The 72,089-nt window shown below is 42.4% G+C and overlaps 1 pseudogene; it reads left to right on the top strand.

Annotated features, from left to right (window-relative positions):
- Positions 1–38,796: 38,796 nt before the first annotated feature.
- On the top strand, positions 38,797–38,914 carry LOC124799573 (annotated as a pseudogene).
- The last annotated feature ends 33,175 nt before the right edge of the window (positions 38,915–72,089 follow it).

The following is a 72,089-nucleotide window of genomic DNA, read 5'->3' as shown; positions in this document are numbered from 1 at the left end:
TGTGGGCGCTCAACTGGGTGGTCATCAGCGCTCGTACAAGGACCCAATTTTTTAAAAGTCCAATTTTTATACAATCCAATCTACCCACAGTCACGAATGATGATTGTGATGAAATTATGAGGACAACACAGACACCTAGCCCCCGGGCAGAGAAAATCCCCAACCCGGACGGGAATCGGATCCGGGATCCCGTGATCCAGAGGCAGTAACGCTAGCCACTAGACCACGAGTTGCGGACAGCATCAGATAGCGAACCACTTAAGTTGTAAACAGTTTCATTGGTTCAAAAATATAACTTGTTTCAGAGAACTGTAGGCCCATTTTCAGGTGTGGGAGTGTCCGCCACACACTGTGAACAGTAGGCTGAACGAAAGTGACCGCCACACGTGAAGCTGAGATACGGGATGACGTGATGGTAGAAGGCAGTCTCTCACCAAAACAGTGAGAGTCACACTAGTGGTTCGTAGTGTGTCGGTAGTTTTGAGAGGCTGCTGTGTGGCTCACATTTCTTGTATCCTCGCGGATGGGCTTATAACAGCTTGGTTGTATTTTTGAACCAATAAAACTATTTACAACTAAAGCAATGATTATCTGATTCTAATTTAAACTGCCCTGATGGTTCAATGATGTCTTGTTCTACTTTCAATTTATGGAATCTGTGAGGTCCTGCAGCAACTTCATCGTCCAGGTGTCGTGTTTAGGCCGTTATCCTGTAGTGTTTTCTAAGCCCCTCTGGGTCTTATTTGATCTCATAACTAATGTATTTTACATACTATTCGGTATGAATATCTGCCGTTTTTGTGCACTAGCAGACCGTTAAAATCCACTTCAGGCTCTTGCTTTGCAGTCGTCAGGACATGTCAGTGTAAATCTTGCACGTTGTACCCCAGGATGAGGTAGCATAAATTTTGTCAGTTAGCATTATAGTTCCATGCAGGGTGATTCAGCTGTCCCAACCTATGGGTTTTATGCAGCCTGTAACGCCTTCAAAACTACGAGTGAGATTTTCATTTTCTCTCTCCCTGATATGCACAAAATATAAGTTCTGCAGCAAAAATGAACAGGATCTTTTTGTAGGAAATTTAACGTAGTTAAATTGTGTACTGGGGTATGTTTTCGCTGAAGAACTCGGTTTCCGAGTTATTCAAGAAAAACTCATCTAAAGGTCTCTTTTGTAGGATTTTCTCGAATACTTCGAAAATAACGTCCTATAGCGAAACGGTATCCCAGAACAAAATTTAACTACATTACATTTCCTGTATAAATGTCCTGTTCATGAGATCTGTAGGACTAATATGTGGGTTAGATAAAAAGTAGTGGCAACACTGCCGTATCATGAAGGAGGTTCATCATGTGGCATGCCCTCTGTTAGTTGCTGATAGCAGCAGTTCGGTTGAAATAGTGCAGTGAGCGGTGACGGCTGTGTTTCAGCCAGTCAGTAGATGTGTGTATACTGTCTGAAAGTGCGGGTGGCCTGTTTAAGCGCCATAATAGTAAGTTTAGGAAACACGAACAATGAGCGTGGATCAAGACTCAAGTGGCATGTGGAGCAACATAAGAGCAGACATCATCCGCGCCATGTCGCGGTCCTTTTGAGACGTCGACAGAGACGGATGCGGCTTCCATGTCTGTCGGGGGAAGGGGGGTGGGGCGATTATACCGAGGGCATGTAATACGGTGGACGTCTGTCAGTAAAGTCTGGTGTGAATTATATCCATGTTGCCACTATTTTTATCCAACTCATGTTGTTTTTTCGTAGCGAGCGAGAGAATATGAAAATCTACAGCGTACTTTTTTAAGGCTTTGCAGGTTGCTAACATCCTTAGCTAGGACCAGCAGAATCACCCTGCCTATCTAGACCTACTGAGAGGTAATCTTTATTGCAGAAGAATGTGAACCGTGTGCGCATTAGAACCGATTCCTCACGGTCATCAAACTTCTTTTCTCCGTGATTACAAGCGATAGGTTGCTCGGCGACTCGGGAGAGGGTGCAGAGTCACTTAACATGTGAAAGACGACGAAATAGACGGTTTCGTTGGCTTTCACATTATTAATATCTGATATGCAAATTATATAGAGTGATATATAGGTCGAATTAATTTATTTTGAAAATAGCGTATTCCTTTATTTCTTATTAGAGATTATCCTATAGTAATTGCCAATATATGAAGTGCACGTAGGAGTGTTATTTCACCACGACTATGTTTGGCTGGGCTGGCAGCTTCACAAACAGACAGCAGATCAAAGCAGGGCTATGGACACCATTAGCTTAACGCAGGTTGTAAAGGTGACCCTGACACCAGGTAGGACAGCGTTCGGCGGAGGCTACTATGCGCACTGGACGGCTTGAGGGGACGCCCGTAGCGAGCCGACACATTGTTGACAGCAGGTAGCGCCGTCGTTGGAGTACTGCATGAGATGACCGCCGCTCCCAAGTTTCTAAAATGTTTTCCTGCGTTGAGGGAGTTGTAAAGTACAGCAAAGGTCACGGAAGGCGGGAAAGAATGAGAGTTGGGTGGAGACTGCAGAGAAGACGGTGACAGTCTGCCGATACGGGAGCACATACCGGTGGACACTACGCAGGCTCTGTGAATGCTACTGGTATTTATGGTTCTATGATCTAGACAGAACGAGGCAGGCGAGGTCTGAGGATTCTGTAAGTGGGAGACTCCAACTTTCTCGTTCTAAAAATACCTGTAGCTGGATCCTCATACATATAAAGCAGATAGCACTCTTTGGAGTGCTCCTTTGAGGCACCGACAGGGTAGAGTCAAAACACATTTCTTTTTTTAGCCATAGGCCACTGGGCGCAAAAATGCGGGGACTTTATTGGTCACTGGATGACTGCTCGTGAGAGGCTAGGATTGGCTCCCGAAGAAGGGTAGAATGTTAAGAGGCTAGACAGGAGGAACTAAGGTGATACTTCGTCCGCTGCTAATTACAGAATCACTTCGAATTCTGTTCGCAGAATTCGGTGAGAGGAGTAGTGACTTCACTTTGCACCTCAAACTGAAGCATAATGGAAGGTTTGCGTTATTTAGCTTTTCGGGATTCACAGGCATCGTCCGAAACAGCGGCCACCGACAGCTGCACTGGCATACGACGCAACGACGCTGTAAAAAAAAAAATGGTAAGACCTGCATACGGCTTCGGCATGTATACGTCGAAATGCAGTCAGTAAACGTTAGAGTGTTAATGAGTAAGAGGAAGACGCCCTTCTGTCATGCATCATTTTACGAACTTAAACTTTTGCAATCACTGGCGTGAGGTAGCGGAAACGGATCAGTGTGTTAATAATGTAGTAACCTTTCTATCGGCTCCTTGTCTGGAATCTCTAGCATCGATTCCTTGTAATTGTTTCATGTCTCTGTGATAATTTGTCGAATAGAATGTTATTAACCATGTTCGTGTTATACTTCAGTACAGCTACCGCACTCATGTGAGCTTGTTAAGCTGATTGTTTCACTGTTGATCATATCCGGAATTCATGTATACGAATTTTAATGTTTCCTAAATGCTGTGTCATTTTCACTAACGTAATTACTAACATTTTTATAGTGGTTGCTATAACGCCTCTTTTGTATTGTTTATTTTCTCAATGTTACTATGTCGTTGAGACAAAAAGATATTAGAAATAGATTTCTTAGATTTTGGCTCAGCACTTTACCACTCCCAAATCCATGCCTCCTACAATTTCAGATGTGTATGAGGCTTAGCATTGTTTTGGGTAGCTTACTTTTTTTCAATAACTTGGCACGTACAAACGAGTTGACGCTGTAGATGATCCCAGAGTAGTTTGTTTCTGGTTTTCATTCAACAAATTTATTGTTTCTGTTGACACAGGTTTTTAATTTCGAACTATTGCTCGTAAAGCATGTGGATACGGTTTTGTCACTATTGATTTTGATTTTCTTTGATCTAAGTTTTGAATCCTTGCTAGTGGTCAAGCGTACCATTTTATACGCTGGGACGCTAAAACGATTCAAATATGTAAACCGAATTTGCGTCGTAGCAGGTCATCATGAAATTTCCAGTCACAGATAAATCCTATGCGTCAAAGATGGAAATATGGAAAGTGGCGTATCGAAACCAGCATAAATCAACTGCAGATTCAGTGCTTATCAATCAGGCAGATAATTGTTAACATTTTTGTCAAGTGTCAGAGCGCCAGGAAGTGAAGATTCAGAATAAGAATCTGTTTGAGAGTGAAGACAGTGAAGACATGAAATGAGTGGTTTCCATGAACTGTCGAGATGAAACCCTCGTGTCGGTTGAGGAGGTTATCGGCCACCAACTGTATTCCCACAGATCTCTTAACCACTGAATCCCAAAAGGATGGGGTTGTGGCCAATGTTGTAACTTCATGGATTGGCCAGCGGAACTTGGCGCTTGCAACTCTCTTATTTGTGTTTGGAATTATTTTGCTGGCTGTGGTTTTTGTGAAGCATGCACAATTTAATCCACAACATACTTTCCAACAATTTCATCAAAATGTGACCGTTTACTACTGAAGAAAGCTTTTTGGAATTTAAAGATAGCAGTTGAACTTCCCTTTGATCTCCGTAGGCCCTCTTGCATAACTGTTATGGACGTCGCAATTAAATATTTTCTAATTGCAAAACATTTGTTCAACCGTGCAAATAATATTAAACATAATACCTATAATGAGAGCCGATATTTGTCGTAAAGGAGTGGGAAAGTAAATTGCTGCATTTCACTGCTTTCCTATTTAATTAATTTTTAAAATTCTGTTTTTTAGTGGGTACTGCTTTTCAACTTCACCTCCCCTTCTTTCTTTGACTTCTACTGAATTACCAATATTATTTCTCCTAATATCATCAATTTTTATTTTCATTCTCCGGCCCACATTATTTTAGGCATCTTTTACTTCATTTCATATGTGCGTTCAAATTTAATTCATCCTTAAAATAATTTATCCCGCTATTTACGATACTTAAATGATGTTTTACTGCCGACGGTTTTGGGCTACTTTAGTCAAATTATGCTCACTGGCTTATTACTCGTATCAGTAACTAGCAGACCGAAAACATACTGGGACAGTGCTTTTTGTATTTTAAGAAATACGACGTCGTCTACCAGTCTCTTTTCCTGTCATTCAACGATTCTTTGCTTCCGAAAACTATCGCACTTAACTCGCTGACACGCAAGACTCGAAATAATCTTGCATTACTAATAAAAGAAACATTACTGTCACACCCAGAAGTCACATCTCACTGACACGGACAACCACATTGTGAGTGCAACTGGATCGGAAGGATATCAGCGAAGTGGCAACGTATAGCTCTTGAAGAGAGGAGTAGCGTTCTCAGTAGCTGAAGGAGCAACTGAATGACTGACTTATCTGGCCTTCTACCATTAGCAAACGTGGTCTTGCTGTATTGGCTCCGCACAACGACTGAAAGTACGAGGAGCCTGCAGCGGTTATATTTCCCTAAGACATGTAGCTATGCTATAAGGATTATAATGATGAAAAATTCGACATGACTTTAGAAAATCATATTACTGTCGAGTGCTTACTTTCAGAAGTTGTCAGGGTGACTACTGACAATCCTAATGGTATAAGAGTCGATGTTAATGTCAGAATCAAAACCGCATTTTACGGACTACAAGACGCTACGGACTTTAAGAAACACCTTAATTTTAAGCATTTTTTAATAACACTTTCACCATTTTTATTATTAGACTGCAAAGCCAGACTAAGAAGAAAGTTCTTGATTTATAAAACCGAACTAACCTTTAAAATTCCCTGGCACAGTCATCTGAAAAAATGTTCAAATGTGTGTGAAATCTTAAGGGACTTAACTGCTAAGGTCATCAGTCCCTAAGCTTACACACTACTTAACCTAAATCATACTAAGGACAAACACACACACACCCATGCCCAAGGGAGGACTCGAACCTCCGTCATCTGAACTTTCTTCTTCTTCTTCTTCTTCTTTCTCTTTCTCTTAGTCGTCATTGTTAGCCTCTTCGAATATAAGATGGTCTTAATTACCATAGAGAGCGTTATTTAAGCTGCACTTCTTGAAATATTTAACAATAATGTCTTCCCTCACTCTAGATCACGACTGCTTCATCCTCTGATGCACTCGTTTGATTGTAGGCCGTTTTAAAGCTGCCTTCGGTCCGAATTCATGCTGGGGTTCAGCCATCATCCATTTGTTGCATTCCTCTGTCATATACACATTAAATCGTTTATTTATCGAGGCATCAAGTGGTTGGAATTGTGAAATAAGTCCTCTCGGAATAACAGCAAGTTCGTATTTCCTTCCCTGTCTCAATTTCTCTTTGACCGATTTTTTTTTTCAACTGATTACGAAATTAATCTAGCACAAGAAGAGAGCTCTTCTTCAACAAAGCACCTTTCCTTGTCTCACACAATCTGTTAGTCTAGAATTTCATACTAGCGATGTCCATTCAATCCTTGACATGTTAGCACCTTTCATAGTAATAGTTCTGTTACTCGACCCATAAAATGTCGCAGGAGTTACGCCCACATTCGCTATTTCCGTTAGTTCCATACTGGTCTTCCTCCGATGCTGAATAATAAGGTGATCGAAAGATAACATTTTCTCTTCATACTCCTGTAGAATATTTTGAGATACTTTAATTTTGATTCTCATGCTAACTTCATGACTCTTCATAAATCTATAGCACCAAGCAACTCCACCCTTAAGGCCTCTTAAGTTCCACTGTAGCGCTAACTTACGAATGTGTATTTGAATCGGTTTTGTATTAATTCCGGTGCCATTTTGACGTTGTCCTTGAAACCATTTCAGTACGTCATCTTCTAGTATTTTGCCATTTTGCGATCAGTTCTCTATTTGCACATATAGTCTCCCTCACTTTTTTCAGTTCTTATTTACTGTCCTGCCAATCACGAATGGTTTTTTCTGTTGATGGAGAGCCGAAATGCCACTCGGCTGTTTTGTTTTCATGTTGTTCTGCATGTGCTATTACTTTCAATTTATAGCCCGTATCATATGAATATCTTTTACTTTTTTCCATTACGAAACTATCTATTGACAAAACTATTGTGCTGTCACCGATAACACAAATCGCTTTCAATTCGAGTTCACTAGCACCGTAGACCGCAATGACGCATCATAGGCCAGACAGTGTTCTGGGTTTGTGACGGCAGAGCGAAAGGAAGACAGTGTTAGCGAACTTGCGAATTCCCGCAACTCATGTTCATCGCATCGGTGCATTGCTGCTGCCAATTAAATCCATTGTTGCCAGATCGAGACAGGTTTCCGTAGCATCGAATATATGGCCATTTTTAAGACTGGCGGAAATTTTAAACCAAACACCGCACATTTTTATATTAATTTCGACACACATGTGTTTTGGAAGCAATTTTTCGAGGAAAAAAATTGTGTAGTATAGGCCGTAAAGTTCCGTAGATTTCTTTACAGCGATCAGAATTGTTTTGGAAGAAGACAGACGTCTGTACAACATTTCTACATATTTGAATATTTCGAACATTTGGGTCTCACGTTCCGTTAACAACAAGGTCGTTATAGTTGGACTGCAATACTCGATAGAAGAATGATGGTGACAGTTGTCGGCATTCGGCCATGTCTGTTCAAAGGAATGAGTGGGGAGTTTTCCTCAAAATGCTGCCTGCCACAATGCCTCTGGGGGCGCACAGCAGAAGTTCACGCCTAGCGTCATATGTCCGCCGTCGGCCACACGCTCCAGTATGTGTCACTCTTTCTCAATTCACACTGGTGAGTTTCGATAAGTCTGCAATTATTTTGTAATGGCGACAGACACAGTGACGGCGGGTTGGCGTAGCGTTCTATTGTAGCTCAAGTAGGGAATGTTTGATTCCGTCCGAACAAGCCTTGGAATGCCTAACGGTACCGACCGGCCGCCGTGTCATCCTCAGGCACAGGAGTCACTGGGTGCGGATGTGGAGGGGCATGTGGTCAGCACACCGCTCTCCCGGCCGTATGTCAGTTCACGAGACCGGAGCCGCAAATTCTCATGCAAGTAGCTCCTCAATTTACCTGACAAGGGCTGAGTGCACTTCGCTTGCCAACAGCACTCGACAGACCGGATGGTCACCCATACAAGTGCTAGCCCAACCCGACAGCGCTTAACTTCGTTGTTACGACAGGAACCGGTGTCACTACTGCGGCAAGGCCGTTGGCTAAGTAGGGAATAAATAGGTTAAAATCGCTTGCACTATGTCCACGATGTCAAGAACATAATGCTTACGTTGCCCGCTAACTAGCACGAGGTGTCCTCAGTCGAGGGTAATCCATCGAATACGTATATGGTATGCTGCATTATGCTCTTATTCGAATCTGTATTTGACTCGCAACTGGAGAAATCTCCGCCATAGCTTACTGCATTCGACACTGGTGACACTTTTCTACGAATTTCCATACGTACACGCAATGGCGAATATCTGTTACACTTCCTCATTTAGGTTGTGGTTCATTCACCGATCGGTTACGGCTCAGCTTGCCAAAACGAATAAACCTCGATATGGCTGTGTCGAGGAACGTGAGGCTAGGACGGCGTGTACGTGTGTCGGGCTGCCTATTCCAGATCAAAGCAGGCGCCACGGATGCGGCCGCCGCCTGCGGTCAGGACTCATTTTGCTGAAGCCATAACGCGCCCGCAACAAATGCGCCGTATTACGGGCCGCAAAAACGCAAAAACCCCGCAGCCACAGCTGGGAGGAAGGCAACGGTGGGGGGGGAATCCAAACACCTGTGAGAGCTGGGCTGCTCTCCGCGGTTGAGGTAAGCTGCCTGCGTGTCGAGCGATCCCCTAGCCAGGCGGACAACGCCCGCTTCCCCTAGCCAAGCGGATGCGCCGTACCTGCTAGACTGAGCATTCTCGTACTCTGAAATAGATTCAGTATAGTTTTCTGTCTTCTTAGTCATTACTACTCCGTAATTCACTCACCTTAGGTACCGACAGATGACGTGGTACTAGTTATCTCCTAGCCGAGCGGTTCTAGGCGCTACAGTCTGGAACCGCGCGACCGCTACGGTCGCAGGTTCGATTCCTGCCTCGGGCATGGATGTGTGTGATGTCCTTAGATTAGTTAGGTTTAAGTAGTTCTAAGTTCTAGCTGACTGATGACCTCAGAAGTTAAGTCCCATAGTGCTCAGAGCCATTTGAACCAAGTTATCTCTTGATAATATTCTTTTCGGGTGTGCAGCCGTATCATTACGTCATCTTGACACAGTATTTCAGCCGTCCAACTGGCCGCCATCTTCAGATGAGAGTGCTGGGACACAATCACGCCGTAACTGACTGCTCAGCGCAAGCGGCGGTCCGTATATAGGCCGCAGAAGGCCCACAATCCGTGCGCGAGAAGGTGCCGTAGCTGCCCATTAGCGTAAGTAAAGATACCGCGCCGCCAGTGGTGTGAACAGGCGAAATCGAGATATCGCTATCAAAAATTATTCCGACGATCGAAACACAGACTGTTGTTTTTTAATGTCATAACACCGGGTTCCAAGTCTTACTTAAAAGGCAACCGTTTATTAATAACATTATTAGATAAACGAATCTCTATGGATTCTTTTAAAACACAGTCCCAATAGCGAGATGCAGGGGCAACCATTTGTGTCTCGTCATACAGCATTGTATGTCCCTTGGTGAGACAGGGCCCCACCACTGTACATTTCTCATACTGAAGCAACCGCGTGTGCCGCTGGTGCTCAACACATCCCTCCTGAATGGTCCGGATTGTCTGACCAACATAAGCCATCCCACAGTAGCAAGAGATCGTGTATACACCGGGCTTCCTCACACCCAAGTCATCCTTAACAGAGCCAAGAAGCGCTCTAATCTTGGCTGGAGGACGAAAAACACTTTTGATATGATATCTTTTCAGAATTCTTCCTATCTTAGAGTAAACGCTTCCAGCAAAAGGTAGAAAAGCCACCGATTTGCAGGTATCTTCTGGTGGTTCAGGTGAAGGTCGGAAGTGGAAAGTGCGACGGATCTGTTTATCTGTATAGCCATTCTGCTTGAACACAACCTTGGGGTGGTCCAATTCTTGTGTCAAGCTTCCTCCGTCTGAAATGGATTAAACTCTTCTCGCCAACGTCCGCAGGACCCCCGTACGCTGGAACGATGGATGACAGCTAGAAGCATGCACGTAACGGTCCGTGTGCGTAGGCTTTCGATCAACACTGTGTCCCAGTGTTTCATCATCCTTTCTGTACACCAGAACATCCAGAAACGGAAGCTTTCTATCACTTTCCACCTCCATGGTAAACTTCATGCTAGGATGCAGGGAATTAAAATGATCTAGGAGGCGGGCAAGAGCTTCTCCCCCATGAGGCCACACCATAAACGTATCATCGACGTACGTTCAGAAACAGGTTGGTTTTCAAGACGCCGTCTTCAGGGCCATGACTTCAAAATCCTCCATAAAACGATTGGCGACTATTGGGGACAATGGGCTCCACATAGCCACTCCGTCAGTCTGTTCAAAATATTTGTCATTGAATAAAAAGTACGTCGACGTCAGCACTCATCCAGTTTCTCACCAATTAATTGCAAGGATTCTTCCAAGATCCAAGTATTTAGCACCAGTTCTAGTCCCTCACGTCGGTAATTGTGAACATCACATTCCCAATTCTATGGTGTTTATTCAGAGATTGAAGTCCTTGTCTCGTAGGCCCTGGGATTTGCTTGTGAGTTTTGATGTCGTGTCGCTTTTTACCCGGGTTCCTCTGGAAGAATCCTTGCAATTGACGTTTCCAAAACCGATCGCGGTTCTCTGGTTTGGAGCCGAGTGGAAGGTTTAAACTAGAGGCTCAGAAGATTCTGCGGAGTGCAAATTTGTCGACCTCCGCTATCGGGTGGAGAAATGTAGGGTCCCCCTGAATAGTTCAGGCGTGCACTACGCGCAGTAAGCGGCTACAAGGGTAGCGAAGTACGTGTGGAGTGCACATGAGGCTTTCTAGGTTAGAAAATTCCCTCCCTAGGCCCGACAAGACGTCTCCTGAGACGCGACAAGGTAGCAGTAGGCAAAACCTAACAGGGAATGACAATTTTAATGTGGTAAAATTAAACTGCAGGAGCGTCTACAGAAAGGTCCCAGAACTGCTCTCATTAATAAACGGTCACAATGCCCACATAGTACTAGGGACGGAAAGTTGGCTGAAGCCAGGTGTAAACAGTAATGAAATTCTAAACTCAGACTGAAATGTATGCCGCAGAGACAGGCTGGACAGAGAATGAGGAGGAGTGTTTATAGCGATAAAGAGGGCAATAGTATCGAAGGAAATTGACGGAGATCCGAAACGTGAAATTATTTGGGTGAAAGTCACGGTTAAAGCAGGCTCAAACATGTGTTGGCTGTTATGGCAGAACACCTGATGGAAAATATGGAAAATATTTCTGGAAGATTTCCCGACCATGTTATAATTTTGGGTGGAGATTTCAACTTACCAGATATAGACTGGGAGAATCAAACGTTTATAACGGGTGGCAGGGACAAAGAATCCAGTGAAATTTTTTAAGTGCATTATCTGGAAACTACCTTGAGCAGTTAAACAGAGAACCGACTCGTGGCGATGACATATTAGACCTTCTGGTGACAAACAGACCCGAACTATTTGAAACAGTTATCGCAGAATAGGGAATCAGCGATCATAAGGCGGTAACAGCATCGTTGATTTCAGCCGTAAATAGAAATATTTAAAAAAGGTAGGAAGATTTTTCTGTTTAGCAAAAGCGACAAAAAGCAGATTTCAGAGTACTTGACCTCTCAACGCAAATATTATCTCAAGTACAGATAGTGTTGAGGATCAGTGGACAAAGTTCGAAACCATCGTACAATATGCATTAGATGCGTATGTGCCAAGCAGGATCGTAAAGAGATGGAAAAGAGCCACCGTGGTACAACAACCGAGTCAGAAAACTACTACGGAAGCAAAGGGAACTTCACAGTAAACATAAACATAGCCAAAGCCTCGCAGACAAACAAAAATTACACGGAGAGAAATGCAGTATGAGGAGGGCTATGAGAGAGGCGTTCAACGAATTCGAAACTAAAGTTCTATGTACTGACCTGGCAGAAAATCCTAAGAAATTTGGGTCTTACGTTAAAGCGGTAGGTAGATCAAAACAAAATCTCCAGACAATCTGTGACCAAAATGGTACTGAAACAGAGGATGACAGACTAAAGGCCGAAATACTAAATGTCTTTTTCCAAAGCTGTTTCACAGAGGAAGACTGCACTGTAGCTCCTTCTCAAGATTGTCGCACAGATGACAAAATGGTTGATATCGAAATAGATGACAGAGGGATAGAAAAACAATTAAAATCGCTCAAAAGAGGGAAGGCCGCTGGACCTGATGGGATACCAGTTCGATTTTACACAGAGTACGTGAAGGAACTTGCCTCCCTTCTTTCAGTGGTGTACCGTAATTCTCTAGAAGAGCGTAGCGTTCCAAAAGATTGGAAAAGGGCACAGGTCATCCCTGTTTTTAAGAAGGGACGTCGAACAGATGTGCAGAACTATAGACCTATATCTCTAACGTCGATTAAAATGACTTTTCTGGAGACGAGATATCTTATCTGTCGGAATCAGCATGGGTTTCGAAAAAGACGATTGTGTGAAACCCAGCTCGCGCTATTCGTCCACGAGACTCAGATGGCCATAGACACGGGTTCCCAGGTAGATGTCGTGTTTCCAGACCTCCGCAAGGCGTTTGATATAGTTCCCCACAGTCGTTTAATGAACAAAGTAAGAGCATGTGGACTATCAGACCAATTGTGTGATTGGATTGAAGAGTTCCTAGATAATAGAACGCAGCATGTCATTCTCAATGGAGAGGAGTCTTCTGAAGTAAGAGTGATTTCAGGTGTGCCACAGGGGAGTGTCGTAGGAGCGTTGCTATTTAAAATATATACGAGGGCTGTCCAGAAAGTAAGTTACGATTGATCGCGAAATGAAAATCACAGTGAAAATCAGAAATGTTTCATTTGTAACAGTTAGCTACACCTTTCAGCTACTTCTCTACGTAGTCGCCGTTCTGACTCAGAAATTTGTCGTAGTGTTGTACCAACTTTCCAATACCCTCATCATAGAAGGCAGCCGCCAGTGCTTTCCACCAATTCTCTGCGCCGGCCTAAAGCTCGTTGTCTGTGCCAAAATGTTTTCTTCGTAGCCAGCGGTTCGTCTGAGCAGGGATGAAAGTCAGTGAGAGACAATTACGGGCTGTGCTGTGGGTAAGCAAACATTTCCAATTGAAACGATGCAGGAACATCTTGATTGCCCCTGCAGAATGAGGCTGAGAATTGTCTTGAAGAAGAAACCGCACGACAGTTATGTAATGTTGGTAGCATAGCTGCAGGGAAAATTCTCACCAGGCCCTCGTACTTGGCGGGAGACACTATTTTCTATAACATCTTTACGCGCTCACTAAGAGCTCAGGAATGAAAAGAACGACATAATTCTACCTAGAGTCATACTAGAGACACTGTCCAACACATCTTTGCAAAGCTTTATCGGATTTACATAGTCGTTTCCATTTCGCGACCGATCGTAACTTAATTTCTGGACAGCCCTCGTATAAATGACCTTGTAGCGGATGATGCTGTCGTGTATCGAGAGGTTGTAACAATGGAAAATAGTACTGAAATGCAGGAGGATCTGCATCGAATTGACGCATGGTGCAAGGAAAGGCAATTGAATCTCAACGTAGACAAGTGTAATGTGCTGCGAATACATAGAAATAAAGATCGCTACAATATAGCAAGTCAGCAACTGGAAGCAGTTAATTCCATAAATTATCTGGGAGTACGCATTAGGAGTGACTTAAAATGGAATGACCGTATAAAATTTATCGTCGGTAAAGCAGATGCCAGACTGAGATTCATTGGAAGAATCCTAAGGAAATGCAGTCCGAAAACAAAGGAACTAGGTTACACTACACTCGTTCGCCCACTGCTTGAATACTGCTCAGCGGTGTGGGATCCGTACCAGATAGGGTTGATAGAAGACATAGAGAAGATCCAACGGAGAGCAGCGCGCTTCGTTAAAGGATATTTTAGTAATCGCGAAAGCGTTACGGAGATGATAGATAAAATCCAGTGGAGAGACGCTCAGTAAGTCGTTACGGGCTTTTGTTAAAGTTTCGAGAATATACCTTCACCGAGGGGTCAGACAGTATGTTGCTCCCTCCTACGAATATCTCGCGAAGAGACCATGAAGATAAAGTAGATTAGAGCCCACACAGAGGCATATCGACAATCTTTCTTTCCATGAACAATACAAGACTAGAATGGAAGGGAGAACCGATAGAGGTACTCAAGGTGCCCTCCGCCACACATCATCAGATGGCTTGCGGAGTATGGGTGTAGATGTAGATGCTACAGCTGTGGCGGTTTTAGGACCGTGAATCTTCAGCCAAAGCATTCTAAAAGTATTTGGGGGTGTGCTCAGTTGGACACCTAGACGCTTCGTATCCTCATGTTGCAGGTGCACTCGTATATCAGTTCAGTCCTGTGTGACCATGTGTTATCGTAAATCAGATATAGATTCCATGAGAAAAAAGTCAGAAATACCGTCTCAGGACGTAAAGCACTATGGGTCTCAACGGCCACAGTAACTGTTAGAAACATCCAGTGGCACTCTCCTACTTTTCTTAACAATACCCATAATGTGTGGGCCTCTCATTTTCCGAGGAAAAAGGAACCTTTGAGCGTTAGAATAGCATATAGAGGACCGTCGAGTGGCTGACAGAAAAAATAAACAGATGACAAGGTCGGGTGTCAATGATCACAGCACTTGTTTACACCATCGGCAGCTTTGTAGATGATTAGAGATGCAAATCTCTGTGGCTGTATGACTAAAGAGTGCATTAGCTGTATTCGTGTTTAGTGTTGTTATTAGACGTGGTATGGTACACTATGTGATCTAAAGTATCCGGACATCCCCAAAAACCTACGTTTTTCATATTAGATGCGTTGTGCTGCCTGCTACTGCCAGGTACTGCAAATCAGTGACCTCAGTAGTCATTAGACATTAGAGCAGAATGGGGCGCTCCGCAAAACTCTCTGAATTCGAACGTGATCAGGTGAGTGGGTGTTACTTGCGTCATACGTCTGTACGCGAGATTTTCACACTCCTTAGGTCCACTGTTTCTGATGTGATAGTGAAGTGGAAACGTGAAGGGACACGTGAAGCAGAAAAGCGTACAGGCCGACCTCGTCTGTTGACTGATAGAGACTGCCGACGCTTGAAGAGGGTCGTAATGTATAATAGGCGGACATACATCCAGACCATCACATAGGATTTCTAAACTGCATCAGGATCCACTGCAAGTGCTATGACAGTTAGGCGGGAGGTGAGAAAAGTCGAGTGGCTGCTCATGAGCCACACATCACCCAAAAAGGACGTCACGCTTGGTGTAAGGAGCGTAAACACTGGACGATTGAACAGTGGAAAAACGTTTTATGGAGTGACGAATCACGGTACACAATGTGGCGATCAGATGGCAGGGTGTGGGTAAGGGGAATGCCCGGTGAACGTCATCCGCCAGCATGTGTAGTGACAACAGTAAAATTCGGAGTTGGTGGTGTTATGGTGTGATCGTGTTTTCATGGAGGGGGCTTTGCACCCCTTGTTGCTTGTTGTTTTACGTGGCACTATCTCAGCACAGGCACACATTGATGTTTTAAGCACCTTCTGGATTCCCACTGTTGAAGAGAAATTCGGGGATGGCGACTGCAACTTTCAGCACGATGGAGCAACTGTTCATAATCCACGCTTGCGGCGGAGTGGTTACACGAAATAACAACCGTGTAATAAACTGGCTTGTACAGAGTCCTGACCTGAATCCTACAGAGCACCTTCGGGATGTTTTGGAACGCCGACTTCGTGTTAGACCTAATCGACCGACATCAATACCTCTCCTCAGTACAGCAATCCGTGAAGAATGGGCTGCCATTCCCCGAGAAACCTGCGAGCACCTGATTGAACGTATCCCGCGAGAGTGGAAGCTGTCATCGAGGCTAATGGTGGGCCAAAACCATATTGGATTCCAGCATTACCGATAGAGGGCGCCCCAACTTGGAAGTCATTTTCAGCCAGTTGTCCGGATACTTTTGATCACATAGCGTATGTAAGGGGGTGAAAAGTGTCAAACATTGACTGATCACTGTAAAGGTCATTGTGATGCCATGTAATCGTGTGCGACAGCGTTATCAGCTCCCACAGACCTTGAAAGTGGCCTCATTCTGGGTCTCCATTTGACTGGCTGGTTGAATAGTGTAATATCCAGATATGTAAGGTATTATGATGTGGCGATGGCCTAATGTTGGACTGTGTGGGAGCGTTCGTCGTTATGGTTCTGGTCAACACCCTTCGATGACCACAAGCACATCGTAACTACATCAATGCCTGCAACATTTTGTCATCCCAGGTCATTGGTCAGTGCCTAACAGCTACAGCACAAGGGTCTGCCCGTCCGATGTGTAGAGTGCTGTTAACACCACAACACAAATGACGGCTTACAAAATGGTTCCATGACCGGCAAGCATTGACTTCTGAGTAATGCCACTTCATACGGAGCAAAGAATCATGGTTATGCATTAGCACAGATAACCAACGTCGCCGAATAGGGCGGCGACCTGGGCAGACATTCTATTCTTCTACTGTTGTGGAGGGAAGCAGCGATAATACTCCTGGCATCATGGTGTGGGGAACCGCGACTGGCACTGACTGAAAGAACTGTGACGCAAAAATACCTCAGTCACTTGGCACCATCACGTGTTACTTCTCATGTAACAGTATTTGTGATGCCGTTTTTCTGTATGAGAATGCTCGTACACACAAGGTACACGTATCTGTGAACTGCCTGCATGATATTGAGGTACTCGTATGGCCAGCAGGGCACCCAGATTTGTCCCTGGTAGAACATCTCTGACGTCAACTGCATCCCAGTATTAGTATCTAGGATATAGCAAAATCTCCTTCTGTGTGACTTGCGTTTTCTAACAGAAGCAGAAAAATTGTTGAATGCTTAGTGAAAGAAAAATAATGTAATAATTTAGAAAATCAGACAGGCCTGCAATTTTAGGATCGTTATTTTCTGGTGCCATATTTCATGATTATGGTTAGTTTTACGATATAGGAAAAAAAATCTGTCTCGCTTTAGATCGGTATGCAAGAGGCAGAGGGCTTCCCTGAAGAGCTGACCCGGAGAAAACTATTATTCCTTTTATGTTTTGACTGTGAAATCTCATCTTGAAAAGGGTGACAATTATACTCGCTTAATTTTTACGTATCGCGCAGCGGCAATTCTGACACCGTGTAAGCCGCCAGGAATTAACCCATTATCACTTACCTCCTGTTACAGCCTCAAAGAACTGCTGAACTCCTTCGCCTTCTCTACAGTAAAAGGTACCATGGGACAATAATAATTATGTACACCGAGTTATTCACTTGAATCGTTATTATTAACTATCGAACGGACATATTCCTATCTGCCCAAACTCTACTCAGCGCTGAAAAAGTAAAGATACCAGAGAGTGACAAAACAAGATAAACTTTCACACATCTACTTTATTTCTATAAAGATCATAAAATGCTATCTGGAACTGAATTCATTTATTGTTAGCTCTTCACTGCTCCTTGTTTGAAGTCTGTGCAGTTCACACTCACACGGCTGAGCCCAATGGTTCCCTTCACAAAACTTTTGTTACATACTGTCTGTCACTAGTACACAGCGTTCTCGGGTATTCAGAAATCTTGGTATTTATTGTTGCTTTGAGGTTCAGTGACCTCATTCGTTCACATGCCAGTTTTTACAGGTGGTCTTACATTATGTTCCTTCAACTACAAAAACTTTCACAAAAATTGTCTTTACACACAAAAAATCATTCTAACGTATTTTATACAGTCACACTTCAATAACACAACAAAACAAATCTCTTTCATTAAAACACATACACTTCCTCTTACCTTAAACGGAAACATGAAGAAAGATACAGGATTCCTACACAGGTTCATTTTCTCTTCGGGTGACTTACTGGATTTTTAAAGTCGTAGGATGAATCAGGAATGGGTTGAATAATTGGACTGTCCTTTGATCCATTCGTGATAAGGCTTTCAAAGGGTAGACTTTTAATACCGGTGACTCCCCATTGTACTCCATGGGTGCATACGCAATAATCAGCGCTGCAACTAGTCTTCTTATCCACCACAGTAGAGCGGTGCGACATACCTTATAACTATACGTGTGTTACGAGCTTGGGTTGCCGAATGCTTTTTTTCATTATGGTTTTACACGCACCTGGCTCCGCCACACCCAGAGTAGAGCAGCAAGGTTCTTGAAGAAGTCGAGAGTCCCTTCCTAAGTACTAGATCCCGGTAAGTAACACAGCTTACTGTTTATTTGCTTGCACACTCTATCTTTAGATACTTTTACTGTCCACCGTTGGTAGTCAGGAACAACTTTTTTTCCACAATGGAAACAAAACTCCCTTAAACCACAGTTTTCACTTCACTATATTTGCGCTACTCGAATATAGTCACTCAGTTTCAAGTCATTTTTTAATTTAACTTTATAACAATCTTTCATCATATCGTCCTATCTCATGAGCGCAATCCGCACTTATTTGAGAACATCATCAGCTGCACAGGCATTTATTTACAATTTATTGTTTGTCAGACGGTTATTTGAGGTATTGCTTCCTCTCACTGTTATTCAGGATGTAAGCAACAACGGATTTCATGAGACTGCCTTGTGCTTCCAGCAAATCGTATGTATACGTGGATCGCCTGGATAGCACGCCTTGTTAAGTTGCAGTACTTATTTTCCTCATCGTAAATGGTTTACTTGATTGTTTTGTTACTTTCGCATCAAAATTTCGGAGCACCGTCAAGCGTTCAGATACGTCCGATATTTCGGACGTTTGTACCAAGTTTATTGTTGGGGGGTGGAGGCGTGGGGGGGGAAGCGAGTGAGAGGGAGAATTTCATTTCCTCAAGACGCAGAACGCAGCTTTGCGGTAATTACCAACTGATAGTTTCAAATCTCAACAGCAACACTTAAAATAATAAAAATATATACAACCGACTAATCTAAAATAGAGAAGATTATTTAACTTTTCTTTCCTTTTTAGTTAGTGACATCAACACATAGGTTTACATGTAAGTGTGTATCGTTTGTTATTCTTTTACTAGGTTCACCGTATTACCTGATTTGTTTGTGTCTGTAATGTTTGTGGTTCGTATTCATTTCATTGCGTCCTTTACTCAACTTTATGATAACTCGCCATCTGCGGATTGCTGGATACGTCTTCAATTATTTGATGGACGTGTTCCAGTCACTGTTCTCCCCTGTACTTTTTACCCTCTCCAGCTCCCTCTAGTACGATGGAAGTTATTCCCCGGCGTGTTAACACATGTCCTGTCATCTTGTCCCAACTTCTTGTCAGTGTTTTCCATATAGCCATTTCCTTGCAGATTCTGCGGAGAACCTCCTCATTTCTTACCTATTAAATAAAAATTACCTGTGCTATATATGAGCTATTGACATCGTGCTACATATATTTATGTCTTCTCATTCGTTTCTGTGCTTCTGTCAGAGCACCAGTGTAAGCTAAAAAAGTTCTTCGCTGGTTCTTCTCATGTGATCTGTACTTCTACTCTTCTGTAGGTTCAGAAAATTAGCCCTTATTGGCGTAAAGAGTAATACTACCATTGAAAGTTGCATGGATTACTTATATCTGTGCCAAGACAAAGAAAAATCTACATGTGCCCATTACTCTGTTCCATTCCTTTTGTCCCATCCTTTGTCCACTCGTCTCATCAATTTGTAGTAAAATACTTTGCGAGGTCCATATCCATAGATTCCTTATTCCTTTATTACTTAATGTAATCTATAGTGATCAATATACTATCTTGCCTGACATCTGCAATTACATTGCCTCCCTTCTTATCTGCTAGCCACAAATATAACCTAGCCCATTTTCCTTTTTATAATTCAGCGTCATTTGCTTCATAAGTCTACTGGTTTTTGTTTTACTTAAGTACTGTGTAAATATAGAATAGCACCAGTATGTTTGTGTTGTGATTTTGTTTTTAATATTGCGCTCTGATCTATAGTGTTACTTTCTCCTTACTGTTTTTTGATTTTAGTATTACCATCACAAGCATTGTCTCCGCTATTAGTTTTCCTTAGGTTTTCTACTAGAAGTACTTCTTCAGGTCACGATATCCGCACAAACCTTTTATCTTCCCGCTCTGTGGGTATACAAGTAAATAGCTTTCATCATGCGGTTTTCGCCCAATGTGAAAATGACCGGTTTACAACAGTCGTCATTTCTTATTTTTCTTTTGTAACAATGGTGGTTCACAGTGGGTCTTTATCAGTACATTTTCCTCAAGAGAGAATAATTTTAGTTCGACGCATTTGCAATCGCCGAACGTGTATTATCTGTGACCTCGATTATATTCATTGCTGGATTTTGATATTCCCAGTGCGGCTCACCATTCGCATTCTGGGCCGAATTCGATTTTTGATAAGTATTTCCTCCCTCATTAAGTTGTGGCCGGCTTCTCTGCTGGTATTACCACAGTGGATTCTGAAAATTCCTATTCGTATTGTAGTGACTATTTGGTGGTGGTCCCCACTGATAATTCCAGTTGCCGTTAACGTAGTTCGAATAATTAGGGTGACACCTGTCATCATTCCTGCGTCTCCTTTTATGATTCTGAGAGCTGCCGCTGGCCGTGCAGGAAATGATTTCGGCGCAGCCTTCTGTGTGTCAACACATCGGGACGCGCATTAGATGTTCGCCCTTGATTGTTGCCGTTATACTTCGTCCTGGTGGGTGTAGGTCGTCTTCCGCCCCACAATTACGGTACACATTCTGTTTATTATTGTTATTACTAGCTTTCATATCTTCGATTAATAGGACAACAGAATCGTGGACCGATAAAAAGTATTCTTAGTTTCTGGGGCTCTACCAGTTTTCGCTAATGTTAAATGGAAGTTTTCCTTTCAAAATGTGTCGAACTTCACTAAGAGCCACGAGTTCATCCCAGAAACGAGCCTTATTTATGTACCTCTCGAGAAACGTTCCCTGCTGATGTTGTATGGCTCCTAAATAATTATTTTCTTAAACTTTCCTGCATATAGAACGACCAATATTTCGCAAGAAGCGCATTTTCAAATTCTGCGAATGTTTGACGGCTCTCTGCCATCTCGTCTTTCCAAAGTATGGCCTCACCTCCTATGGAACTTAATACATACTGGATCTTTTGTTGTTCAGACTAAGCTATTGGCAACAGGCTTCTAAAACCTGTTACGAAAATAACTGGATTAACAGATTTCTTTTCTGGGTTGAACACCTGGAATCTTCGGTTATTTACAAGACTTTCTTCTGGTATAAATTATGAAAGTGTGGTTACTGCCACCAAATTTCGTGTAACAGCCTTTTGTGCTACTATGTTTGTGCTAGCTGCTGTTCCTTGTGCAAACACATTTGGATGAGAAACTGGGTTATGACATTCATCACTTTTCTTACCAGTACAGCTACTACCATTCCTTGCTTTCTCCTTATTGTTATTCCATTCGTCTTCTAATTTCTCCAGTTGTGTACCTATTTGTGTTTGCACATGTTCTTTCAACCTAGGTAAGGTCTGTGGACCTAACTTAGAGTGTTTCCTTAATTCTGACATATTCTGCTCTGTTCCCATATCGGTAGTCTTTTGCTCAACAGCCTTTTGAGGCTCTGTCTCTAGGCTGTTATCAATTTAAGTCTCGTTCTCTCGTGAAAAAAAATCATCACCTTTTTTTCCCTGTTGAACTATGGACTGTAGTGTTGCGAGTTCTAACAACATTGTATCAAAACCATTTGTTAGTTTTTTAATCTGTTCTGGCATTTCTTTTACTGTAAGTTTCATTGTTGAAAAGTCATTCGTTACCCTCTATCGCTCAGCGACGTGATTCGCAACGACTGTTTTCAAACTGTTCCGCATCTGAATAAAATTACTAACATCGTTAGTCTAAGCCTCTAATCTTGCTCAAGTTTTGTCAAGTGATTGTTTTCGTCAAATGTTTTATCAAGTCTTTGTTTGTTTTCAATAAGTTTTTGATTGAATAAAGCTTCTGCTCTTTTATATAGGTACAAAAAGAGTCAGGTGTAGGGTTTGCTACTTCGGAACTAGTATTGCTCACCGGCTGTGACGTTGCTTCACTTGGTGGAGCGGCAACATCTCTGCCGTTACCCTGAACACTTTTTACATGTCTCGGGCACAGTATCAAGAGCGTTCTCTTTCTCTGAACTTTCCATGGTTTTAAACATAACAACGCGTCTGAAGTTCCGAAATTAAGTAACCTTCTGTTTCTTGTTCGTCTTAATGTTAACTACGTAAGCAGTTCACTGACGACGCTACTGAAAAATGTTTCTTTGCAAAACAATTGCGTCAAGCTTAAGTGTGTTTATGCGGTTCTGCAAGAATGTTTTCTCCATCTTGTGAAACATTTACGTAATGAAAAATTACTATAAAAATAATAAATTTTGGTACTACTAGTGAGCCGGCCGCTGGTGGCCGAGCGGTTCTGGGCGCTACAGCCTGGATCCGCGCGACCGCTACGGTCGCAGGTTCGAATCCTGCCTCGGGCATGGATGTGTGTCATGTCCTTGGTTAGTTAGATTTAAGTATTTCTAAGTTCTCGGGGAATGATGACCTCAGCAGTTAAGTCCTATAGTGCTCAGAGCCATTTGAACCATTTACTACCATTGAAGAAACGAAATTCTATGAGTAGCACAGAGTGGGTCTCAGAATTTTGAAAAATATTTCCTTACAACTGTAGCTTGCTCGGCGTCATGCACTTATTTGCATCTAGCGTGACACAAAGAAACATTTATGTAATAATAGTGTTCCTGCTTTGTACATGATAAATACGTGCATGATAATTATGTACATATTTGCGACATGTAAACGGTCGCCAGTGTAAAATCTCCTTCCGTGTGACCTGCGTTTACTGACGGGGCAAGAAAAATTGGTAACTGCTTAGTGAGAGAAAAATAACAATTTAGAAAATCCGATACGCCCGCAATTCGAGGACGATTCTCGCTGGAATAGTTAGTTGCAGCATACAAAAGGGATTTTCATTATCGAAAGAGGTAAGAACATATTTGATATAATCAGATGTCTTGGAAAATCGTAAAAGATCCAAATTAGTGATATGATTATTATTTTCTCACTGAATGTGTAAATACGAGGGCGAGCTGAAAAGTAATGCCTCCAAACTATTTATATGAAAACTCTTAATGAGTTTTAAATAAAAAGAACGTCATAAGCATTCTACATCTTTATGCCTCATGTCTACATTTCTAAATATAGTCGCCTTGGCGACGAAGATATTTCTCCCAACGAGAGGCCAGTTTATTGATAACGTCATTGTAGAATGTTTGACTTTGTTGACGGAACCACAACCTGACCTCTGCTGGCACCGCTTCATCACTATCAAACTGAAGCCCTTGGAGATGTGCTTTAAATTCTCGAAACAGATGAAAATAGGATGGAGACATGTCAGAACTTTCTACTGGATAATCCATGACAGTGAACCCAAGGCGTTCGATTGTTGTACAAGTCGTAGCACTCGTGTATGGTCTAGCATTACCATGCTGAAGATGAGGGTGCTCCACATGTGAACGAACTCTTTGAATTCCTGCTTTCAGTTTTCTAAGAATCTGGCAGTAGCTTTCTCTGTTTATGGTGGTGTCTTTCGGCGAGAATTCCAAAGGCATGACACCTTGAACATCCTAGAACACTGTGTGCGTGGCTTTGTCTGCTTTTTTGACGACAGCGATCCGTTTGAGGGAACTACATTGATGCTCTGTTATTTTAGGGGTCAAAGCGAACCCAGCTTTCATCATCTGTCACAATGTTGTTAAGAAACCTATTACCCTCTCCCTCATAATGCAAACGAAATTGCTGATACATGTCCAATGCCTTATATTTCATGTCAGGAGTGCACGCAGTTTCCTGTACTGTAGTTCTGCAAAGATGGCCTGTGCACGCTCTCGTGATATGTCACAATTACCTGACGGCCGTGTCTGTATTATCCGATGATTGGTAAGTCCATTAACCCGATCCCGATGAGTCTCATCGGATGCCTTACGCGTTCGTTAATTCATAGATGTTGACGTTAGCACCACCATATCATTCATTACGAGTACGAACAACCCAACGTCGCCCATTACGTATGTCAATGCTATCACAACCGTACACAGCTTCATCATTTTAAGGATTCCAATGAAGGCACGTTTCCTGTGGCTAGAAACTCTATTACAGCATACTGTTTCTCACGTGCCGACATACTTACGCTAAACCCCAGCATGTTGCACGCTACAATTCGGAGCCCACTAGCGGCAAACGGTTGCAATTTACGCTCGTGAAGAAGAGAAAGTCGACAGAATAACATGCACACAACATGTCTGCGTAATAGCTCAAACGACACTGACGAGGGAACCTCCCCATCGCACCCACCTCAGATTTAGTTATAATTTGACACAGTGGATAGGCCTTGAAAAACTGAACACAGATCAGTCGAGAAAACACGAAGAAGTTTTGTGGAACTATGAAAAAATAAGCAAAATATACAAACTGTATAGTCCATGGACAACATATGCAACATCAAGGATGACGTGAGCACAAGAGAGCCGTGGTCCCGTGGTTAGCGTGAGCAGCTCCGGAGCCAGAGGTCTTTGGTTCAAGTCTTCCCTCGAGCGAAAGTTCAGTTACTTTATTTTTGCAACGTTATGAACTGCCCGTCCGTTCATTGACGTCTCTGTTCACTGTAATAAGTTTAGTGTTCGTGTTTTGCGACCGCACCGCAAAACCGTGCGATTAGTAGACGAAAGGACGTGCCTCTCCAATGGGAACCGAAAACATTTGATCGCAAGGTCATAGGTCAACCGATTCCTCCACAGGAAAACACGTCTGATATATTATGTACGACACTGGTGACGGCATTTGCGTTACGTGACAGGAACATGTTGTCGACCCACCTAACTTGCACACTTGGCGAATGGGTAAAAAGATTCTTCTACCTTGCCCGATTTAGGTTTTCTTGTGGATGTGATAATCACTCCCGAAAAAGTGATGGAAACATAAGAGTGTGTCACATAAACTGCAACAAATGAATGCAACAGTTTCACAGTCGCACAGTTTTCTCTGTGCTCTGTCAAAACATATGTTTTTAACGTTTTCAAATTTTTCCATGTTTAGACCGTCAAATCCTGTATATGTCGAAGCTAATCTGAACATGCCCTGGAATTTGGAGAGAGAAGTTAATTATGTGTGGGTGCCTGAACTCTGATAATTGTCTGAAAATGAAAAATTAAACTTTTCAGTCGAGGGAAGACTTGAAACTAGGACCGGTAGTTCTGCAGCTGCTCACGCTAACCATGGGACCATGGCGCTCCTGAACCCTCGTTGTCCTACATGTTGCCTATCTTGCATATGGACTACTCAGTTTCTATATTTTGCTTATTTTTCATAGTTCCACACAACTTCTTCCTGTTTTCTCTATTGATCTGTGTTCAGTTTTTCAAGGCCTATCCACTGTGCTAACTTATAACTAAATCTGAGGGGGCTGCGATGGGGAGGTTCCCTCGTGAGAACAGAACAAAAAATTCCGGGGCATTGCGTTTCAGTACTCCCTCCTTGTTCTCAGTGGAGAAGCTCTTTCCGAATCTAGACTTTTTCAATTTTGAGGTGGTACGTAAAGTAATAAGGGTAGGTCTGGCGAATTATGAAAGATGTATATCTTGCCGCGTTGGCGGCTGGATAAGAGTATCATTACACGTGTCGCCTTGTTGGACGTCTTCCGCAGCATCAGATACCGCCGGCGTCCTCTGGCCGCAGACAGATGTGTTCGGTTCCCAGATGGATTATGGAGTCGGAGCACGACTTGTAAGCGGCTAGTGCGTCGTGTAACTGGCGACGGACGTGGCAGTCGCATGAATAAGCTAGCGGCGAGCCTGCACCTCACTGGAAGGCGAACCGCGCTGCGGCGGCAAAGTGGCAGTGCGCTCCAGTCCACTCCAGCTGCAGGCTATCTCTGCGGCCATCTCCACGCCTCGCGCCGGCAGGTGCCGCACGAGCGCGCGCCGTCTGCGGGCGGGGGCGTCATTTGCTACCGGACGTGTGAGTATGGCGCTACAAAGGGACGCCATGCTTACCTCAACTTACCCTTTCGGACGGCATGAAACCACCGTTGCAGGATGTCGACTTCATATGTTCGTCATTGTTGCCAAGCACCACGATCCAACACAGAGTAAATCGAAGATTCGACTCTTGGACCACATCTTCATTTGTTACTTATTCATTGACTGTTCATACCCGCATACGTAGCTAAAGAAATAAATGTAAGAAATGAAAACCGGAAGTTTCTGCTTTCAGTGATGCTTCAGTTGGTCTTATAGGCTCGCAAGGCAGCTACTTCGCTTCCATTTCTTTAAAGCTTTCACTTAAGAAATGAAGATGTGATTTGCTTCTATAAATCTTTTATGTTTAAAGTCGACAAGCAATTTATTTAGTACAACAAGCCAATGCAGACAAATTGGGTACCTTCCACTACCATTTTACTCCCATATGGCAGCAAGATTTAAATTTTTATATGTTAACAAACAAGCTAGAATTAAATTCCCTTATAAACGTGAAAGACTTTCAATGTTGCAAAACAACAAAATTTTAATGTTATGACGAATAATATTGCTGTAGAATTTAGGAAAAACTAAGTCCTTCACTTACCAAATTTTATTTCTTTTAGAATAAGAAGATTTCATTTTCAAGCTGCAATTGGCGGACAGTGCCGGTCCAAGAAGAAGAAGAAGAAAAGACTGAGGGCGGAAGAAAGGGGTGAAGGAGAAAAACAAGCTACAAAATTTTAAAGAAATGGGAATAAAGCAAAAATTGTAACGCAGAAACGGTTGCTAGTGCTCTTTTGTGCCACAGCGCTCGATGTAGAGGTAGCTGGTTCATATCGAGGTGGCGGAAAAAGCAATTCACCGCCGGTACTTACCGAATGAGGGGAGTGGTAGCGAACCATTGCTGAACATCGGTCTTGCAGTAATGTTTTGGGAAAAATTTCGAGATGCTGGGTAACTCCTCATGGAGGGTAGTCATGTAAAACTGCCTTCCGCCCCTTGGTGCTTTCTGAGAGCGTAATCCACCCTCACAAGGTTTTACACTCTCCCTTTTCTCTGTCATGTCACTAAACTGTACCCGCACTCATCACTGTCACCTACATGGAACAGATACATCTGAGTCATGACGCAGTCCGTGCAGAAATGCTGTCATTTTCCGGAAGGAATGAGTACGTTTCATAAATGGACAGCGGAACGACTGCACATTGATGTCCGAGTCAAGAAAGCCATAGCTCTTTAATTTTATGTATTACAATACTTAAACTAGCATGTAATGTTGTCTTTTCTCTTCACGTCAATGGTACTGTTATATTAACGCATTTGTTTTCCTTATTATTACTATTAATTTATTTGTTTGTCCCATAAAACCATTCCAAGATCGTTTCATGATCATGGAACACGTTTCTCCTACAGGTGAATTACATTACTTACCTGTTAAAATAGTATGCTGTAGGCCTATATCTGTTGAGTGAAAGTATATGCCTATGGATCGTACCAGAGCAGAAAACTTTAGTTTCTCGACGAACCAAACGTTCGTAGAAATTAATCTTGATGTAGCTGGTCATCGCAAACTTCATTCCGCGATGTTTCGGTTGAACTTCTGCCTATCATCTTCAGGTGAGCCATATGTCTTCGATGGTTCACCTGAAGAGATTCGAAATTACAGCCGCCCGTCGTAAACTTCCCTCCACGATATACAGACTGGACATCTGCGAGTCATCTTCAGGTGAACCATCGAAGACATATGGCTCACCTGAAGATGACTCGCAAATGTCTCGCAGATGTCCAGTCTGTATATCGTGGAGGTTTACGACGGGCGGCTGTAATTTCGAATCTCTTCGAAGACGCACCAAAATATTAATTCCGAGGGAGTGCCTTTAACACAGACAGGACAGCAGTTCTCTTCTTGGCGTAGCGTTTGGCAATGCAGGAGCTGTCAGTACGACGGGCGGCTGTAATTTCGAATCTCTTCGAAGACGTACCAAAATATTAATTCCGAGGGAGTGCCTTTAACACAGACAGGACAGCAGTTCTCTTCTTGGCGTAGCGTTTGGCAATGCAGGAGCTGTCAGAACTGAAAATGGTTAAAATGGCTCTAACCACTATGGGACTTAACATCTGAGCTCATCACTCCCCTGGACTTAGAACTAACTAACCTAAGGACATCACTCACATCCATGCCCGAGACAGGATTCGAACCTGCGACCGTAGCAGCAGCGCTTTTTCGGACTGAACGGCCTAGAACTGCTCAGCCACAGAGGCCGGCCGAGTCAGAACTGAAACGGTTCAAGTCCAAAAGTATTAAAAAAAGTAATTTTTTCTTAATACTACTTCTTAGTGGTGTATATTTACAGAGACATAGTGAACCGAGTCCCTACTATTGATATTGCCTAACAGATGGCAGGAGTAGTCTTGATCCCTCAAAACTTCTCATAAAATTTCCATGCTAAAATGTATCAGATCCAAAATCTTAGCACGTGGGATTTTGGTTGTTGACTTGTCGGTAGGTGTTGCTTGTTAAAACTTTCAAGCAATGGAATCAGATGAATGTGTGGAACTTTCTGATTCATTCTCTAACAATGTGCCTTCACAAAACGAATCAGCTGCTACAGAATTGAAAGGAAAGAATCACAAAATATCAAATTATAACAAAAAGTTTCTGAGTTCATTTTTAATTAATTCATGTTTTATTTTTACTATTTTTATGGTCATTTTTCGCCAATTCTCAAATTTGTGATTTTGTTACAAAACCTAACGACAAAAAGGATAATCATACATTACTATTCTTTCTAGATCGATTCAGGCCAGGTGCAACTAGGCGCAGCTTAGTCTTCGTTAGTTACTGGACCAAGTAGGCCTATTCAAGAAGACGAGCAAACAGATAAAGAAAAGAGCAAGAAAGAAAGAAAAATGAAGACGCCTGGAAAAAAAGTAAAAGGCGAATTTTAAGGAAGTTTGGACTCGGTTACAATTCACTAAAAGACAAGAAAATTTCAAAAAAGTACTTCAAAGATTCACCTCGTCACTAAAAAATGAATTATGACCAAAAATTCATAGAATAATGAAAAAAGTGCACATTAGAATGATTTTGGAATTTAGGAGATTACAGCAAACGAAATGTGTATGTTAACGCTTGAGTTACGAGTCGCAGAGTGGAACGTAACACGAGATGGAAGTAATACTGAAAAAAAATTTCGTTTCACTATGTTTTAATGGATGGTGCCAATACTCACACGACGTGCAGAAAGTATTTCCTTGAAACCCTTGGGCTTAGCCATGGTAGTGTTCACACAGAATACCAAAGTCTGAACTTCATGCCGTAAGTGATTTGCGTGGTAAAAGCTCCAATTAATAGACTAGATGTTACCGATATGATAGCACAAATCAAATCTTTTTCAGCCTATCAGAGTTACTACAGCAGGGAAAAAGCTCCAGCACGGAAGCATCTTCAGCCTGAATTAAACATGAGAAACACCAAAGAGAAGAAAAACAAGCTTGGAAATAAAAGCTTTACAATTATATTTTCTCTACCAAACTTAAATTGCATGTTCAAGTATCTGAAAAATGCAGGTGGTAGATGTGTGGAACTTCAATTTCTTTTAACAATGATAGTAGGTCAAGGATGTATGAGACGAGACAGAAGAAGCGAGAAGGTCCCAAGAAATAACATCTGTACTTGTTGAACGTACTAGGAAGGGGTTAATAATCATACACGTGTTATTCTCTATTCTGAATATCATCAAAACACCAAATTTGCCTCTAGATTAATTAACTTGATCTTAGGTGCTTGGTTAAGAATTAAAACAACTGATCACAATTTTTCGTTAAAAGTCACTAATATTAGCCTAATTACAATCATTTTGGAGAAATAGAAACAAGCCTGCCAGGGTGACCGAGCGGTTCTAGGCGCTACAGTCTGGAAACGCGTGACCGCTATGGTCGCAGGTTCGAATCCTGCCTCGACCATGGATGTGTGTGATGTCCTTAGTCAGGTTTAAGCAGTTCTAAGTTCTAGGGGACTGATGACCTCAGCAGTTAAGTCCCATAGTGCTCAGAGCCATTTGAACCAATAGAATCGACGTCTTGGAAGTGTAGTCAGATCCAACGAATTCAAATTTAAGAAGCTTTTCGTGCTTGATAATACCTGAACACCAAAAATTTTACCCGCCAAAAACTTGAAAACATGAAAGTCAACAAAAATATACAAATAAAAAATTTAAAAAATGAAGACGATACCATTAATTGCTTGGAGATGAGCTGGATGAGGTTTGAGCGAGAGGAACCTTGGATATTGCAGTTTAAATATACCTTAACTGCAAATATCGGCTTCTCCAAAGTAACAGTATCTACGAAAACTACAAAACTTATTGGGAATCAAGACCTGCTGCACAAAAATTCAAGAATAGTCGCCCAAACACCACACCCATTTCAAAAGTCTATAGACAGAAAGTGCCACATGAGAAACTCGTAGAATGATATAATCACGAGCTGCCCTTTAATGAGACCATTTAAAGTTTAATTTGAAACTTTTTAGGTTATTCTATGGTTCTATGGTGTAGCTGTTAAAAAGTAGGAAAATATGACAATTTTCACTGTCTCGTATTCACTTGATGGAGCTTATGTGAAAACATTTTAATGCCAACGTGGATAAAGTCTAGTAAATCATGATTTAAAACTGAAATGAACTGATTGCGTCGTATTACTGGCCAGCAGATCCAGTCTGAGATCATCTGGCTGCTTGATGCAAGCCTTTTTATTTCACGTCACTTTGGCGATATGAGCATCACTGAAAATGAGGTGAAATGATTGGAACAATACGAACACACATTCCATGAGAGAAGAAAATCTCCGATGCAATCGGGCATCGAACCAGGGACCTCGCGAACTCCAGGCAGCAAAGTCAACGAACAGACCAAGAGCTGCGGATATTTCAAATTGAACTTCCACGTTATTTTTTTAATTTTCAAATTTTGTAATGGAATAGATCGAGAAGTGATGTCTCTGTAGACATTAACTTCTGTTGCAATTTAGAAGAATTTATGTAACACCTGAGATCTATTTTCAGTAGTTGCAGGAAAGACTATAGGTTAAAGACGTAGACGTTAGAGCAGAGGAATTCAGTAATATATTAGTAAAGCTATAAAGGAAACAGATAAAAATTGTGTTAAGAACCTAAAGCGATGAATACGTGGTTCTTCAAATGAAGAGAAGGGATGGAAAAATAGTATTTGTGATTTAGAGAAGCTCACAGTTGTTCAGTATGAGACTGTACCTGTTATGAACTCATATTAGTTAGAAGAGTAGGGTGAAAAGGTGTTGACTTCTCAAAATTTGGAATCAGAGCAAACAGTTAAAATGAGTGTTTCTTAGGTGGAATTAGCAAAACGTGAGGGAACAGTGAAGAAGATAACAGAGAAGAGAGAGAAATTAAGTAATCATATCACTCTGTCTGTGATAATGACTGTAACTCCATTAATGTAGTGACAACAACTATTGATATGTATACGGAGGTTATGTCATTACTGAAGTTTAATTAAGTTCGTTTTCATCGCCAGTTGGCTGTGGAGATGTGAATAAATTGATCTGTGGTAAAAACACAGAGAGTAGATGGGTTACAGGGCACAGGAGAGTTGGTGACTTGCAAATGGACGACTTGTCATCTATTTTTGAAGCGTTATCTATGGTATCTTTCCAATGGGATGATGTGGAACGCAACTTTTCTTTTCTTTTTCGTGAGCAACCAAGCAGTTAACAAATGGTTTTCTTGAAGGGTTAATTGTTCAGTTGTGTGTGAAATCTTATGGGACGTAACTGCTAAGGTCATCAGACCCTAAGCTTACACACTACTTAACCTAAATTATCCTAAGGACAAACACACACGTATGCCCGAGGGAGGACTCGAACCGCCGCCGGCACAAGAGTTCATTTCTCAGTTATTTCTTAAAAAGTTTCCAGCCAGTTTTCCAATGTGTTTCTTGTTTTCTTATTCTTATTGTTACAGGGCTTTCTGCGATGATGAGGTACTTGACTTCAAACTTGTCCATGATGACACAGCAATTTCCAGATCACCATAGGGTTTTGTCACTTGTGATGGGTATGTTTCCAATGTATTTTCTGTGTTTCCTTAATATTATATTGTATTGTATTGTATGTTACCCGGGGACCTAGAAACGACGGAGAGACTCCGTCCCCGCCGCAGCCTCAGTGGTTCGCAACCCCACGACGACTACCGCAGTCCACTTCACCCCTCCGCCGCCCCATGCCGACCCCAGGTTTGTTGTGCGGTTCAGCCCCCGGTGGCCCCCCCAGGGAACGTCTCACACCAGACGAGTGTAACCCCTATGTTTGCGTGGTAGAGTAATGATGGTGTACGCGTACGTGGAAAACTTGTTTGCGCAGCAATCGCCGACATAGTGTAACTGAGGCGGAATAAGGGGAACCAGCCCGCATTCACCGAGGCAGATGGAAAACCGCCTAAAAACCGTCCACAGACTGGCCAGTTCACTGGACCTCGACACAAATCCTCCACGTGGATTCGTGCCGGGGACCAGGCGCTCCTTCCTGCCCGGAAAGCCGTGCCTTAGACCGCACGGCCAACTAGGTGGACTTTCCGTAATATTAATATTTTATTCTTCAATACAACAGTGCTTGAAGCCATTTTTGACCTCTGTATGTATAATATCTGGTATGAGGTTTTCATAATCTTGCCACTAGTGTTTGTTTCGTGATGAATATTTTTCATGTGGTTATAAAAGATTTGATTATAATGTGACTCGTAGATACTGGATGTTTGTGAGTGTTGGATGATATTGTGAAAGTTTTGTTGTCATGAATGGATATTTTTCTGTCCACTGAGATTTAATTTCTGGTATGAATGTTGTGTAAACATTTACCAACATGTTGCGAAAGTGTACAGTTTCTGTATCTTTTGTTCCGGGCGCCTTATCGCCAGCTCATAAACAAGGTGATCCTTCCTCAACAGGCCGATCACCGCGCACTGCCTGACCGCCATTAAAATAGGTCATCTGAAACAATCAACAACCAAGACAATATGATGCAACACTAACAGAAATACAATTCAGACCAACGGTAATTGTAATGGCAATATCACAATCGTAACCAAGCCCTGATACCATTTGAAATCTGGTTGGTAGGTACTCAGAGAGCGCAAAGGATAAGGTTACGATTGTGGACGGGGACGTAAACAGTTACTGTGAGTTCCATAATCAAACACACACTTTATTTTTCCAAGAACCATTCATTTACACACAGTTTTAAAAAAATCATAAATAAACAATACGGCTGAAGGCCAAGTTAAAGAACTTGAGATGCTTTCTGGGCTGAAGGCCCAAAACCACACCAAAAACAAGAGAGCTGAAGGCCTGGCTTAGAAATCAAAAGCAATTAAAAATAGAAAGTAATTTTTTTCTTTAAAAAAAACGCAATTGAAAACAAGTAGCGGCTGAAGGCCTACACTACACATCTGAATGACAACCATAATTAAAACACATTAATAAACAATTTTTCCAACCAAGAAATTTCTTTTTAAACTCACAAGAGAATTGGCAAAAGCCTAATTAAGAAATATAAACTTTTTGCACAGCTCAAGGCCACAAACAGTTTAGAAACAATAGCTGAAAGCCTGAATAACAAGTCAGACAAACAATTTAAAGTAAACCCCTTCCTTCTTATAAAAAATTTCCTTTAAAAAATACACACAACTGAAGGCCTTATTAAAAGGGGTTCACGTAAATCACGTAAATGCTCAGCCGAAGGCCACGCACAACACATCGAGCAACTAGTGGTTTAGGACCTGAATTACAAACAATTTCAGATAGAACCAACCTTAAGAAAAAAATTTTTTTTAATAAAATCAATCTTCAAAATTTTAAATTAACACAGCTGAAGGTCTTTATGTAAATTTTAAAAAGAAATGAATTAATATACGGCCGAAGGCCTCACACAATACCTCAAACTAAAATAAAAGTAACAGTCTAAAACAAACAGAACAAGTGGTGCTCAGGAGTGTTCTAAGGGTCGGCCTGAGAATGTAGCTCAAACGTAATGTGAGGTGAGACAGGCAGACAAGAGTTGACGTTAAATAATCGGATGGCAACCCAAACTAGGGATGTCCCAAGGACCGACCAACAATCTAACCAATTCCCTTCTGTCCGACCAACAGCACAGCGATGGAAAATATCGGCCGAGGACGAGGATACGAACAGCACTACATCTTCCGAAACTGGCGTCTAAAAACAGCTAAGGGAACAATAACCACTCTAAGCAAAACACGAACCAAACAACTTAAAAGGCTATCGAACTACGTTTGGTGCCTGATAGCATCAACTCGACGAGGAAAGGCACACTGCCGGAAAACTAAGCTAACGACCAGGGCAGAAAATACCGCTGGTGCACTTCACTGGCAAGTAACAGTCAATTTAATAACTAATCAAAATATAGGAAGACGGCTACAAGATTTCACCAACTCCAACACATCATACGTTGCTGCTAGCCCCAACAACCCGCAAATGAACGAAGAGATGTCACAATAGTTGTTCCATAACAGGTTAACTCATCACTCAGCATCAGCATCCAGGTTCGGTGGGCAACGAACTTAGTCGCTCTCACAGCTAGCGCTTCATGATACAACAGCGTGTCCACGCCGCCAGCAGTCCCGACCTGGCGCCAGCCGGAGTGGCCGAGCGGTTCTGGAACCGCGCGACCGCTACCGTCGCAGGTTCGAAGCTTGCCTCGGGCATGGATGTGTGTGATGTCTTTAGGTTAGTTAGGTTTAAGTAGTTCTAAGTTCTAGGAGAATGATGACCTCAGAAATTAAGTCCCATAGTGTTCAGAGCCAGTCCCAGCCGTCCTTCGCGCTGCAGAGACTGCTCCATCCCAACCGACTGACCACATGCAGCCTGCAGACACCATTAAATAGCTGCTCAGTCAAAACCACACAAGCTACACATGGTTCCAGGAAAACACTTCCACAAACTCGAACAATACTAAAACCAGTGACTGTCGAGCAACAAGGACGAATCACAAGTCGACACACACGGAGAACCGAGAAGCGGTTGGCGACGAAATACACATCGTCCGATGAGACGACCGACCGGACGATCAACCAAGGTCGTCCTCATTCAAGTCACGTGTGTCGGCAACGGTCGGGCGAGTCATGGCTGTCCGGACGTCACTGCTGCTCCGTCCCGACTCAACTCCCGACACACGACGTCCTGGAAATACTAGTGGTCGCTCCAAATATAGTACAACAGTGCTGTTATCGATAAGCGCTGCTGCTGCTGCCACTCACGGGCAGGCAAGCCAACAACTTAGTGACGCCAATAAATCGAATAAGAAACGAGACGGGAGTACCGCCAAGACAAGGTGTCAAGCCGTAATGGGACGAACAGGAGCCGCGAACGGCTCAAGTAAGCAGGAGACCATGTTTAGAATCCTCGTCGATTTAAATCAATGCCCACTTGCAGCCAACGTCTGTTATTTCTTTGTGTCTACAATCAAACATTAGATTGTGGTTGCAGGGGTAGGTCTAGAACAAAGGTTTGCGAGAGAATATGGGCTTGCTAGTAGAAATGAGGGAGAAGAATGACTTGTTTTGTTGTGCAATAAATTTTAGATGTTAATAGCGAATACTCTATTCAAGAATCACAAGAGAAAGGGGTAATCTTCACGAAGGCCGGGAGATACGGGAAGATTTCAGTTAGATTCCATCATGTTCAGGCAGAGATTTTATATTGGATAGTACTGCGTACTCAGGGGCAAATATAGACTGAGATGCTGAAGAGTAACCTCAAGTTTAAGAGGCTAGACAGGAAGAATCAATGCGCAAAGTACGGAAGTACTAAGGATTGAAGGGGTACGCTTGAAGTCCTCTGAGGCTATAGTTACTGAGATAACCATAGCTCAGTAGACAGTTCAGTTGAAGAGGAATGGACATGTCTAAAAAGGGCAGTCACAAAAGTTGGAGAAAAAAACGTAGATACAAGGGAGGTAACTTCGAAGGAACAATGGGTAACAAAAGAGATACTTCAGTTGATTGACGAAAGAAGTAAACTCAGGAATACAGAAATACAAGTCACTTAGGAAAGAAATAACTAGGAAGTGGAAGGAGGCTGGGGAGAAATGCTATATGAGAAATGAGAAGAGATCGAAGAAGAAAATAAATTTCGAAGGGCTGACGCAGCATATATAAAAGTCAAAACAAGCTGCGTTGAAATTAAAAGCGAGGACGGTAACAGTATCAGTGCAATGGGAACTCCACTGTTGCAGAGAATAGAGCGGATAGGTGGAAAGAGTACATTGAAGACCTGTATGAGGGGGAGGACTTACACGCTGACGTGACAGAAGAAAAGACAGGAGTCAAGAGGGAAGAAATAACTGATATAGTATCAGAATCAGAATTTAGAAGAGCTTTGGAAGACTTAAAATCAGATAAGGCAGAAGGGTTAGATACCATTCCATCGGAATTTCTGAAATACCTGAGGAAAGTGGCAAAATAACGATTACTTACTTTGGCATGTGAAATGTATAAGAATGGCGATATACCATCTGTCATTGGGAAAAACAGTTTCCATGCAGTTCAGAAGATAGCAAGAGCCGACAAGTGCGAGAATTATCGGACAATCAGTTCATGCATCCATGTTGCTGACAAGAGTAATATACGGATGAATGCAAAAGAACACTGAGGTTCTTTTAGACGACAATCAGTTCTACTTTAGGAATGGTAAAGGCCCCATAAAGGCGGCAGAGAAGCGGGTCTGACGTTGTGGTTGATAATGGAAGCAAGACTGAAGAAAAGTCAAGACACCTTCATAGGATTTATAGAACTGGAAAACGTGTTCGACAGTGCAAGGTGTTCGAAATCCTGAGAAAAATAGGGGTAAACTATATGTAAAGAAGGGTAATATACAACATGTGTAAGAACCAAGAGGAAATAATCGAAATGGAACATCAAATGGTGTAAAACAGGGATGTTGTTTTTGGCACCTGCTGTCCAGCCTACAGGTCAAAGCAGCAATGACGGAAGTAAAAGCAAAGTTCAAGAGCGAAATTAATATTCGAGGTGAAAGGATATCTATGATAGGATTCGCTGATGACTTTGCTGTCCTCAGTGAAAGCATAGAACTGTAGGGTCTGTTGAATTGAATCAACGGTCTAATTAGTACAGAATTTGGATTGAGAGTACATCAAATAAAGACGAAAGTAATGAGCAGTAGCAGTAATAATGTCAGCGAGAAACTTAAAAGCATAGAACTGTAGGGTCTGTTGAATTGAATCAACGGTCTAATTAGTACAGAATTTGGATTGAGAGTACATCAAATAAAGACGAAAGTAATGAGCAGTAGCAGTAATAATGTCAGCGAGAAACTTAACATCAGAATTGGTAATCATGCAGGAGAATAAGTTAACGAATTCTGCTACCTTGGCAGCAAAATAACACGTGATAAACGGACCATGGAAAACATATGAGGCAGACTAGCATAGCAAAAAGGGCATTCCTGGGCAATATTTCATAAGATTTCTGAGAATGTACGTTTGGAGCACAGCATTGTATGGCAGTGAGAGTTTTTGACTGTGGCAAAACCGGAACAGAAGAGAATAGAACCATTTGAAATGTGGTGCTACAGAAGAATGTTGAAAATCAGGTCGGCTGATAAGACATGGAATGAAAAGGTTCTCCGCAGAATCGACGAGGAAAGGAATATATGGAAAACACTGACAGGAAGAAGGGACGGGATGACAGGACATCTATTAAGATGTCGGAGATTAACTTCCATAGTACCGGAGGGAACTGTAGAGGGCAAAAAGTGTAGGGGAAGACTGAGATTGTAATTTATTCAGCAAATGATTGTGGAAGTAGGTTGCAAGAGCTACTCTTGTATGAAAATATTGGCGCATGAGATAAATTGGCGACGGGCCACATGAGACCGGTCAGAAGACTGATGACACAAAAAAGAAAAAAAAAAAAGAAAAATGGTTATTTCAGAGCAAATGGTTGTGCCTTAAGTAAATTCCGTAAGTATTTCGTTCTCTTTCTCGTGTTTTTTTATTTTTCTATCTTGTGGTTGGGGTCAACGATCTGTACAGTAACTCAGATAATAGTGGATCAAGTTTTTCCCTTTTAGAAACGACTTCCTTATTTCAGGAATTGGGTTCCTTTCTTGTTCTTTTTTCACGTTGAAACATTAATGATAACAGTAAATAACGACAGACAGAACTGTACGTTATATGTGTTTGACATTGTGTCAACAGCTGGGTGTGATCTTCCTTGTTATATTAATCTGAAATATCACTTGTAACAAGATATCTATTGTGGTGCTAAAGTGAACGAGTACGCTAAGACATCAGCACAACATGATGTACGTTTTATATTTGTGGTATTTTGTGTTTGACATGCTGATGTTCCTTGCTACCTTTCATTGTAAAACGACGTATCATCACTATACGGCTTGCAAAATTTTAAAAATCTTGAAAGTCTGCCAACATTTTATAAGATCAGGTGACGACGGCACATGTCTGTCGAAACCGGTGCTAAAAAAAAATAAAAAAAAATTAAAAAAAAAAAAGATTTCTAAGCGATCTTGATATACTTGGGGCAACGGCCTTGCCGCAGTGGATACATCGGTTCCCGTGAGATCACCGAAGTTAAGCGCTGTCGGGCGTGGGCGGCACTTGGATGGGTGACCATCCAGGCCGCCATGCGCTGTTGCCATTTTTCGGGGTTCACTCAGCCTCGTGACGCCAATTGAGGAGCTACTCGACCGAATAGTAGCGGCTTCGGTCAAGAATACCATCATAACGACCGGGAGAGCGGTGTGCTGACCCCACGCCCCTCCTATCCGCATCCTCCACTGAGGATGACACGGCGGTCGGATGGTCCCGGTAAGCCACTCGTGGCCTGACGACGGAGTGTTGGTATACTTAACATTTCTGAGCACTACAGCTGTATCTTGTTTTTATTCTATCACACGTGAGGCAATACTGACCTTACGACTTATCTTAGAAGAAAGATTAAGGAAAGGCAAACCTACGTTTCTAGCATTTGTAGACTTAGAGAAAGCTTTTGACAATGTTGACTGGAATACTCTCTTTCAAATTCTAAAGGTGGCAGGGGTAAAATACAGGGAGCGAAAGGCTATTTACAATTTGTACAGAAACCAGATGGCAGTTATAAGAGTCGAGGAACATGAAAGGGAAGCAGTGGTTGGGAAGGGAGTAAGACAGGGTTGTAGCCTCTCCCCGATGTTGTTCAATCTGTATATTGAGCAAGCAGTAAAGGAAACAAAAGAAAAATTCGGAGTAGGTATTAAAATTCATGGAGAAGAGATAAAAACTTTGAGGTTCGCTGATGACATTGTAATTCTGTCAGAGACAGCAAAGGACTTGGAAGAGCAGTTGAATGGAATGGACAGTGTCTTGAAAGGAGGATATAAGATGAACATCAACAAAAGCAAAACAAGGATAATGGAATGTAGTCTAATTAAGTCGGGTAATGCTGAGGGAATTAGATTAGGAAATGAGACACTTAAAGCAGTAAAGGAGTTTTGCTATTTGGGGAGCAAAATAACTGATGATGGTCGAAGTAGAGAGGATATAAAATGTATGGAGTGTAGCCATGTATGGAAGTGAAACATGGACAATAAATAGTTTGGACAAGAAGAGAATAGAAGCTTTCGAAATGTGGTGCTACAGAGGAATGCTGAAGATTAGATGGGTAGATCACATACCTAATGAATAAGTATTGAATAGGATTGGGGAGAAGAGAAGTTTGTGGCACAATTTGACCAGAAGAAGGGATCGGTTGGTAGGACATGTTCTGAGGCATCAAGGGATCACCAATTTAGTATTGGAGGGCAGCGTGGAGGGTAAAAATCGTAGAGGGAGACCAAGAGATGAATACACTAAGCAGATTCAGAAGGATGTAGGTTGCAGTAGGTACTGGGAGATGAAAAAGCTTGCACAGGATAGAGTAGCATGGAGAGCTGCATCAAACCAGTCTCAGGACTGAAGACCACAACAACAACAACGATTGAATAGGATTGGGGAGAAGAGAAGTTTCTGGCACAACTTGACCAGAAGAAGGGATCGGTTGGTAGGACATGTTCTGAGGCATCAAGTGATCACCAATTTAGTATTGGAGGGCAGCATGGAGGGTAAAAATCGTAGAGGGAGGCCAAGAGATGAATACACTAAGCAGATTCAGAAGGATGTAGGTTGCAGTAGGTACTGGGAGATGAAGAACCTTGCACAGGATAGAGTAGCATGGAGAGCTGCATCAAGCCAGTCTCAGGACTGAAGACCACAACAACAACAAACAACGATTAATCTCGGCGGCACGTTACCGCCATCTTCAGTCCCCAGCACTGCCAAAAGAGTATTTGATTTGCTTGGCACTTTTACTGTGAGGTCCTTGTTACTAGCACATGTGGGCTAGCGTTCATCATTAGAGACAACACGGTGTCGAGTATAGACTCCCGATGAAAGCCAACCCACATGTGCTAGTGACAATGATCCCACAGTAAATGTGCCAAGCGAATCAAATACTCTTTTGGGAGTGGTGGGGCCTGAAGATGGCGGTACCGTGCCGCCGAGACTAATAATGTCATAGAATAAAGACATTCTCGAGATACATCTGTGATTGTACTTTTCCTCATACATATATCATCAGCTGACTCCCTCTTCCATACAATAAGATGGACATCCATAAATATAAGAACTGTACTAGTGTTACACGTACGAGCAAGGTTTTGACAGTACGTTTGTTATTTGAAGCAAGAATACGACAACGGCATTCAATTAGCGCAGTCGCCGTGCCCGCAGCGAACAGACGGAGGTGGAGTGCCGGGCAAGCGGCGGCCGCTACCCAGGAGGGGTCGCGATCGTATCGGCAGCCCGCGCCGGCGCGCCACACCGCATCTGGAGCGCGCGGCCTCGTTATGACGCCGACGCCCGGGCCGCCGTTTCCATGTATGCGGCAGGCCGGGCAGCGTGCGTGCGCCGGCAGCCGATGAGGCCCTTACCTCTGCTTTACCTTATCTTACCTTACTCCACCTCACCTCTCTTCACCGCACCGCGCCATCACGAAGCCCGTCTGCCGAGTGACGCCTTCCCAGCCCCGTCCGCGGCCGTCTCACGTATCAAAAACAGGTCTGCACCTGCAGCTTAATGCGCACGGGAGCGCAGCAGTATCGGGTTCGTCACATGACTAGGCGGGCATTTGTTCCGACACAGACTTCCTGACCTCCTTTCTTTGTGTGCTCGTGGGAGTACACAGGTGGGGCTGCAGGGTAACGGGATCGTTGGAGGCACGGGTACGTACGTTACGCTTGTTGGTAACAGAAAGCCGCACAGGTAATGTACACCAGTATGTATACGAAGACGCGACAGTAGTCACAGCCATATCGTTGTCACAGAGCTCCTTGTCAGTAACAAGTAGTAGTGCAATGACGTATTTACTTATACCACACTTTCAAAAATAACACATGTGATGCCACGAGGAGTGGCCGCTTGGTTTGAGCTGCCATGTCACGGATTGCGCGGCCCCTCCTGGCGGAGATTCTAGTCCTCCCTCGGGCATGAGTGTGTTTGTGTGTGTGTTGTTCTTAGCATAAATTAATTTACGTTAGTCTAGCGACCGATGACCTCAGCAGTTTGGTCCCTTAGGAATTCACACATATTTGAACATTTGAACGTGTGATACAAGTATAAGGCTGTAATGAAGCCAAGTCTGCTCTTACTTACAGCTACATCGTCTAACTGTTGGCCGTATAAAAAATCCAGAATTAAGGCAAGTGCTTCTAAAACGGAAAAATCTGATCCATTGTTATCGGAATCGCTACAGAATCCGTTGACTAAACCATAAATCAAGAAAACAAAAAAAAAGATGAAATAGTTTCGGAGTACGTAAACCACACTTACATGTGTAAAAATGAGAATCAATATTAACTGGAAAGTGACAGAAGTATAGCAAGTGCAATTAACCACACGCTTTGTCAGGCATAAAGGTCTACAAATTCATCCAGCACATAAGACTACTTGTAGATATCGTGAAGCAAATAAACGCGCAGGGTACTCCTTGTTAGGATACAATGGGCATCATACAGCCAATCAGTTGCACGTCAGAAGTTTATTCAAACCCTTATCTAGGTTTCGAGAAATATAAACCTGTCGACTTCAGAAGTAATGACAGGTAAAAATAGGGCATATTACATCAGTACATGGAAGTCGTATGCGCACCAAAAAGAAATATGAAAAATTAGGCCTACATACAGTGGAAATATAAAATAAAATAAACTTACATAGCGTCCGAAAACGGCTATTTATAGCTGACATTTGGATACACAAGGGAAAAAAACAATAGGATTGCGACTGTTTGCTGTGTTCCTATCCTTCCTTAATTACTATATTGTGCGTTAGAGTTGCAAACAGTGAACATGGGTCTGGAAAAGGTGAGCAGGACTTCACTCCTAAAGCTGTTTTATCAAAAAAATAGCAATGGTTCTGCTGCTCTTCGGGTGTATCGACGCAGAAAACGAATACAGAGAGGTCCTCTTTCCTCTCTGGGGTTGAAGAACATGATTCGGAAGTTGAAATTAACTGGAGATTTGTGAACTGCTTCTGGGTGAGGCCGACGGCCAGCTGCGCCACAAATTTTTGGCGAAGTTACTGTTCCTATGGCCGAGAATGCTGGTCGCAACGTGTGATCTTCAAGCAGCCCACGAGCTGTGCCATGACAGATGGACATTCCATGGTCCACCAGTGGAAAAGTGCTGTGAACAATTGTGAAATGGTATTTAGGGTCGTTTCAGGCTGTCGTTGATGCAGAGGATCGTCATACTGAGCAACATTTATAACCTGGAACGTAAATATCGTACGCAGTTAACAAATGTTACCCAGTCGTTTGGAAATTAAAATACGTTTCTTCCATTCGTTTATTCGTTGTTTCCCTTCCGCATGTCCTTAAAAATGTTTCCACAAAGTTTGACTGTCCTAAGATCACCCGTTGTTCAAGGGGAAGTTTAATAATATCCACCCTGTCAACCCAGACTGTCTCTTAGCTGGATGCCACAAACGTCCACCTCGCTCCAACATCAACATTTGACTGACTGAGATACAGTGACAGCCGGCCGAAGTGGCCGAGCGGTTCTAGGCCCTACAGTCTGGACCCGCCCGACCGCTACGGTCTCAGGTTCGAATCCTGCCTCGGGCATGGATGTGTGTGATGTCCTTAGGTTAGTTAGGTTTAAGTAGTTTTAAGTTCTAGGGGACTGATTACCGCAGAAGTTAAGTCCCATGGTGCTCAGAGCCATTTAAACCATACAGTGACATTTTTCCATCTGTCATAAAATTTTGGTCCAGCTAAAAAGGACAACGCATAATTCCTTAGTTCATTGAAAAGAGGCAACAGCACTCTTTACAAACGAGTCAAAACAAGAGTTTTAAATTCCCCGCACAAGGCGAGAGTCTGATTGTCAGTAAGTTGACACTTTTTGCATCGAGCGACAGAGTGGTGTGTGTCACACGTGTTAGCGTCAAACCTGCCATTGAATTAGGCAGGATCGAGTGCTCGGCGAAGAAGACCGTAACAAAATGAATGTCGATATATTATCTCGATAAGGCCTCAACTGACTCATGATCTTGAACGGGGTGATAGTCTGATATGGTGCTCGCGTTTCTTAGGCTTCAGCTACATCTACATCTACACCTACATACACTATGTGCTCAAAAGTATCCGGAAACCCTCAAAAACATTCTTTTTTCATATTAGGTGCATTTTGCTGCCACCTACTACCAGGTACTCAATATCAGCGACCTCAGTAGTCATTAGACACCGTGAGAGAGCAGAATGGGGCGCTCCGCGGAACTCATGGACTTAGAAAGTGGTCAGGTGATTGGGTGTCACATGTATTATATATCTGTAAGCGAGATTTACACGGTCCTAAACGTCCCTAGGCCCACTGCTTCTGATGTGATAGTGAAGTGGAAACGTGAAGGGACACGAACAGCACAAAAGCGTAGAGGCCGACGTTGTCTGACAAAGACCGCTGACAGTTAAAGAGTTGTAATGTGTAGTAGCCAGACATCTGTCCAGACCCTCACGCAGGATTTCCAAACTGCATCAGGAGCCACTGCAAGTACTATGACAGTTAGGAGGGAGTTGAGAAAACTTGGATTTCGTGATCGAGTGGCTGCTCATAAGCCACAAATCACGCAGGTAAATGCCAAACGACGCCTCCCGTTTAGTAAGGAAAGTAAACAGTGGACGACTGAAGAGTGAAAAAACGTTGTGTGGAGTGAAGAATCACGGTACTCAGTGTGGCAATCCGATGGCAGGGTGTGGGTATGGCAAATGCCCAGTGAACGTCATCTGCCAGCATGGGTAGTGCCAACAGTAAAATTCGGAGACTGTGGGGTTATGGTGTGATCGTGTTTTTCATGGAGGGACTTGCATCCCTTGTTGCTTGTTGTTTTGCGTGGCACTATCATAGTGCAGGCCTACATTAGTGTTTCAAGCACCTTGCTGCTTCTCACTGTTGAAGAGCAATTCGAGTATGGCGATCGCATCTCTCAGCATGATCGAGCACCTGTTAATAATGCGCGGCCTGTGGTTAAACGACAATAACATTCCTGTAATGGACTGTCCGGTACAGAGTCCTGACCTGAATCCTATAGAACACGTTTGGGATGTTTTGGAACGCTGACTTCGTGTCAGGCATCACCCACCGACGTCGATACCTCTCCTCAATGCTGCACTCCCTGAAGAACGGGCTGCCATTCCCCGAGAAACCTTCCAGCACCTGACTGAACGTATCCCGCGAGAGTGCAGGCTGTCATCAAGGCTAAGGGTGGGCTAACAACATGTTGAAATTCAGCACTACCTATGTAGGGCGCCACGAACCTGTAAGTCATTTTCAGCCAGATGTCCGGATACTTTTAATCATATAGTGTGTACTCCGCAAGCCAACGTACGGTGCGTGGAGGAAGGTACTACTACTACACTCATTTCCTTTACTGTTCCGCTCGCAAATGAAGGGAGGGAAAAAACTATCTGTATGCCTCTACATGAGTCTTAATTCTCGAAACTCATCTTTGTGGTCCTTAAGCGCAGCTGTAGAATGGTTCTGCAGTCAGCTTCAAATGCAGGTTCTCTAAATTTTCCCAATAGCGTTTCTCGAAAAGAACGTTGCCTGCCCTCCAGGGATTCCCATTTGAGCACCCGAAGTATCTCCATAACACTTATGTGTTGATGAACATACTGCGAATTAATCTAGGAGCGTGCCTCTGAATCGCTTCGATGTCTTCCTTCAATCCGATCTCGTACGGATCCCAAGCACCTGAGTGGTACTCAAGAATAAGTCGCAGCATCGTCATATATGCCGTCTCCTTAAAAGTTGAACCACTTTTTCGTAAAATTCCAATAACTGAAATCTCCTTCACTACCAGAATTGTCACAAGCTTTTTCCATTTAATATCGCTTTTCATTGTTAAGCTCAGATATTTAAACGTCTTGATTTGTCTTGCAGGACACTTCTAATACTGTAACGGGAGATCAGATTTTTATTGTTCCTACTCATCCGCTCCAACTTACATTTTTCCAAATTTAGAGCTAACTGCCACTCGTCACACGAACTAGAAATTTCGGTCTCGGTTGATCCATTGTGGACGTGGGTCAGCGACTGATCAAATATTTAACAAAGAAATTCGCCAAACAGCCGTGCATATTAAGAAGTTATTTTATTTTATTTTCTGGACCAATTTCGACAACTGAGATGCAGTCAGGTCTTCAAAGGAAGCGCCTGAGTTAACACTTCACAATATCCAAAACAGATGGCTCCAGAATTCCAATATCGATAATTTTTTAGAGGTGCCTTTGGGGCACGAAGGTGGCATATTTAACTCCCGAAACTGGTAGCAAATCGTATCTTCCTGCAGTCACTCAACTTCGACTCCTTACGGTACACAACCCCATAATCAGCAAACAACCGCAGTTTGCTGCTCACCCTGTCTGCCAGATCATTTATGTGTATAGGGAGCAACAGCGGGCCCATTACATTTCCCTGGGGCACTCCTCACGAAACTGTTGTCTCTGACGAACATTCGCCGTCGAGGAAACATACTGCGTTCTGTTACTTAAGAAGTCTTCGAGCCACTCACATATCTGAGAACATATTCCATATTCTTGTACCTTCGTTAACAGCTTGCAATGGGGCACCGTGTCAAATGCTTCCTGAAAATTTATATATATGGAATTTGCTTGTTTCCCTTCACCCATAATTCGCAGAATATTATGTAAGTAAAGGGCAAGCTGAGCATTGCAATAGCAATGCTTTCTAAAACCACGCTGATTCGTGGACATAAGCTTCATTATAAACAGCCTTTCAATGGGATTCAGATTATAAAGCAAGTCTGACACAATTTCAGGTGCTCCAGGTAATGTCAGATTTTCATCAGTGACTGTGCAATCGCTTTCAACCTCTACTATCCAATGCTATCCCTGTTTCCACACATGTGGTACCCCCGTAGTCCCTGGTCGGTACACTCTGTCTGGAGTGTAACAAATGGGTGATCGGCGAATCCTGTACTTTTCTGAAGTTGTACCTTCTTAATAATTTCAAACATAAGAAACGACTTCAAAATTACAGTTGCTCATAGTGGCAAAAATAGTCTACAGAAAACCATTATTTTCTGTGAAATACGTAGAACAAGGTAAACATTCCCGAAGAACCAAATAAGAAGTACACAGTCATAAAATTCTATAAAACTCTGGGCTTCCCAATTTGCACGCAGAGGACAGGTATTTAAAGTTTCCTGTTAGCAGTTAGTTGTAAGTGGAATAGCTGGAGAACAAAAATTATTGACAAATTGTTTTTTTTTTTTTTTTTTTTGGCGCCATTAAATATTTTAATGTTTCAATGTTTCTAAATACAATCTACATTTTTGTTAGTAACTATTAAGTCTGTATAGAGACACATCACCCCAGTAAATAGATATGTAGTGATGTTGTGTCTTGTGGTAAATGTAGAAAACAGCGCGCATAATGCCGAATATTTTCGCTCTTGCGCCGCTGCTCAAAGTTGGTTTACGTACAAATGCAAGTTAACTGGAGTAAGCATCCTTATTCAAATATAATGTAAACAGGCAGAATACGGCGCTACGGTCGGCAACGCCTACATCAGATAAAAAGTGTCAGGCGCAGTTGTTAGATCGGTTAGTGCTGCTACAATGGCAGGTTATCAAGATTTAAGTGAGTTTGAACGTGGTGTTATAGTCGACGCACGAGCGATGAGAGACAGCATCTCTGAGGTGCTATTGAATGGGGATTTTCCCGTACGATCATTTGAAGAGTGTACCGTGAGTATCAGGAAACTGATAAAATATCTAATATCCGACATCGCCGCGGAAGGAAAAAGATCCTGCAAGAGAGGGACCAACGACGACCGAAGAGAATCGTTGAACGTGACAGAAGTGCAACCCTTCCACAAACTGCTGAACATTTCCGTGAAGGGCCATCAACAAGTGTCAGCGTGCGAACCATTCAACGAAATATTATCGATTTGGGCTTTCTGAGCGAAAGGCCCACTCGTGTACCCTTGATGATTGCACAACGCAAAGCGCTTTGCCTCGTATGGACCCGCCATCACCGACATTGGACTGTTGATGACTGTAAACATGTTGCCTGGTCGGACGAGTCTCGTTTCAAATTGTATCGAATGGATGGATGTGTACGCGTATGGAGACAACTTCATGAATCCATGAACCCTGCATGTGAGCAGAGGACTGTTCAAGCTGGTGGAGGCTCCATAATGGTGCGGGGCGTGTGCAGTGGAGCGATATGGGACCCCTGATACGTCTACATGCGATTCTGATGGGTGAGACGTACGTAAGCATCCTGCCTGATCACCTTCATCGATTCATGTCCATAGTGAATTACAACGACCTTGGCCAATTCCAGCAAGACAATGCGACACCCCACACATCCAGAATTTCTACAGAGTGGCTCCAGGAACACTCTTCTGACTTCAAACACTTCCGCTTGCCATCGGACTCGCGAGACATGAACATTATTGAACATATTAGGGATGCCTTGCAACGTGGTGTTCGGAAGACATCTTCATCCCCTCGTACTTTTACGGATTTATGGACAACCCTGCAGGATTCACGGCGTCAGATGCCTCCAGCATTACTTCAGACATTAGTCGAGTCCATGCCACGTCGTGCTGCGGCAGTTCTGCGTGCTCGCGGGAGCCGTACACGATATTCGGCAGGTGTACCAGTTTCTTTGGATCTTCAGTGTATTATGATATAACTTACTTGTAACAACGTGTAAGCGAAACTGTACATTAGAGGAAGACCAAATGAAGTTACGCTGTTGTTAACAGGAACTGAATCATCCTACAACATGGTTTGCAACGGATTTTTCTGTCTTACACAGATGTAACCTGTCCCAGAGGTGAAATGTCGACGTATTGCCACACAATGCAGATTCGAACTTAAGTTTGCAAGCTTGTCAGAAACTACTGTTTTCTTAAAGACACACGGTCCGGCATGAAAGATGTTAAATAAAACCCGGCATGAGGGGCCCCATTATTTAGGATATTCTGGAATTTTTTTATTCATTTCAAAATCTCTCAAAGAATACACAATGTTAGCTCTTTTTGAATAGAACTTACTTACATTACATAACATGGAAATAGACTGCATCATTTCATGAATTTTTATTCGCTGCGGAATGTGTGACTTAACATCAGTATAGAAGTTCTGATTTTAAGACTTCATAAAACAGCTACTGGGCTTTCACATAGTGATCAGCCGCCCAGTTGGACGCAAGTCTTCCTCCTGTAAACACAAGAAAACTATAAATTATTTCTCAAGGACTTGATAGGACGCCGTAAACCTCAATAAAATCTCAGAGAAACCCTGGAACATGTTCTTAATTACACTACTGTACCTTAATTGACAAAACTCAATTACTAATAATGCGTCATGAAATTTATGACTAAATAATTAAAATAAAATTATTATATGCATTTCATCACAAGAAACTATAGTAATAGACACCACGTTGGACTAATCACGCAATGACGAATTAGGTAATGATCCCCATCCTTGGCATAATTTATGTTGTTATGTTATTAACTATGAGATTGCTACATTGGATTGTTGGATCTGATAATTAGTCACTTTTCTTTGATGTATTTGCATAGTGGATATCGGAAACCCAGATACCATTCAGCGTCGTTATGAAGGAATTAACATCTTTCCATTATGATGTTTGAAAATTCAAAATATTATATAGCCTTTACATCACTGAAACAATATCACGGTCACTTCGCAGGATTTCTTTATTATTGTGCGCGGTATCTTGGCGGCAGATGACCATATCGTCTCTCTCGTTCATTACAATTCACTTAACTTCCAAACTGCATATTACACGTCAGTATCTCTGAATGCGCGAACAAAATTTTAGAAACGTCATTGACTGAGATGTACGCACAGTCAGTCGACAGAACGAACTGCTTGATGGTGGAGACGTGGCACTAACGGAGGCGAATGGAGCAAGTGTCCGAAGTTCCACGTTTATGTGGCCGTCTTTTTTTGGTATTGTTGCTAGAGTACTAGTCACATCATAATGTTGTTTGCACAAAGAGGGAGAGAGAGAGAGAGAGAGAGAGAGAGAGAGAGAGAGAGAGAGAGAAACAGCAGAGAGAAAGAAGCTTTATTTTGTGGTATGGAGATTCCATATCACTAATCTTTAGAACTGATGCTGTGGGCACCGGTAAACAAAAACTGTATCACCACAAAAGTGTTGTCTTGGCCAGTCCACCAAAATGCCAGTTGGAGATTTTGGATGACTTCCTGTGGACGGTTGGTGAAGGTGGATGCTCAGAAGAGTTCAAAACCCTAGACTCTCCGCAGTTGTAGTACTGGGAGGACTGGAAGAGTATCCTCGTTATAGCATTTTACCAGGACAAGCGTACCATCTGCTGAAACAGGGAATTGTCGACTAGTGTGCCTAATTGTCGAGCGGGTTGAAATGTGTATTCTTATAGGACAATTATCTAAGGAGTTCCACCCAATAACATCCAAACAGCAGACTCTGTCCACAATTTATTAAATTGCCAATACTAAACTCTTTTAAATAACAACAAATTCATATAACTTACAAAACTTAACAAATGGTAAAAGAATGAGCTTTAAAAGCAATAACGGCGGCTTGCCACCATAAAATCAAGAAACTTTTACAATAGTGCTTCTAGAGTTTATCCAAAAGACAGAATCCAATAAGAAGTTAACTTGGCATTACAATTTAAAGTGATTTATATAAAAAACTTTGAGAAAGATAATGGCGCTTGGCACCATAAAATGAAAGAAGCGCAACACACAACCAATAAATACAACAACAAAATAATAATTTGATACAACCAAAGGGCGAGAGCAACTCCCAACGCAATCACAGACGAGCGAGCTCTCAACACTTCGAAGCCTTCCCACTAGAAACGGTCCCCGAAATAAACCGCTGAGAGCTCCCCGACATGCCTCCCACAACTGCCCATCACTTACGCACCTTGGATATGTTCTGTAACACACGACAGATAATATCAACACAAGTTTAAATTCAAAAATACACTATAACATCTCGACAGCACATGATGACCACTGTTAATAAGTGACGGAAGCCAACACACACAAATCTCAAACAATTCTCGCTTCTTAAAACGAAACAATAAAAGCCAAATGCACATGAATAGTCAAACCACAGTCTTAGAAGTGCCTTAACGGCACCAAATTCGACTATTCCACCAAGTTAATAATAACACAGTAAAAAAAAAAAAATACGTAACATACCACTAAATGCTGTTACACAACCAAATTGACAAGATCGTGTTGTTCAGGTCCCAGAAGATCACATATACCAAGCAGCAATAATTCACTACGTATATACTGTGCAAATCCGCCCTTCTTAGCCACATCGACTGCCAAATGTACCATACATGAACGCAACTCCGGGCAAGACTCCAGTTGAGCAAATAAATTAGTACTAACAAATATCGTAACGAGCCACACACACAGCAAAAAGTTACAACACCGTCCCACATCAGAAAAGTTCAGAAACCGCTGCTGGAGCTTCCAGGGGAAAATCTGAAGAGCCAACCGAACCCACACCCTAACCTGGCAGACGACTCCAAAATTCAGCAACTAGTTGTCTGTGGGCCAGAGTATCACAGGACCCCACCGGACCTCCACATCAGACAGGCAGGAAGAACAAGTACGCCGACTCCAATTAATCACCACCGCATGGCCAACACAGCGGCGCCTCCGCCCCAGATCACTCTGCTCATATTGCGAGGCACAACAACCTTAGCGCTAGTCAGTAGCAGGTCAGGCAGAGCGAACTTCACGTTCTGTGCAATCCCCGGAAAACCAACTACCCTCTCACTTTCCGCCGGCTACCGCAAACACCCGCCAGCAACGTCATAGCAAATCGCCATCGGAGAGCCACCCGCACCAGGACAGCGAACTATAATCGATTACAGTGCGCGCTCTGAACAAGATCACAGGATAGTGGCGCGCGCCATATCACGGGTCTTACGTGACTGGCGCTCTGAAAGATGCAATTAATGATTTTACAATATGCTGGTCATGAGACAACCTCATTAATAACGTAATTAGGTATAATTGAGTTTTTATTAAAATTTTCTGGAGTCTCAAACAAAATTTGGCCCTTAGGTTAAAGCTGAGTGTGTCGAAAACCTCCAAAGTACTTAACTGATTTATTTCCGGGTGTTAAATAGTGGTCAACGACATATCGTAGTAAGGTTTCAGTGAAGTTTACCAAAATGTTACGAGTTGACCAACGAACCGAGCGAAGTAGCGCAGTGGTTAGCACGTTGAACTCGTATTCGAGAGGATGACGGTTCAAACCCGCGTCCGATCCTCCATATTTAGGTTTCTGTGATTTCCTTAAATCGCTCCAGGCAAATGCTGCGTTGGTTCTTTTGAAATGACACGGCTGATATCCTTCCTCCATCCTTGACACAATTCGAGCTTGTGCTCCGTCTCTAATGACCTCGATGTCGACGGGGCGTTAAACCCAGTCTTCCTTCTTCCTTTTTTTTATGACGTACGGTTTGAAACAGTATCGCACCCAGAGGAATCGTAACTTTCAGCACTGATTCGCTCAAATTTTGTACATACTTCCATGTAGTTTGAGCAGCTCCTGCACCAAGCAGGAATGAAATGTGAGGAACAACTCCTGCACACCCTATTAGAAGGAAAGAAGTAGCAGCAGTTGCACTAGATGTCGTTAGTTGGGGGGCTACACGTGTACTGTATTCATGGTGAGAGGCTCCACAGAGCAAACTGTGAGCTGCCAGGCGCGAACGTGCGTGTACCATTTTCAAGTGGGCCTTTCGGCTCTCTTTGAAGTAGCCCGGTTTGGTGTCCGGGGCGGCGCATTTCTTTCCGCGGCAACAGGTAGCAGGCAGCGCCCGCGCCGGCCGGCGAGGATCGGCTAACAGGGCGAGGCGAGGCAGCGCCGTAATGAGCGGCTACCGGCGGCTCCGCCCGGGCCGGCTGGCGCGCCAGCAGCTTATCTGCGCGGCCATCGCTGGCGCGCCAGTCCCCGGGACGTTACGACCTTCAGGCCGGTAGCCGCGCCAGCCGCACAGCGCGCCACCTGTGCCGTGCGGCAGGTGGCAGCAGCAGCAGCGCATCCCACACAGCGCCGGTAGCGCTCTGATGGCCCGATATGTGACCGGTATTTACTGCTGCCTCGCCCGCCTAGCCGCCGAAGGGGGCCGGGATATTTACACGGCGCGATCAAAGTATCGCGGCACGACCCAAGAATAGCACCGCAGATACCGCAGTGTCACCTTGCGCGAGTCATGCATGGCCAGCACGAGATGCAAGACTCGCGCAACTCTCGCTGTTTTATGCGCTGAATAATATAACTTTGATGTTTCAGCGATTCCAGTGGGAGAGGCTAGCCACTTGCTACGCTTCTGTGCAAGTAAGAACGTGGCTGCCTTCTGCATTCTACGTGGAGAGTGACGGCGAATACTTTGCGACATTGCCAATGTCTGTTCTGTATATGTCATAGTACACACGCTCCAGCCGTTGCTTACCATGGTAACGGGCCCACTGGTCCACTGTTTTTGCCCTAGACTTTCACTAGATAGATTTCTATGTTTGGGAAATTAACGCAGCTGCTGCTTAAAGTAATACTTCTTGTGTTTACTTTATGCTAAGAAAAAAGATAGTTTCGCATTCTGGTCTCAGACGGACCAGTCGGGCCCGACCTAACACCGTGCCATCCTCTGCCAGTGGCGTTATCGGATACACTATACAGAGGCATGTGGTCGTCACATTGCTCTCCCACTTGTTGTCGGGTTCTTGACTTTGCAACTGCTATATAACCGGTGAATAGCTCTTCAGTTGGCCTCACGAGGCAGAGTGCACCCCACAAAGAAAAAATTCTTCGTACCACCGAGAATTGAACCCTGGTCCTCCACCTGACATTCAGCCGCGCTGATAGTCTCTTTTTTTTTTTTAAAAAAAAAAAAAAAAAAAGAAAAAAAAAAAAAGGTGAAAGGAAAGTGACCTAGTCGCGATACAGTCGGTTCCTAGGAAGATCCTAATCCGTTTTTTTTTTCGCCTGAAAAATGCATGGTAAAACGAGATTCAATTCGACGTCCATTCGTTTTCCTGGCATGCGTTTTACCACTTTTTTAAAAATTGTATCAGTCGCTGTTTATCTGTTTACAGCTTTTCTTAAAAATTATTAACAAAACTAAAATCTCTATATTTAGCGACCTAAGACTCTAGTCGACCAAAAAGGAAACCCTTTCAATGATTTTAATAAATATATTTTTTCTATTATGAATATTATAGACATATCGAAGTAATATCTCCACAACTGTGAACCTAAACAGTTATTATCACAAAAAGCCGTTCAGGAGAGTTGGATAGGTTCTTGAGACATTACAGTGCCATACATGAAAATTATCCAATCTGCTGGTGATTAAAGGCAAGAGACAGCATACTGGCAAATAAATTCCAATAACGTTGTCATTTCCACCAGTAACCATATAGTGCTGATAGGTACGACGGTCTGGATATTTTTCGCCTCTCTCTAAGTAGTGAACGTAATGGCCTAAAAGCGATGTAATCGTATTAATTTCCGTCCGTGGGGAAAATGAAGAGCCAGGACGCAGAAGGATGTCAGCCGACAACGAAATTTCAATCGACCGTGTGAGGAAAGCAAGTTGCCATCTGCCAGATACTGTGTTGTCTACCGCAAGAACTAAGACTTCGTCTTAACATAATAATAAGGAGAATAATGCTGCTCTGCTCAACCACAGTTAGACTAATAAGAAAAAGACGCTCAATGGTTAGTATTAGATGGTGGACGAACCTACAACACGCCGATGCCACGTACGTTCAACAGGAGAGAGGTGAGCGAGAACTCTCCAGCAACGGAACAAGAACCTTTTAATGAGGAATGCCACTGAAAGGATATCAGCCTCCAAATAACTTAACACGATACAAAATTTCCTTATATGTCTCATTCTAGTATTCATCCGACAAGTCAGCTACAGAGGCGGACAATTCATACTAACCATAACGAATATTACACTGGTTCAGTATCTTCGCCGTAAGTAAAGCAACATGAAACTCAAAGCTAAATGTCTTATGCGCACTGTGGTGTACACACCACCGACGGAACGATACTACTAGCTGTGCCCCACGTGGTACACTGCCCCTTGCCACTGCGTTTCGCTCACCCCCGGTTCTCACGGGCACGCTTTGAAGGAACAACTTGTGCTGTAATGACTGTTGCATCTTTGCCGCACATAGATGTCCACTATTTTTCTGGATACTATCTCAGCTAAAGTGAAACAAAACAAATAACTGTAACGAGCCACTTTAAACGAACTTCCCAGTAGGCGTTTCAGAGGAGGGTTACACCTGTGCCATCGGGCGGTCTTAATTAAATTAACAGGATATTATTTCTACAAACGATTTCCTGGGCAGCACGTGGCACCATATTTTCCAGTCGTATTTACGCTACACATATGTTCAGTGGGTTTATAAAGAGTGTATGTAGCTAAAACCAGCCACTGGCAACAGACAGTGCCACATATTGCCAAGGAATACGTATGTACAAATTGTCTACCTATTTTACGGATTGTAAGACGCACTTTCCTCTTCTAAAAACTGCCTCCAAACTTCAAGTGCGTCTTATATTCGAAATTAATATAAAAATATCCGATGTTTGATTTAAATTCCCATATATTGGATGCCGTGGGAAAACCGTCTCTCTCTGTCAACATGGGATCCAACTGGCAACAATAGCGCACAAATGCGACGAAGATGAGTTGCGGGGATTCACAAGCTTATTAACACTGTCTCTCTCCTGCCAAGCCATCACAAACCCAGAACACTGTCTGTCCAGAGCAGCTGAGCAGCATTTTGCTCTCCACCACCAGAAGAAAAAACATTCGCGATTGGCAGGCTAGTAAAGAATTAGTGAAATAAAAACCCAGGAAGACCAAATGTGCAGACTGAGGTCTGAATGCAAAATGGCCAAAACTAGAAGATGACACATGGAAATGGATTCAACGAGACCGTCAAAATGGCGCTGTAATTAATGCAGAAATGATTCAAATACACGTTCGTAAGCTGCTGGAGTGGAACTTAACGGACTTCGAAGTTGGAGTTGCTTGATGCTATGGTTTATGAAGCGTTATGGGCTTATCGTGTGAACCGAAAACAAAATTTTTCAGAAAGTGCCACAAAAGTATGAAGGAAAAGTATTACCTTTCCATCGCTTTATTATTCAACATCGGAAGAAAACCAGTGTAGAACTAAGCCAAATAACTAATATGGACGAAACTCCTCTGACATTCGATATGCAGACTAACAGAACTATCGTCATGAAAAGTGCTAAAACTGTAAATATAAAAACAAGTACACATGAAAAAATGCACTACACTGTTGTCATTTCCTTTTGTGATGACGATACTAAGCTTAATACAGTGTTCATTTTGAAGCACAAAACAAAGTCGAAACCTTCTGAAATACCTCCAGGTGTTGTTGTTAACGTACATGACAAGGGTTGGACGAACGAGGAAGGTATGAAATTACTGATTAACAGAGAGTGGGAGAGAAGGAAAGGTTCGTTATTGAAGAAGAGTTCTCTTCGTGTGCTAGATAAGTTTAGTAGTCATTTGAAAAATTCCGTGAAAGAGAAATTGAGAGGTGAAAATACAGAGATTGCTGTTATTTCGGGGGATTTACTTCCCAATTGCAACCTCTTGATGTCTCGATAAATAAATCATTTTTAAAAAAGCGTATGTGAGAGAGGAAGGGAACAAATGGATGACGGATTAAACCCAACACGATTTCACGTCGAACCGAGCTTTAAAACGACCTACACTCAAATGAGTGTGTCACTGGATAAAACAGTCGTGGTGTAGTGTGAGAGAAGATGCTATTGTTAAATGTTTGGATGTGTGGCATTAGTAACGTTCTCGATGGCAGTGAAGACCATTTTATATACGAGGAGGATAACGATGACGACGAACAGGAAGAAGAAGAAGAATGTGCAGATGATGATTGCTATGGATTTTAAAGGTCAGTTCGTTTCTGTAAACTCAGAATTTTTTTAGTCCATTGAAATTTAATAACAAAAATGGTAACCATATTCTTAAAAAATATTTGAAAATTAAGGCTCGCCCTGTAGTCCGTAGCGTCTTATCATCCGTAAAATACGGTATGTTTCGTTAATGTAAATAAATAGTAGTAGTAGTAGTAGCTTTATTCATTCGTAGATCTCTTTTTAGAATGATATAGGACATGTAAAAGTATTTACAAGTTTAGATCAGTTTAAAATAAGCTAATTCGTATACACATATTTTTACAGACTTCTAGTTAGAGAAATACTAGATTTACTCCTGGTATACAATACTTTTTTTATAAATAAATTATTGAATAATGTAATGCCACATTGTTTACTCATATCTCACTATCAATCGCTGCACACCCTATACACACATTGTTTCATAATACTCCACTCACTACACACACACACACACACACACACACACACGCACGCACACAACATTGGTGATCTCTGGGCCATTTTCTGTGCCGCAACTTCCCATTTGCTATCTTGAAAAGCTGAATCAGCATCCCTCCATAATGAGTGAAATGTTGAGCTCAGAAAGAGGAAGAGGTGTTGGTATTGTGCTATGCGTAACTTGGGGGTAAAAAACATAAATTGCAGGTGTTATGTGGAATGTTGGATATTATATTATTTATCTGTATAACATTTTTCATCAAACGCCTACTTTGTTTTAGCTAAGTAATCCTTCAATGTATAAAATGTATTGCGTAACAGGTACTTTTTAGCTGCCTTTTTAAATAAGTGCATTTCTGCAATTTCTTTAATCTCTTTTGGTAATTTATTGTACAGTTTTATTCCTTGGTAGAAAATGCTGTTTTGAGTTTTATGTTTATTTTTTTCTTGGTAAATGTAAGTTGAGTCTCTCTCTTATTGCATGGTCATGGACAGAGCTGTTTGTGCAGTAATTACCAACGTTATTTTTGCTGTGTACAAAAGACTGGTAAATGTATTCACATGGAGCAGATAAAATCCCTAGTTTTCTGAACAGATCTTTACAATGAGCTTAACTAGTATTTTTGGTTATTATTCTTATGGCTCTTTTCTGGAATTTGAAAATTGTGTTCATATGTGTTCATATTCTGTGCATTTGTTCCCCAAAAAAAGAATGCCACAGCTAACAATTGAGTGTATATATGAATAATATGTAACTACAAGATACTGCATGTTACACACTGATGATAGGATTCTAAGGGCATAACATACTGATGACATTCTGTTTGCAAGTACGTTTGTGTGTCAACACCACTTCAACTGAGAATCAATATTCATTCCTAGAAATTTTGCATTTGTTACACACTCTATAGAGGTGCCATCTACATTTAATTTAACATTGTCATTTTTCCTCTTCAAACTGAAATTCATGGAATTAGTTTTCTTTGTGTTCAATGCCACTTTATTGCTTAGTGACCAATCACAAACTTCCTTGAGAGTCTCATTTGCTTTCTCAGCAAGGAGTTCTCTTGTTTTCTCTGTGACTATAATGCTGTCATGAGCGAAGAGAATTTTTTCACCATGAGTAACACTACTGAGAAAGTCATTGATGTATATCAGGAACAGTATTGGTCCTAATATATTACCTTGCGAAACACCTATATTAATGTATTTTGGTTCTGATAAGTGTTTTACTAAATGTTTGGATCTATTTGAAGAATGTGTCATCTTTACTCTTTGTACCCTATCTGTTAGGTATGATCGAAACCAGTCATTAGCTACCCCTCTTATTCCTAATGCTTCTAATTTATTTAATAGAATCTTGTAGTCGACTATATCAAACGCCTAAGAAAGATCCAAAAATACGCCTGTTCGAATGGTTCTAAGCACTATGGGACTTAACAGCTGAGGTCATCAGTCCCCTAGAACTTAGAACTACTTAAACCTAATTAACCTAAGGACATCACACACATCCATGCCCGAGGCAGGATTCGAACCTGCGACCGTAGCGGTTGCGCGTTTCCAGACCGAAGTGCCTAGAACCGCTCGGCCACACCGGCCGGCAATATGCCTGTGACGCACTCATCTGTTTCAAGAGCATCAAGTACAACTTTTGTGAATTCTACTACGGCTGACTCCGTATTTTTGCCACTTTGGAAACAAAACTGTGATTCGCTTAAAAAATAGTCTTGATTCAGGTAATTCATTAATCTGTCTTTCATAATTGCTTCTATTATTTTTGAGAATGCTGACAGCAGGGAAATGGGCCTGTAATTTTCTGTCTTCTGCATTACCTTTCTTAAACAAATTCTTGCCTGTTTTAAGCGCTCTGGAAATGTCCCTGATGTGAAGGATTCATTTATTATATTTGTTAAAGGGCCTTGTATAATTCCTATGCATTGTTTCAGCACACACACACTGATACTTCATCTAAGCCTACTGACTTTTTATTTTTGTATTTTTTGAATTGTTTTACTGACTTCATTCTCTGTGGTTGAAAGTAACATCATTGTAATTAGTGCAATGTTATTTACAGGTGTGTATTTTTGGGGGGGGGGGGATTTTTGCTGTAACTTCTCTGCAACACTTGAAAAATGCTCGTTTACCTAGTTTGCTAAGTGCTGTGGATCATTTATTACTTTATCCCCCTCCCGTAGCAGTATGTTACTCTGCACTTGTTTGCCTCTCCCCGTTTCCTTTTCTATAACATCACAGACTGCTTTGCTTTTATTCTCTGCGTTATATATTATTTTGTCAGTAAATGACTTTTTTGCAGCAATCAGCGCCTTCTTATAGATATTTTTGTATCTATGATAGAAATCCACGTGATGATGGAGGTACATTCCACTGAAACGCATAGATGAAAGGTGATGGAAGTAAGTGGGTATAGTTATTTGTCTACATCAGTTGGTATTTATAGTAGCCTGTTTAACCATAAAATAAAAATTTTCCGTTTAAAGTGGGTAGTAGACATACTCATTGCTCTTTAACATCGACTAGAGGTACTTATCGCCTATTTATTTTCAGGTTTGCCGACGTATAAATCAACAACATTTTTTAAAATTAATGCAAGTTTATTCACTAAAGGAAAAAAAGGGAACAGGTGTTACTACTAACATAACAGATAATAGAATATGGCTGAAATCAGCGTTCCTAAATTAAGAACAGATATAAGATTCCCAAAAAGTCAGCAGAGTTGCCCTTCGAGCAGGTTGTGACGATCTAAATGACTGACTGACACGGCCTTGCATTATTCCGTAGAATGTTGTCACAAGATGAAAAGAAATGAAAACTGACGCTCTGTGGGCAGGAGCGTGGAATATTGGATCCCTCAATCGGGTAAGTAGGTTGTTAGATACAGTGGGAATTAGTAAAGTGTGATGGCAGGAAAAACAAGATTTCTGCTAAGCTAATTGCAGGGTTATGAACGCAAAGCAGAATAGGGATAACGAGCAAGTAAGTCTGAAGGAGAATAAGAAAACTGGACGCGGGAGAACTACTTCGAACAGCGTAGTGAAGGCTCTACCATAGCCATGAAAGACACAAAGGCAAGAGGTAGCACTATAGTACGAGTATATATGCCTACTACCTTCGCAGATAAAGAAATTCAATGACGAGATAATACATAGAGTGATTCAGCTGTCCCTAAATGAATTTTACGCAAACCGCCCGCGAGGTTTTCATGTTTTCTCGCTCGCTACACGCAAACTGTTAGTCCTGAGGAAGAAATGAAGAGGACCTTTCTGCAGGAAATTTCGTGTAGTTAAGTTCTGTACTGCGTTACATTTTCGCTGGAGGCCACAGCGTGCGAGTTAACTACAGAAGAAGAAAGTTTGAAGGTTATGTTTGTAAGTTTTTCCTAAATAACACGAAAACGAAGGCCTCTAGCGAAAGCGCATCCTAGTATAAAATTTAACTGCATTAAATCTCCTGCAGAAAAAGTCCCGTTAATTTTTCTGTAGGAGTAAACAGTTTGCGCATAACGAGCGAGAATATGAAAATGTTGTTCGTGGTATTGAAGACGTTGCAGGTTGCATAATACCTATAGGTAGGAGCAACTGTATCGCCCTGTTTATTAATAAATTCGTTCAAGCAGACAAAAATTTGATTCTGACGGTGGACTTAAATACGGTAATAGAAAAAGGAAGAAAAGAATGCATAGTGGCAAAAGACGGGCTGGGGCAAAGAAACGAAAGGGGTAGCTGCTTGATAGAATTTTGGATTGAGATCAATCTAAACTGCAAACACTTGGTTTAAGAATCATGAAACGAAGTTCTATATGTACAAGAGACCTATAGTCACCAGAAAGTTTATTATACATTACAGAGATTTCTAAACCAGACTTCAAACACCAAAATTCTTCCACAGTTGTTGTGATCCCTCAGCATTATTCATTGGCTATGAAGTGAATATCAGAACTAAGAAAACTGAAGGAACAGGAAGGCTGATTAAGCAGATGAGACACGAATAAACTGATAGAACCATTTTTGAGCCTTTGAAAGGGAGTTTTAGGCAACGATTGGTCGAAATAGAACAAAGGGATGTAACATGCGACTAAAGGGCAATTTCAGAGATGAAATTTTGACACAAAAATCGAATAGGCAAAATTATATTCATTTTTATTCATTCATTTTGACAGACGTCTGTTGGTTTGTTAAAGTGGTTCTTTTTCGTATTTGCCTAGCAATCCATCTGACAAAGAGAGGGCGTGAGGAGAAGTACACTATGCGATTAAAAGTATTCGGAAAACTGGCTGAAAACGACTTACAAGTTCATGACGTCCTCCATCGGTAATTCTGAAACTTAATATGGTGCTGGCCCACTCTTAGCCTTGATAACAGCTTCCACTCTCCCAGGCATAACTTCAATTAGGTTCTGGAAGGTTTCTTGGGGAATGGCAGCTGCACTGAGGAGAGGTATCAATGTCGGTCGGTGAGGCTTGGCAAGAAGTCCGCGTTCCAAAACATCTCAAAGTTGTTCTGTAGGATTTAGGTCAGGACTTTGTGCAGGCCAACCCATTACAGGGATGTTATTGTCGTGTAACCACTCCGCTACAGGCCGTGCACTATGAACAGGTGCTCTATCGTGCTGAAAGATGCAATCGCCATCCCTCAATTGCTCTTCGACAGTGGAAAGCAAGAAGGTGGTTAAAACATCATTGTTGGCCTGTGCTTTGATAGTGCCATGCAAAACAACGAGGGGTGCAAGCACCCTCCATGAAAAACACGACCACGACTTAACACAACGGCCTCCGAATTTTACTGTTGGCACTACACACGCTGTCAGATGACGTTCACCGAGCATTCGCCATACCCACACTCTCCCATCGGATCGCAGCTTTGTGTACTGTGGTCGTTACTCCATACGACGTTTTTCCACTGTTCCACGTTCGAGACCATGAGTTCCGCGGTGGGCACCATTCTGCTCTCTCGCGATGTCTAATGACTACTGAGGTTGCTGATATGGAGTTCCTGGCAGTAGGTGGCAGCACAATGCACCTAATATGAAAAACGTATAATTTTTATTCTGTCCGAATACTTTTGATCACATAGTGTTACTCCTTCGAATAATTTATGTGAAAATTCTTGGAGTTTTTTTAAATAAAGCGAACTTTATTAGTATTCTACACATTTATTCTTCATGTCTACATATTTAATTCTCAGCATAGTTATCCTGGCAAAGAATACATTTCGTCCGAGAGACCTGTTTTTTTGATACCGTCACTGTAGAGTGTTTGTTTGACTTTGTTGAAGGAGCCACAACCTCACCTCTGCTTTCACTGCTACAACATTATCGAAATGAAGTCCTAGTAGGTGTTCTTTAAGTTTTTGAAACATATGATCTCTTGATTTCTGGATCGAAATGGTGACACCAGCTTTCATCACCTGTGACAATTTTAGGGGACCCGTCACCCTCACGCTCAAACCGCAAAAGAACTTGTTTACAGATGTCCAGTCTCCTCTGTTTCGTGAGTATTGGAAGCACCAACCGTGCGCACAGTTTTCTGTTACGTAGTTTTGCAATGATGCGAAACTTACCTGAGAGCAACGTCTTCTTTATCCGACGATTTTCTGTGGTGGGTCCATCAACCCGATTCTTTCATGATCAGCACCAACAACACAGCGTCACATATTACTGGTGTCGGTACCATCATCAACCTACACAGCTTCATTCTTTTAAGGATTCCAACTGGAGGCAAGTTGTCTGCGGCTAGAAACTAGATTACAGCACGCTGTTTCTGCCGCGCCGTCATACTTACGTTACACACCGCCGTGTTACACGCTACAATTCCGAACCCTCTTGCGGGAGACGGTTGCAATTCGCAATATGAATGATATACCTCAACTGACATTGAAAAGAGAATAAAAAATTCGGAGGCATTACGTTTCAGTACGGCCTCGTATATGTGATTACCTGCAGTTCCAGTTACAGTACGTTCACTGGATACCATGCTTCGATCAAAGGTTCAACAAGCAATGGATATGGTCCACCAACACGTGAAATTAATTGACCAAGTAGCGCAACTGTTTGTTCAAAACGAAACCTCGCACATCATGAAAGGACACGTTTTGGGTGTGGTATAGATCTATATAATGTTTGCCACCTCTAATTCTGACGTGGTTTGCATACCTCTGACATGTAACTAAGGATAGAAAATGATGGTGGTAGCAAAGCAGTTACCGAAACACTGTGGTTCTTTTTGTAATGAACGATGACGATCCATTTGTAGAAAAAAAAATGAAACACGTGGGATCATCACCAACAGAACTTCACAGAACTTTTATAGGACATAAATGGCACTTACAAGCATGAACGTATTATTACGAAAGATTATTACCTGGAGGTTCCTTAGAATATTTTCATAATTCAGCTAAAAGTGGATGGGGAACGTGGGTTGGATTCAGGTTCGCATCAGAGAGACTTATATTGGAAACAGAATAACCGCAGAGCACAACTTAATACACTGACGTTCGCATCATAACGGCAGCGAAAATGATTTATTTTATTCCCACCGACTGCTAACACATGCAAAGAACGAAACTAAGGCCAGTAGCCGCCATTATTGCAAGTGCAAGCAACTTTTATCGTTTTCTTAAAATTCGGAAACAGGGCTTAACAGCAGTAATTCTGTATAGATGTTGGGATTCGTTCGATACATAACTTCAGGGGCTGTACACCACGAGAGCTGTATGTAAACGCTACAAGACAATTAACATGTAGTAGCATGGTAGTCAAAGGCAGTGACGCTGACAGAAGATGAACATTTGAAAACGGCATTAATTTCACGAAAAATTCCCCACACAACAGTGTCGTTATGAAGCAATCATATTTAACGAGAAATCGAACTCACAAAGGAATAATCAGACACCAACATACAGTCACCAGTAATCTTTATTTTACAATTGTTGTTCCCTACTTTGGCCCAAATGAAGAGGTATTCGTCAGCATTCAACTTCTTCTTTCTCCTTGTAGACAAATTAAACGGCTTGTCTGGAACCAAGGTACCAAGGGAACCTTCGCTAGTGGTCCTGTAGTCTCCGCTATACTCCACGTCTTCCAAGCCAAAACGTTTGCGTCAGGGAAAGCTTCAAGGCCACCATAGTGTGCATGGTTCCCCCATACAAAAGCCGAGGCCAACCAGGTACTGCCTCCAAACACAGCACTAACATCGCATGTAAACTGCATTCTCAGTCCACGAAAGACATTTGGACCACCATGAAGCTGCTGCTTATTGAATTGGCCAGCAGGGTCAATGTCTATTGCTTTCAAAGGCCTGTACACAGGAACACTGCACCGCCAACGGCGACGATAACCACGTCGCACGGGTATTGCACCATCTGAGGGTGACGCTCTTGTTGTCGTTGTTTTTGTTGTGGTCTGCAGATGAAGACTGTTTTCAGCACTAGTCTGTTCTGTACAAGTCTGATGCAACCGAAATTAACAAAAACCTTCTTTACTATTGAATATTCTGACGTGACCAACTACCAAATTGAATATTCCTTGATTTGTACTAATCCATTATTTTAATCAAGCTGTACCATGAAGTTCTTGCCTCCTGTATCCGATTCAGTTCCCCTACATTAGTTATCCGTTTTACCTGTCTAATCTTGAGCATTCTCCTGTTGCATAACATTTCAAAAGCTCTACTCTTTCTGTCTTATGGTTTGTCGTCCACGTTTTGCTGTCGTTTATGGCTACACTCGAGACCATCACTTTCAAAAGATACTTCCTAACACTCATTATTTGTACCAGATGCTAAAACAATAATTTTCTTCGGAAATTATTTTCTTGGTATGGCAAGTCTGTACTTTATATCCTCTCTGCTTCGACCGTCGTCAGTTATTTTGCATCCCGAATAGCAAAACGACTCTACTATTTTTTTCCAAGTGTAATATCCTCATTATTGCCCGATCAATTCGACTACAATCCACCACACATATTTCACTTTTGTTGATGTTTATCTTATAATCTTAGAGTGACAACGTCATCGGCAAATGTTAATTTTTAAAAATTTCTTCTTCTTTAATTTCAATGTCCTTTCAAATTTCTCTCTCGTTTCCTTTACTGCTTGTACATTGTACAGACTGAATGATATGAAGATAGGCTACAATTCTTTCTCATTTCCTTATCTAATACTGTCTCCCTCTTATGTCTTTTGACTCCTTTAACTGCTGTTTGTTTTTTGTGCAAGTTGTAGATAATCAATCGAAAGCTGGATTACAGTCTCGCTATGTTCAGAAATTTGAAGAGTATACTGTAATCAACATTGTCAGGAGCTTACTCTGAAAATACGAATGCTATTAATGTAGGTTATCTTTCTTCAGTTTATCTTAGAGGATAAGTCGTGGGATCAGTAATGCCTCCATAACTCTAAAATCTTCCCCGACGTTGGATTCTAAGAGTCTTTCCACTTTGCTTTACATAGTTCATGTTAGTATATTGCAACTTTTAGCTTCCAGTGTCGTACCTCTTCCACTGTTAGAAACTCAAGTACAGAAACGGAGGAGCAACATAAATGTCAGAAAGTAGAGCACTTAGTTGCAGCGCCAATAATGAAAGAGGCAGTAGACGCAGTAAACCTCCAATGACTGATAAGGTAACAACTGAACGACTTAAAAAGGGAGGAAATACAATTCCATAACAAATATACAAACTCTTGACCAACATTTGAAGTCAAGAAAGAATACCAGCTGTGTGGGAAGAAGCGATCATAGTTTTTTTTTTGGTCATCAGTCTACTGATTGGTTTGATGCGGCCCGCCACGAATTCCTTTCCTGTGCTAACCTCTTCATCTCAGAGTAGCACTTTCAACCTACGTCCTCAATTATTTGCTTGACGTATTCCAATCTCTGTCTTCCTCTACAGTTTTTGCCCTCTATAGCTCCCTCTAGTACCATGGAAGTCATTCCCTTATGTTTTAGCAGATGTCCTATCATCCTGTCCCTTCTCCTTATCAGTGTTTTCCACATATTCCTTTCCTCTACGATTCTGCGTAGTGCTTCCTCATTCCTTACCTTATCAGTCAACCTAATTTTCAACATTCGTCTATAGCACCACATCTTAAATGCTTCGATTCTCTTCTGTTCCGGTTTTCTCACAGTCCATATTTCACTACCATAGAATGCTGTACTCCAGACGTACATCCTCAGAAATTTCTTCCTCAAATTAAGGCCGGTATCTGATATTAGTAGACTTCTCTTGGCCAGAAATGTCTTTTTTGCCATAGCGAGTCTGCTTAAGATGTCCTCCTTCCTCCGTCCGTCATTGATTATTTTACTGCCTAGGTAGCAGAATTCCTTAACTTCATTGACTTTGTGACCATCAATCCTGATGTTAAGTTTCTCGCTGTTCTCATTTCTACTACTTCTCATTACCTTCGTCTTTCTCCGATTTACTCTCAAACCATACTGTGTACTCATTAGACTGTTCATTCCGTTCAGCAGATCATTTAATTCTTCTTCACTTTCACTCAGGATAGCAATGTCATCAGCGAATCGTATCATTGATATCCTTTCACCTTGTATTTTAATTCCACTCCTGAACCTTTCTTTTATTTCCATCATTGCTTCCTCGATGTACAGATTGAAGAGTATGGGCGAACGGCTACAGCCTTGTCTTACACCCTTCTTAATACGAGCACTTCGTTCTTGATCGTCCACTCTTATTATTCCCTCTTGGCTGTTGTACATATTGTATATGACCCGTCTCTCCCTATGGCTTACCCCTACTTCTTACAGAATCTCGAACAGCTTGCACAATTTTATACTGTCGAATGCTTTTTCCAGGTCGACAAATCCTATGAAAGTGTCTTGATTTTTCTTTAGCCTTGCTTCCATTATTAGCCGTAACGTCAGAATTGCCTCTCTCGTCCCTTTACTTTTCCTAAAGCCAAACTGATCGTCACCTAGCGCATTCTCAATTTTCTTTTCCATTCTTCTGTATATTGTTCTTGTAAGCAGCTTCGATGTATATGCTGTTAAGCTGATTGTGCGATAATTCTCGCACTTGTCAGCTCTTGCCGTCTTCGGAATTGTGTGGATGATGCTTTTCCGAAAGTTAGATGGTATATCGCCAGACTCACATATTTTACACACCAACGTGAATAGTCATTTTGTTGCCACTTCCCCCAATGATTTTAGAAATTCTGATGGAATGTTATCTATCCCTTCTGCCTTATTTGACCGTAAGTCCTCCAAAGCTCTTTTAAATTACGATTCTAATACTGGACCTCCTATCTCTTCTAAATCGACTCCTGTTTCTTCTTCTATCACATCAGACAAATCTTCACCCTCAGAGAGGCTTTCAATGAATTCTTTCCACCTATCTGCTCTCTCCTCTGCATTTAACAGTGGAATTCCCGTTGCACTCTTAATGTTACCCACGTTGCTTTTAATGTCACCAAAGGTTGTTTTGACTTTCCTGTATGCTGAGTCTGTCCTTCCGACAGTCATATGTTTTTCGATGTCTTCACATTTTTCCTGCAGCCATTTCGTCTTAGCTTCCCTGCACTTCCTATTTATTTCACTCCTCAGCGACTTGTATTTCTGTATTCCTGATTTTCCCGGAACATGTTTGTACTTCCTCCTTTCATCAATCAACTGAAGTATTTCTTCTGTTACCCATGGTTTCTTCGCAGCTACCTTCTTTGTACCTATGTTTTCCGTCCCAACTTCTGTGATGGCCCTTTTTAGAAATGTCCATTCCTCTTCAACTGTACTGCCTACTGCGCTATTCCTTATTGCTGTATCTATAGCGTTAGAGAACTTCAAACGTATCTCGTCATTCCTTAGTACTTCCGTATCCCACTTCTTTGCGTATTGATTCTTCCTGACTAATGTCTTGAACTTCAGCCTTCTCTTCATCACTACTATATTGTGATCTGAGTCTGTATCTGCTCCTGGGTACGCCTTACAATCCAGTATCTGATTTCGGAATCTCTGTCTGACCATGATGTAATCTAATTGAAATCTTCCCGTATCTCCCGGCCTTTTCCAAGTATACCTCTTCCTCTTGTGATTCTTGAACAGGGTATTCACTATTACTAGCTGAAACTTGTTACAGAACTCAATTAGTCTTTCTCCTCTTTCATTCCTTGTCCCCAGCTCATATTCTCCTGTAACCTTTTCTTCTACTCCTTCCCCTACAACTGCATTCCAGTCGCTCATGACTATTAGATTTTCGTCCCCCTTTACATACTGCATTACCTTTTCAATATCCTCATACACTTTCTCTATCTGTTTATCTTCAGCTTGCGACGTCGGCATGTATACCTGAACTATCGTTGTCGGTGTTGGTCTGCTGTCGATTCTGATTAGAACAACCCGGTCACTGAACTGTGCACAGTAACACACCCTCTGCCCTACCTTCCTGTTGATATTACCTGATACTCATCTGACCAGAAATCCTTGTCTTCCTTCCACTTCACATCACTGACACCCTACTATATCTAGATTCAGCATTTGCATTTCCCTTTTCAGATTTTCTAGTTTCCCTACCACGTTCAAGCTTCTGACATTCCACGACCCGTCTCGGAGAACGTTATCCTATCGTTGATTATTCAATCTTTTTCTCATGGTAACCTCCCCCTTGGCAGTCCCCTGCCGGAAATCCGAATGGGGGACTATTCCGGAATCTTTTGTCAATGGAGAGATCATCATGACACTTCTTCAATTACAGGCCACATGTCCTGTGGATACACGTTACGTGGCTTTAATGCAGTGGTTTCCATTGCCTTCTGCATCCTTATGTCGTTGATCATTGCTGATTCTTCCGCCTTTAGGGGCAATTTCCCACCCCTGGGACAAGAGAGTGCCCTGAATCTCTAACCGCTCCTCCGCCCTCCGCTCCTCCGCGATCATAGTACCAGACAATAAAAAAGGCGATAAACAAAAATGTATGCATTTTAGAGGCGTCACATTAATTGCCATAGCTTACAAAATGTTTTGCAAGATTCTCCAGAAAAGACTAGAATCACATTAGAAGAGATTATAGATTAGAAACAAGAGGGATTTATGGAGAACCGATTCACCACTCATCCGATATTTGTACTCAAAGAAACGGTATCAGAAAATTGGGAATGCAACAAAATAATGGCAATATTGTTTCTGGTTTTAAGATCGCCTATGATAGCATAAACAAAGAAATGGGAGAAAATGCAGAAGTTAGGTTTATCGAAGAAGATTACAAACCTTGTATAAGTTACACCGGAAGGCTGGAAAGGGATAGTGAAAATGGATGGTGAATAGTCCATGTCTGTTGACATAAGAAAAGGAGGCAGGCAAGGAGATGGAATATCATGGCTCTTGTTGAATATACTGTACAGGAAGCACTGGATGCAGCAAGCGGAGACGAAGAGGGAATTAACGTAGGATTAAAAATGAATATACTGGCCATTGGAGACCATGTAGCATTAATCGCTGAATATCTAGGTGACCTGTAATTAGAAACAAGAAAGCTATTTTGAAATTCAATGGAAGTTGAATTAAAGGTAAAACAAAATTCATGAGCGCAGAAAGAAATTACAAGACAAAAATTATGCAGAGCTGTGGCAGATTTTCTGTTATCCATGAATCTTAACATTCGTGCTCGAGCATCGAGTGAACTTTAATTCATAAATTCGACGAGACTGCATTGTGAATTAACACGTAATACACCATTACTTTGGATCCAAGGTCAAATAACTGTAAAACTGAGTGACTAATGATAGTAACAGATGTCCTTCAAGCAGTGCCAGTTTTTTATTTACTTTCTTTTCTTCTGCTCTGGAGGACCCAGGTTCAATCTCAGATAGGGTTGGCGATTTTCCCTTTCTAGTTCCTCCAGGTCGGGCCCAGGTCATTCTGCGTACTTTCAGATTGCGTAGCGGGGATCTTTCCCAACGGTAAAGGCGGCCCGAGCGGTGGGCTAGACACCGTCCCCCTGCTAGTTTCGTGGCGAAAGATAGGCTGCACCCTAGTTGCAGTCGGGCAGCGAGCCCGTCCACAGGCTGTGCACCACAAATTTTGCGCTTTATTCTTTGTTCCCATATCACTGTTTTAGTAAATTTACAACAATTACAATTTATCCTAATGCGGAAAACGTAGTGTATCGCCTCGTATGTCTTGACTTGCTTCGACAGGTACAGTTCTTTTACACCAAAAACTGTTTACTGAATGTAAGCAAAGCCGAAAGGAATAATGCCACATATCACTGATTTGGAGAGATTAGCACATTGAGACTGATTAGGCACTGAGCCGAGCGTGGCTCGTGTTCCCGCCATCATGTATTTTACACCCCGTTTTTAACGTACTTCCAACTCACTACGTTAATTTAAATTACTACTGTCACTGAGTTGCTGCTTTGCCTGACCGTGACCAGCGCTAGCAGCGCGTATCGATATATCCCCTCTCACAGTATCTTTGCTCGACTGCTATTATTTAGCGGTCGTTGTCTGTCGTAAGGCAGTTCGGGTCGCGAGTTCGGGCTGCCAGACAGTTGGAAGGAGTCCGGAGCGCAGTCCGGGGGTGCCAGTCGGGGAGTTGCTATGCGGCACTAGTGCAGTCGGGTTGGATCAGCAGTGAGGTCTGCGTGGACATGGCTCGCCCGACCATTGCCGCCACACGGTATTCGTGGATCGTCGGTCGGTCGTCCTACCGGACGAAGCGCTTTGGCTCGCCGATCGTTCATGAGTCGGTTTTGTGTGTGTGTGTGTGTGTGTGTGTGTGTGTGTGTGCATCGACTCCCGATTTTTCATGGTGTGTGCTTAGTTACTGTTGGGTATCGTTCTGGTTAATGTGCAAGTGTTTGTCAGGCTGTGTGTGTAGTTGGTGTTATTTTCTTTGACAAGTTATTAAAAATGTTGTCGGCGTACTGCCTCTGAGAGGTCGGTTGTCTCACCGGGCGACATGTAACTGGTTCTCAGAGCGCTTCTGGGCCCCTTCAATTACCATCTTGTGGAACTTGGGCTTTCTTCCTCTGCATGGTTCGGTCCGAGCCAGTATTTTCGCCATCATGTGTCTCCAAGTGGGTGGGAGACGCACCAGCAGTGCACGGACGGACCATCACGGTCGGTTGTTGCGGACCAGTGAAGTTATCTCCTAGCGGTGTAATCTGCTGGGTCCGCTGGCGGTCCCTGCACAGTGTTGGAGAGTGTGTGAAGCTGCCCAATCGCTACGAGCTTTGTGGTTCATCGACCCAGGACGTCAAAGTTGAGTAGTGGTTTCAAGTACCCAAGCCACTTCCATTCATGTGGTGTGGTTCATTTCGGTGGTTCGCTGTTGGGGAGGTTTTTCTGTGAGCAACACCGAGTGTTTGTATTGCTGAAATTTAGTCGCCATGATGTGGAATTAACTACATTGGTTGACTACAATTCAAGTACATCACCGGAATTTTCTGCCTTGTGGCCGTTTAGTGTTCCGGTTACGTGTTTTGGCCACTAACGTAATATCAGGCAGTGTCCTTTCCTCACCTGTTGTCACTGTCCAACATGGTGTGTAGTTTTGACAGCTTAATACGTATACATATTTCATTGTGGATAATCACTCCTTTAACATTTTGTGTTTGAATTCTCATGTACCGATTGGTGGCAAGCAAGTCGTTTGTCATTCGGTCCGTGGCTGTCCCTTCGTTGGGTTCCGACGGATCAAGTGTAGTTGGGCTCGCCACCTGTCTCACCTAAGTGAACGAGGGCAGACCGACCCCCTAGAGGCTTCTGAGTGCTGTTGTCTTTACTGCCCTTCTCACCGGCGTTTAATTGTCTGTTTATAATCTATCATAGCCAATGATAAAA

The sequence above is a fragment of the Schistocerca piceifrons genome, chromosome 5 (genome assembly GCF_021461385.2).
Source record: "Schistocerca piceifrons isolate TAMUIC-IGC-003096 chromosome 5, iqSchPice1.1, whole genome shotgun sequence".
NCBI classification, from domain to species: domain Eukaryota; kingdom Metazoa; phylum Arthropoda; class Insecta; order Orthoptera; family Acrididae; genus Schistocerca; species Schistocerca piceifrons.
The sequence above is the reverse complement of the archived record's forward strand: the minus strand, read 5'-3'. Positions and strand labels throughout refer to the sequence as shown.